A 72,089-nucleotide genomic window follows, 5' to 3' on the forward strand; every position below is an offset into this window, starting at 1 on the left:
AAGCTTCTTTCCTCGTACACTTTCCAAGGTTTTTTGTTCTTGTCCATTATTCTCGCTGAAACTAGGCCGTACTAACAGAATCCTGTTCCGTTACGGAACTTAATGACAACTTTTCCTACCTTGTTCATCGATTCCAATGTTACACAGAATGCTAAAGGAGGGAAAATATTAGGGATATTATTTTCTAAGTTGATTGAAACTGAAATTTATTACAAGTAATGTCATTGTCATTATTGGAATTGAGGTTGAAGGTGGTAGAACCCTTTGTGGTTCGACTCCGGCGGCACCACCGGACCTATTTCTACACAATGACAACAGTGTTAAGCGCTGTTGTGTTCTGGTTTGAAGGGTGTGGTAAGGGAGACATACTTTTCCGAGGCGTTCCAGCTTAGTCCTCAGGAGTAGCGGCGCATCTGTGGCCGACCTCAGGTGGGAATATCTAATCCTATCTGGGGTTGATTGCAGATGTCCATGGGCGGAGGAAGCCACTTACCATCAGGTGGACTGTATGCTCGTCTGCTACTCCTATATTATAAAAAAAAGGTAAACGCATTCATTTCGACTTTGGAGGACACTTCACAACTTTTTCTGTCTTACATAAGAGCAGTGTTTATTTGCTGCTGTGTTTTAGTTTAAAGGATTTAGTAAAAAATATACATTAAATTTATAAAAGACATTTCAATATAATAAGTAAGCAAGACATCTGTTACCTCTAATAGACGTTTAATTCTATCTGGGGTCGATTGCAGATGATCATGAGCGTTATCACTTATTATCAGGATAGAGATTTTACAGTAGTTATTAGTAATATCACGATCATAAAATCTACAAAGATTCGTATTAGAGAAATGATTAAAATTCATATATTCAAATGGCATATTCAAATTGATTCCTGCGGAACTATTTCTAAACGTCAATCAATTATCGCTTGGAAAGGTATCGCTATGGAGAAGAAGCAATAAAACACAATGATGCATCTAAATATTTCAATTTTTGAAGTGAAAAATTCTTTAGCAGCATTGTGCATTTTTTATGATGGGTAAAAAATCTTAAACTCGCGTCAGGATACATGGCCTGATTGAAAATTCGTAAGACTGCAAATTGCACAATTCAAGACGTCATCCAGTGTCAGCATAGACAAAATATGTCAATGGGTATCAGTTTATTTTTTTTTTTATATTTTATTATTCAGGTAAGCTTTCGAAAGTTTTCACTTCTGCCGGCAGTCCCGGAGCGCAACACGTTAATTTTTTTATCCATTTAATATTTTTCTGTTAAAATAATAATATTTTGTTTTAGAAATAAAATTTGTGTGGGAGATACGTTACTTTGTTTTATGACAAGTAAAAAATAAATCTCTCTACCTGTTATACGCCTTAAAAAACAATTTGCGTGTCTCCGTAGAAGCCGTCACGTGCGTGAACAAAATTAAAAAAGGTAATGAAAGCTATAAATTTGTCCAAGTGCTTATATAAATCATTTTGAGTGGAGAAGGAAAGCGTATTATATTATTTGTCTACTGAAAATGCTGCAAGCTAATACCTGTTCTTTACCTAAATTCCTTTACATGTCTACATGATGGAACATGATTGAATAGATAATCATTTATTATTACATTTTTTAATTGAAATTAAGTTAAGTTTTGTACAGGTATAGTACCATTTCGACAGAAATTTTGGGTCGTGAATACAATTTGTCATAGAACAAAGACGGATTTGACAAAAATGCGAAATTCGCTTTTTATCATATTTGGATAACATATTGTCTAAAAATTATCATGCATTACAGAAAAAAATCTATGTATTTTAGTTCTCAAATAATCAGTCTGTATAACGACGGACTTGAAATGCGCTCATAGTAAAATGACGTTTGTCAATAACTTGAAATGGCTGCCCTGTAAAGTTTGGTATTTGTTAAATCCGACTTTGTTCTACGACTATGACGAATTCTTCCCGAAGTTAGTACGCTGTAATAGTAAGAAGACACTCTTCAGGCGTAAACTGAAAGTTTCACCAGTTTAACGATATTTTTAGGATGTCGTTATTTGTATTAACTAGTGTTCATTGATAGTTGATAACGGGTATTTTCATGTCGCAAAAAAATGTTGCTTTTGTGAAGTAAGTAATGAAAATGTAACATCTAACACTTAACGTTAAATCATAATAACATATACCTATGTCACAATGTAATTGACCAATGTAGCTGGTGGTCTGCTATATTAGTTTTAGAAAGATTATGTACTTAGTGACACTGAGTCCAAAATTCATTTTTAGTAAATTTATCCTTCAAAATAAATTAGTTAAGGCATTATTCGGTGATATATGAGCTCAATTAGCTGTGATTGAAATTTTGAAAATTGAGCTCCAGTTTACCAAATTCGTTCATTTATCGGCAAGACTCTCAAAATGTATGTGAAAATATGTAGGCGAGACGGTGGTAGAACCCTTTGTGGTTCGACTCCGGCGGCACCACCGCCGCACCTATCTAACTCTACTAAATCTACCTAATAACAGCAGTGTTAAGCGCTGCTGTGTTCCGGTTTGAAAAAACAAAAAAAAAACACGGATTTAATAGAGAAAAAAAAATCAGTATGTTACCTTTTAGTACTTAATAAAAAATATTGGACACATAATTTGGAGTACAGCGCCATAATATCAGTAAAAGTGTCCTGAGGAATTTTCTCGCTAATAGGGTTCGCGATGTGGTGCCGTAACGCGTTTAAAATTCCCGAGCGGAATTTTTCTCACCGATATGGTTCGCAGCGCAGGCTTGTAATACACTGAAATTCCCAAGCGGAATTTTCCTTTCTGATACGATACGCAGTGCAGCCTCGTGATACGGTGAAACTCCGGAACGGAATTTTTGCCTAATATTCTTCATAGTGCGACAGTGCAACGCGATGTGAGTTTTCCGAACGGAATTTGGACTTATCCAATACTTTTCCTTTTTAAATATATCTTTTAATTCGCAACTCGAGATTTTTGTAAATAGAAGTTCATATTTTTCTAACCTTTATTGTTTGGGAAGTCTCTCAAAATAGCTTTTTGAGATTAGTATCACGTAAAAGAAATAGACAGCATAATGTTTTGCTAATGGCTTATAAAAATAAAATAAATTGCGTTATCCTACCTTTGTGTAGACTCCGTTTTGTTTACTCGAAGGCTTTGTACGTTTTCTTTTCATCCTCCTTGGTTTAACTTTTCATGTTTGTGTGGGCATTCTTAATGTTTTTATTCTTTATTATACGGGTTACATACATTAATTTTTGGACAAGGGCGCTTGTTAATATTTTATGCTTAATACCATGACCCAGTTACTTCATTATTAATTTTATTATTATCTAGATAATTTTATAAAAGTATTTCAATGATATTCCACACAAGATGATATTACTGGTTGTCGTATAAATTAACTATAAGTGTGGTAACAATTTTAAATAATTTATTACAAGATTTATTTTAACTTAATTTATTGTGTCGCTTGTCGGTCTATTTCTCAATACTTAAGCACTCGTCCGTAACATTTTTGTCATCTTTTAAATTCGACTCTACTTGATCGAGTTTCGGCTGTTTGATTAGTCTCGACTAGTACTTTAGTAGTTAATATATGAAGGGTCTGATTTCATATTTAAGCTTACCTTTGATCTGTAACCAAGTAAGGCGAATACGAACACAGTTACACGAAAATTTCAGTTCAATAGTTTAAAAATACAGGTTATTTTATTATAAGAAATAGAGTCTTTGCTCTCAGCAACGTTACTTATATTTGAAAATCCTACTTTTCTACTCGTCTCAGTGGCTAAAATAACAAGTAGGGCACAAGTGGCGTTGACAAAAGCGTAGATATTTCTTTCCATTTACTTTGTCCAGATTTCTGCCGTATCAAATTGGGTTTGCGGACGGTCGCAGATGTCTTTACGAAGATATCTGCGACGGAGCCGGAAGCATACGACCCGGCTTTTGAATGGGTACCACCCTATTTCTTTTTTCAAGTTGAGGCTTTTATAAGGCAATCCTGTAATATACGTACCTGTGGTTCAGCGTTAACTTATACTTAAAGATTCTATGTAGGTATATATTCCAGTTCTATAGTTTAAAAATAAACTTTATTTTATTACAAGAAATGGAATCTTTTCTCCCAGCAAGGTTTTTTATATTTCGAAACCTAATACTCATCTCCGTGGCTATAATAACAAGGGGGGCACAAGTGACGTTGACAAAAGCGTAGATATTTCTTTCCATTTACTTTGTCCAGATTTCTGCCGTATCAAATTGGGTTTGCGGACGGTCGCAGATGTCTTTACGACGATATCTGCGACGGAGCCGGAAACATACGGACTGACTTTTGAATGGGCACCACCCTATTTCTTTTATAAAGTTGAGGCTTTTATACGGCAATCCTGTAATATACCTATGTTACAGCGTTTACATATACTTTATCTATATTTTGTTCGTTTTCGGTTTAGCGCTGATATAGCTTCATATAACATAAACGTAAGATAGCTCAAGCTAACAAATATTTTAAGGAGTAGTTTAAAAGATATTTTGATAATATTATATTTACGTTTAAATTTACCCAATTAAATAGTAATTACACAGGATTACTTGCACAATATTTTAAGCGTTTTAATTTATCTTGCTATATTTTGTACAAATTAATTATTTTATATAACATCTACGTGAATGACGTTATGAAGTTGTTTATAATTAGGAGGTGAACATGAAATAAGTTAAAAATTGGAGAATAAAAATCTTCATATATGTATAGTTCAACTTTATGGTACATACAAAATGCATACGCGAAAGTTATTCAGCACTCTCAAAACGTTTTTCACCGGAATTTACACGACACGTTTTCAACGCATATTTCGCTCCGGTTCCACGTGTCCGGCTGATGAATGTTTCGGAATTCCAGTCAGTGAGATTGAATTATGAATATTTGATCTTCACGCTTGTAACTATGACTGCACTGGCAAGTACAATGGTTGATTAATTAAGGTACGAAATACTTGTAAGTACTTGCTCTTTAATTTGTTTGTTCTTTTGTCTCTTTGTACACAGGTTTGCATGTGTTGTAGTTTCATAACTATCGGATTGAAAATAAGAATATAACTATAAAAAAAACATTACAAAGTAACATCTCCGTAATAATATTTATATTATATACGCACTTCTATGTTGATGCAGAGTTGCACTACAAAACCAAACGGCAAGGTAATTCAGCACTCTCAAAACGTTTTTCACCGGAATTTACACGACACGTTTTCAACGCATATTTCGCTCCGGTTCTACGTGTCCGGCTGATGAATGTTTCGGAATTCCAGTCAGTGAGATTGAATTATGAATATTTGATCTTCACGCTTGTAACTATGACTGCACTGGCAAGTACAATGGTTGATTAATTAAGCTACGAAATAATTGTAAGTATTTGCTCTTTAATTTGTTTGTTCTTTTGTCTCTTTGTACAAAGGTTTGCATGTATTGTATTTTTGTAACTATCGCAGTGAAAAGAAGAATATAACTATAAAAAATAAAACATTACAAAGTAACATCTCCGTAATAACATTTGTATATGCAGTTCTATGTAGATGCAGAGTTGCACTACAAAACCAAACGGAAAGGTAATTCAGCACTCTCAAAACGTTTTTCACCGGAATTTACACGACACGTTTTCAACGCATATTTCGCTCCGGTTCCACGTGTCCGGCTGATGAATGTTTCGGAATTCCAGTCAGTGAGATTGAATTATGAATATTTGATCTTCACGGTTGTAACTATGACTGCACTGGCAAGTACAATGGTTGATTAATTAAGCTACGAAATACTTGTAAGTACTTGCTCTTTAATTTGTTTGTTCTTTTGTCTCTTTGTACACAGGTTTGTATGTGTTGTATTTTTATAACTATCGCAGTGAAAATAAGAATATAACTATAAAAAATAAAACATTATAAAGTAACATTTTCGTATAACATTTGTATATGCAGTTTTATGTAGATGCAGAGTTGCACTACAAAACCAAACGGCAAGGTAATTCAGCACTCTCAAAACGTTTTTCACCGGAATTTACACGACACGTTTTCAACGCATATTTCGCTCCGGTTCCACGTGTCCGGCTGACTAATGTTTCGAAATTCCAGTCAGTGAGATTGAATTATGAATATTTGATCTTCACTTTGTAACTACGAGTGCAGTGTCTCTCCAAAAGTACAAAGGTTGATTGGTTAACCTACGAAATAATCGTAAATATTGTGAAAAATACGTTCGTAGAATAAATAGCTTCATATTCGTTAACTTTGTCTGTTAATTGTTAATATTCTTGCGTTTTCTCGTGTATTGCGTATGTGTATATATTGGTGTATGAAAAAAAACCGTTGAGTAGGTACAAACAACAATTGTTTAAATAACATGTACTACAGTGCCGTTATACGATCTAAATCTGAGTAAGACAGACTTTTAATGCAGGTAGCATTAAAACTTAACACAGGATCTATTTACAAAAAAAAAAAAATGTATTCGAATTCTATAACTATTTCTATAATTAAGAATCGTACAACTTTATCTTCGGCTGATATGTATATTCATTTGGGCAACCTGGGATTCAAACCAGCGCCTTGGCCCATTATAGTAAGTTTATTAATAAATAATAATAATCATATTTTTATTATCGGAATTAAATAATGATTATTATTATTATTATTTATTAATAAACGTACTTGTATTGCCTTGCCTGGGGTCGTTACAAATCCTATAATTTTTAAGACTGAAGTATAAACTTATAACGAAAAATATTCTTTCAGAACTTAATTATTTATGCTGTAAGGAAGATGTATATACCCACAAACTTCCTGCTTCACGTTTAAAAGCATTGTTCCCATTATCTGGGCTTCAACATGGTTTGAATTAATGATTGTTGTATAGTAAAAATGCCTTGTTCATTTAAAAAGTATAATATTTTCTTGCCAAACTCACCCTGCGTAAGTCGTAAATAACGGCGTTTTGGAATAACTGTCGAGCTGTCTCTATGTTTATTTAATTTAGTGATTTATTGAAAGCGTTATAAATCTATGTAACTTTCGGTATTTTAATAAGATTCAAGTAGCAAACATGTAGTCCGCTTGATGGTAACGGTCATGGACCATAACCAGACAAATACAGAGCAGGGCCCGGCCTGAATCTGTACCCTTACCATGAGTTTTCAATACATCCCACAATTTTACGTTACGTTTACTCAATCCATTATTCTGTTCCGTTTGCTGCAGTAGACTGAGTAAACGTAACAATAAGTAAGTGCTCAAGTAACGAGAAAGTTATTGTCTCCCTTACACGTTCGTAAAAAAGAAAGATAAAACATAAAGCGCCATTTTGTCAATTTAGACATTTACTGTTACGTTACTGACACTGTAGTTCTGATACAATCCGCTAGGGGCGCTGATTGGAAATTGTATGGGCAAATACGTAAAAAAATACCAAAACAGTCATATTTTTGATTACAGATGCGTTGCCGCCTGAGGATAAAGTGCTACATCTACAGCGGTACGTCAATTATGATACATTTATTTCAGAAATTTTATAATTGGTACTCTTCGTCAATTTATTAAATTCTTTTGTCACGCAAAATGATTTTAAATTTTGCTGTGTTCTACTGTATGTACCGAGAAAGGGTGTTGGTATGCAAGAAGAGGTACTGAATCTATTTATAACAATGCTACGTATCCACTATGTATCGTACATATTATGGAAGTAATATGAAGCTTGCCAGTTTATCCCACGGGCATAGCAATGCATCAGTGACAGACATCAGATGGCAACGCTTCTATTTGTTTACGAATATCCTTCGGTGCCAGCGATCAAGGCGTTTTTGGAACTTAAACCATGAAGCATATTTTTTTTTATAAGATTGAAGGTGCATGCAGTTCACCTCATGTTGAGTTGTCACTGCCGCCTATGTACGTTTGTTACTATCTAAATATATATAAGTCAAAGGTGACTGACCGACATAGTGATCTATCAACGCACAGCACAAACCACTGGACGGATCGGGCTGAAATTTGGCATGCAGGTAGATGTAATGATGTAGGCATCCGCTAAGAAATGATTTTGATCAATTCTACCCCCAAGGGGATAAAATAGGGGATGAAAATTTTAGTTCGTAATGCGAGCGAAGCCGCGGGCAAAAGCTCGTTTCTGTATAGAACAGAGAGTTCTACTTAAGGCCGATCACATAATATATGTCGATACTTCGGAGGACTGGCTGTGTCAAAGTTAGGACAGTCGGAATTTACACCAGTCCAACAAATGCAAGAACTTTACTTGCTGATAATATAAATAATATGATATCTCAAATATTAATTGCTAAGAGTTTTAGCAAAAACACTTTACAGTAAGTATATATTGTATATTTTACAGTAGTGGTAAAGAAACTCGGCCTCTCGATCGAGGAGTCCGACTTTCAAATCCCAGGGACGCACCTCTGATTTTTCAGTTATGTGCGTATTAGAAATTAATTATCACTTGCTAAACGGTGAAGGAAAACATCCTGAGGAAACCTGCACACCTGAGAGATTTATAAAAAAATCTCAAATGTGTGTGAAGTCTACTAATACGCACTTAGCCAGCGCGGTGGACAATGGCTTAATCCTTCTCATTATGAGAGGAGACCCGTGCCCAGCAGTGGGACAGTAATGGGGCGATGATGATGATGATATATATTGTACGTTCGTTTCCTCAGTTATTATATATATATCCTTACGCCATGAGCTTTCAAAAGACAAATAGTTAATGGTCGACGTTTAACTACAACTGATTAATATTTGTAGTAACTGGCCTTCCAGTTCCGACATTTATAATGGTTAGAGGCAACAAAACTGGCAATATTTGGATAGTTTGCCTTCCCCCCGGACATTGGACTAGTGTAGACGTGTAATTTGTTGCTAAATTAATTATAATTGCGGTTTTAAAGAAGAATAATCAACGCCAAAAAATAGGAGTGCATAAAATCAAAGGATAGTGATAAGTGCATTCATCGCGAAAGCCGGCTGTAATTGGCTTGTTGTCCCCACCTGTTATAGTAAGTGCAGTTTTTTCTACGTTAAACTAATGAACGAAGAAAGAGCGAGACAAGTGCATACTCGAGGGATATAAGTAAAGACAGAGACAATTACATATTCATATCGCCTGCCTAAGTGTCATCGAGTGAATTCACTACAGAGATCTTACTTAAGTGGACGGAAACTAAAGTTGTATGAATTCGTCGATCGCTGTCCAGTTAAGCTGACCCCTCAGTATCTGTGTGGTTATTATCTCCTGGTAATTTGTTATTTGGTTTTCTGAGACCTTAGAGTAAACATGCCTCTTAAACGTACGCCCCCCGCTTCACCGCTACAGACGGTATCCTTGTCTACGCACGGCAGTGACACACACATCTCAAGCGCGAGCGCTCATTTACAACCAGAACTGACATTGCAACATTGCGTTTCCGCACCGGACCTTCCGTCCTTGAATACAAAAAGAGGAAAAAAGAGGAAACAAGAGACCGAAGAAATAAACGTGACGTGCTACATACGAGAAATGTTTGCTCAGTTCTCGAAAGAACAAGACGAGAGATTTAAGGAGTTAAAAACTAGTATAGAACTGATGTCTAATAAACATGACGAAATCTTATCAAGAATATCAACTCTTGAACACGAGAAAAAAGAAGACAAAATGAAAATACAAATGTTGGAAGAAAAAATTGAGAACCTAGAACGAAAGTCACGTGCGGCCAGCATAGAAATTCGTAATATTCCAAAAACTAACGGGGAGTCCAAGGAAAATCTTTGCGACTTTGTACAAAAAATAGGAAATACATTAAATATTGACATAAAGACACAAGATATAAAGGACATATATAGATTAAAATCTAAAGATTCTGCAAACCCAATTATAGCTGAATTTACCACGACGATACAAAAAGAAAAAATTATAAGTGCAGTTAAATATTTTAATAAAAACAAAAAGAAGGGTGAGAAGTTCAATACGTCACACTTGAAACTGCAATGCCCGCAGAAACCGATCTTTATATCGGAAACCCTTACTTACAAAACGCAAAGAATATTCTTTCTCGCAAGAAATTACCAGAAAAACTACGGATATGCCTTCTGCTGGACCTCACATGGCATTGTTTATCTACGCAAGAATGAGAATACGCCGCAAATAAAAATATGTAACGAAGATGAACTTGAGAATTTGAGAAAGAAAGAATGACTAGACCTAGTTTTAATTATAATTTGTGTTTGCTCGTTGTGTCATTCAAATCACACTGTCAAAACTATATTTCTTTTGCTAACTATTTATACTTATACACTATACATCTATACAAATAAGAAAATGCACACTTTATACAAAAAATCACCATTTATTTACAAATATAACATACATTGTTGTCAACCATTTACATTTTATTTTACATTAAACTTATATTTTACAAGAACTTTATTTATTACTACATTTATATGTTTACCTGATAATATCGTGTATAATATTCGACTAATTTACATTTTAAAGCTTCCTCTTTGATAAGATAAATAGAGTAATTAAAGATCTAGACAATGTATCTGTCTCTGAGTCGGCATGTTGTGATATCGAGGAATGCCATAGATTAATTTCGCAATTTGAGAAACGATTACTAATAATAACACAGAACATACGTAGTATAAATCGTAATATAATAGATTTTGAAGTTCTTTTGACTAGGCTTAAAATAAGTTGTGATATAATCATTCTCACGGAGTGCTGGCTTTCCTGTGTGCAAGCCATTCCAATTGTACAAGGCTATAATTATTATGCCTCTAAAATAAATCACAACCAAAATGATGGCATTGTATTATATATTAAACAGGACATTAAATATGAGATTGAAGAGCCTTTAATGTCAGACTGCAATTGCTTGATACTAAAATTGAAAGATATTGTTATTATTTCAATTTATAGATCTCCATCATATAGGAATATTGAGCCTTTTCTAACATCACTTGATAAAATTCTCGTGTCTTTATCTTCTTCGTATCGCAACATAATGATCATAGGGGACATCAATATAGATATACACGCTGATAAATCTGATACAATGTCTCAAAATTATCTTACTTTAAATGCCTTCTATGGCTTATTACCAGCGCATACGTTCGTAACCCGAGATGCAAGTAACTCGTGCATTGACCATGTACTACTAAAAACTTCATATAACGCAATGACTGTTGTTACAAATTCATCAATCACGGATCATAAAGCCGTGCTTGTGTCTATGAATTTATCAATTACACGTAACAATAATCTGAAAATCTTAACTAAAATTGATAATTTAAAATTAAAAGAAGACATATTACATATTGACCTAAACCCTATTTATAATTCACGAAATCCAGATTATTGCATTAATTATCTTATACAGGCTATATCGTTAGCTCTTAAAGAAAATACTACAACTGTAAACTTTTCGGGTCGCAAACGTATTTTGAAGCCCTGGATTACACCAGGACTATTGCGTTGTATCAAACATAGGGACAGACTACACAAAAAATCTAAATCGGATCCAAATAACGAAATCTTAAAAATTACTTATACACGATACAGAAACTTTTGTACATCTATACTTAAAAAAAGGAAGAGAGAATACGAAAAAGATTTAATAAATAAAGCTGGAAATAATAATAAGAAACTGTGGGATGTTACAAAACCGTAACCAATACAAATTCTACATATACATTTCCCAAAGAATTACTTTCATTAGAAACGTCAGAGCAAGATTCAGTAAATGAAATAAATAGGTATTTTATAAATATAAGTAAATCAATTACACGTCCAAACACGTCACATAACATTTGTCCAAAACCTAATATAGATCTGAATAATGACTTCAACCGCACGCTTAATTCATTCGTTCTTTTACATACTGACGAAGAGGAAATATCTTACATTATAGCTGAATTAAAAAGCAAATGTACAATAGGCTGGGATAACATATCTAATAACTTTCTTAAAGAAAATAAAAACTTCCTGATAAAACCTCTAACGTACATATTTAATCTTTGTCTTGAATTTGGTGTTTTCCCAAAAGCCTTAAAAAGGTCGGAAGTTCGGCCAATATACAAAGGAGGAAATAGAGATTGTATCAACAATTATAGACCAATATCAGTGCTGTCTTCTTTATCGAAAATTTTAGAAAAAATTATAAACAAAAGATTAATTAATTACCTCGAGAAAAATAAACTACTTTCAAACAATCAATTCGGTTTTCGGTGCCAAAAGTCAACAGATGATGCAGTGTATACTTTAACTAACTATATTGTTACTAATCTAGATGTAGGGAATAAATGTATATGTATATTTCTAGACATATCAAAAGCTTTTGATACAATATCTATACCTATATTATTGACTAAACTCGAAAAAATAGGAATCCGAGGCACTCAGTTAAAACTTTTTGAAAACTACCTCTCTGAACGCAGTCAGTGTGTAAAATTAGGTAATTACCGAAGCACAGACCTTACTCTAACACATGGGGTACCCCAAGGTAGTATTCTTGGACCTTCTCTCTTTCTCGTATACTTAAACGAACTCACTTGTCTTAATCTCTTCCATGGTAAAATAGTCTCATATGCAGATGATACTGCTCTCTTATTTTCAGCAAATACCTGGAAAGAAGTATTTGATGCAGCCCAAACAGGGCTAAATTCGGTAAGAGAATGGCTAAATTATAATCACCTTGCACTGAACTCAGTTAAAACTAAATATGTGACTTTTTCTATTCGCTCCCAGTATCTGCCAAGTGACATATACACTATTACCTCACATGAGTGTCTGAAACAGTTTTCCGAAACAGATTGTAAATGTAAACCATTAGAACGGGTAAAATCAATTAAGTACTTGGGGATAACTATTGATAATGCTCTAAATTTTAAACAACATATAGATGAAATCAGCACTAAAATACGTAAATTAATATTTATATTTAAAAACATTAGACACATACTCGAGCCTTATCGACTAAAACAAATATATTATGCGCTTTGCCAGTCACTTATTACTTATTGTATTTCGTCCTGGGGGGGTTCCCCAAAGAGTACGTTTAAACAGCTAGAAGTTGCGCAAAGAGCGATACTTAAAATTTGCAATTTTCTACCGTTTCGATACCCTACTGAACTATTATACAAATCATGCGAAGTCTTAACAGTACGACAATTGTTTCTACTTTTCATCATTCTGAAAAAACATAAAACATTAACCTTTAATGAATCATTAATAAGTAAGCGTAGACATTACAAAGTATGTGAACTACCTCATTATAATACATCATTCTTTCGGGGATTTTATTGCTTCCTAGGTCCATATATTTATAATAAAATAAACAGACATAAGGACATTTATACCCTCTCTACCCATTTATGTAAACAGAAAGTAATTGAATATCTGCAAAACTTATCTTATGAAGAAACAGAAAAATTAATAAATGTAATAGTTTAATACCTAACATTTAAATAATAATAAACTGTAAAATAAAATATATAACATATAAAAATATTATATATAAATATTTATATATAATATTACATATATAATATTTATGGACATACATACACTTACACACCCTCTCACACACACTCACACATCATCTCATATAACACACAGAGAGGTTTTACACTACACAACTAACTAGAAATATAAGCACAATGTGTTACTATTAATTTTAATTAGCTAGTTTGTTTTTATAGATAAAATAACTTGGGGGTGGGCGATGTATGCTGTAATACAGGGTAACACCTAGCACGGCAGACAATGCCTTCTGAAATATTTTGTTAAACACTAAGCTAATTTAGTATGTATCATATTAACTTTGTAACATTTTTGGTCAAATAAAGTATTATTATTATTATTATTATTATTATTATAGTTTACCGAACGGAATGTTAGGATGAGCCATTGATATAATAACTAAAGATATGTTACTAGCGGGCAAATCTTGAAACATACAAAATAAACCAATTGGTGTTTCTCGACTCCATACGTATGTCATTGTACAAGTTAAACATAATTATTTTAGTGTTTCAAGCCTCAAAATGCCTTATTGTGCATTGCGTAAATATATAAATTATGTAAAAAATTAAAAAGTAATTACGAATCACATATCACAAGTAAATGAGTAGGAATTATTGTATTTGGACTATTTTTCGTGTTTGGTCCGCCACGATTACGGTCATGCTTGCGGTCCGCTCACTTTTTTGTATTGTTTAGTGGGCAGGTAACATATCTATAGTTTAAATGTATCATAGGGCTGAGCTCGTTTTCGCGTCGGAATTATTCTCCGGGCAGCACTTGGTAGTGGAACTTTCATTTGGGACGATTAATGTGGTGTAAACAAGAACATTAATATTGCTGAGCGGGCTACCGGTGATAATGAAATGCCATAATGTTGAGATCATTGTCCTCAGAAAAGGGTCTTATAAGGATCAATGCGCACTATCATCTGCTTTAATATTATTTAGTCTGACTGCTGTACAAATAGTACTAGAAAATGAATTAAAAGACACAACACAACCGAATTAAAATAATTAAAATGCTGATTAAGTTCATACTTTTCAAGTCCGCGTTTTTCGTTACAGATGTAATGACTATGATTAGTTCAGGATACCGGAAATATATGGACAATTTGAATATTTCAATCTGCACAGCATTGCGAATTAATTATCAAAAATAAATAAAAAAAAAAATATTTTTAAAGGTTATAGATAAAAACTTTTCTTTGGGAGTTCAGTTCATTATTAACCGACTTTAGCGTTAATTTTAATATTCTAATTAATAGTGTCTAGAAACAAAATAATAATAAAAGACAATGTGAATACTCGTATACCATGGTCAAATAACTTACAGTATAGTAAATATAGACAGTTTGAAACTGGTAAGGGAATTCAAGGCAAATACTTGATTTCTGTCAGGTATTTGTAAAGGAACCCTCAATTCGACGACAGACACCGGTACGTTTTCGGACAAAGCGTCTCCTAGGGATACAATTCAAATAACTATTCTATTAAGTGGTTCTTTCAGGTAAATCAATGTTCTGTCAGTATAACAAGTACTTCATTTGATTCTTTAATTAATTGGAATATATTTGCTACATCCAAAGCTATATTGGTGAATCCCCAAAATCTTGTAGAGTGCGAAGACAATTGTAGGTAAAGAGATGAATAAAAAGGATTATAGAGCAGATATTGTCAAAAATTTCACGCAAAAAAAATTCAGCCCGCTTCATACCGACACCATCTCAAATTTATTGCTGTTTAACATTTCAGAAAAACGAATACCAATTAGTATGATATTTTTCGTTCCCATTACCGGTATTTAACTATCATATATGTAGTTGGATGTCATTAATTTTATCTTAGTTGACGAAGATGATCAAATGCGACTTAGCAGATTACACGTCATATCTTTAAAAATATTAAAGAAAACTTTAAGATGTGTAGGATATATATAGTTTTCGTTCATCATTAAATTATTTATAATTAATTTTTAATACGTGTAACATTCCGAACGCATAATGGAGAGCCGGAATTCGCTGCTCCGGCCTTCATAATTTATTCTTTATTTTCGGGATTTGATTCTATTCTAATGTACTAATGTCTCCATTTAGTATTTGAGATCAAAGCAAACTCTTCGGAATTCTGTAATGCACTATTCCCAGGTGTTTGAGCAAGGAACTCTCTCGAACATCTCACGTCTCAGCACAATTGAACATTCTCTCGAATGTTCTAGACGCTATTTTATTTTGAAATATTTATGATGACACTCACACGATGTTTGTACGTTATTTTAAATTTGATTTCATTTCGTATTTTATAATATAATAGGAGTGGCAAGCGAACATGCAGTAAGTGGTAAGTGCCAACTGTTGCTTATAAATAACAAGAAAACAAGATAATAAATAACAGATAGAATTAGATTATTTACTATTTCAGATGCGTTGAGGTCTAAGTTGATCTACTCCGTATGCTCTCTCCATAGATTAGTAAAGATTACTCGCTCCTAACAAGAAAATGTAACCTTTTGACAATTTTCATTGTCATTTATTTTCGTGTTTGAAAAATATTAAAAAAAATAGCTTTTAGATCATTTACGAATGTCACGATATTTGTTCGCACTTTTTCTTCGATTTTGTGTCTTAACTGCGCATATCGGCATTATTCCGCGTAAATTACACCATGACAGCTATTAAACGGCTGACAGAATAGCAAGCCGTTTAAGGGCCGATGTTACCAACGTCGCATAAATCTTATTCCCAGAATAAGTCGTTAGTTACTCGCGAGTAAGCCTATTTTTCGTTTCACCAACATTTATCCTAGGGACAAAATCTCTATACTGGAGTAAACTCGTATACTGCCGATTTCGGCCGAGTAAGCTGCTATTCTTAGATTAGTAGTGTCATTTTTCTGTGACTGTATTGTATGTCGTACAACTTGTATCTACTTATTACTTACATCATTGATTAAAAACCTTAATAATGGCACGTATTCTAAAAGTACTATTAAACAAAACCGATAGATGACGATGATTGTTTATTTCCTCGCCCACGGTGGTTTAAAACAAGGGCTAATTATTTTGGAGACTTATGATTTATAATAATGAAAGAAAATAAATATAATAAACGAATTATATAAAACAATAATAAAGATTTGTTTACGCCAAATTAAAAAAAATCTAAATACAATAATTTTGAAGGTGGTAGAACCCTTTGTGGTTCGACTCCGGCGGCACCACCGCCACACCTATTTCTACCTAATAACAGCAGTGTTAGGCGCTGCTGTGTTCCGGTTTGAAGGGTGTGGTAAGGGAGATAGACTTTTCCGAGGCGTTCCAGCTTAGTCCTCAGGGGTAGCGGCGCATCTGTGGCCGACCTCAGGTAGGAATATCTAATCCTATCTGGGGTTGATTACAGATGTCCATGGGCGGCAGTAGCCACTTACCATCAGGTGGACTGCATGCTCGTCTGCTACTCTCATATTATAAAAAAAAAATAAAAAAAAAAAAAAAAAAAACTAAACCTTTTTGGTTCGGCCCAGGATCACTGTCAAACCTAAACACAGCATCATTGAAAACTGTTGTTAGGGAGAAATAGAATTGGTTGTGACACCACCGATTCTATTCAATCACTCTCTGGAGGCGACCCTCCAGAGTTAAATCACAGCTTTCTGCCACCGGTTTAACTTATGTATTTTTTTTAATTTAATTAATTGCCTTAACACTGACTTTTATTTCTTTATTACTATAAACAATTTTTTCAATATATATCGTTAAAATTACAAAGATACGCTCAGATCCCAAAGGTCTACATGTCTATGTAGTAGTGAATTTAATTATTAGGAAGCCTTGAAAAGAACCTTGCGAATTTCTTTTGGTAATATTTCTTCTGTCAGTGTTTTGTTGTTGAAATCATAACAAACACTATCTTCGCAAAACACTTATTCCCCAATGTACGTCTCGGCGAGTATTTGATCCTTTTTAAGGAATGTTTTAGATATACGAGTATTGGTCTTTTTCTCTAGGAATTCAAATAAGTACCTATATTTGAATTACACGTTAAATAATTATGATTATAATTCAAATAATGACGATGAATATTTTTATTAAGTATACAAACAAATAAATGATAATTAACTACTATTTAATTCAATAAATGCCATAATATAATTAACTAAATCATGTTGTAAATCTTATATAATTTACGTTTCATTATTAATATAAAACGGCCGCTCTCATGTCCATTGCAGCACCCATTGTGTATTCATGTAACTAACCATGATTGCAATAAAGTATTGAGTATTTGATTATATCTGTTATTTAAGCGTTTAATCTAAATATATATAACTCAAAGGTGACTGACTGACGTAGTGATCTATCAACGCACAGCCCAAACCACTGGATGGATCGGGCTGAAATTTGGCATGCAGGTAGATGTTATGACGTAGGCATCCGCTAAGAAATGATTTTGATCAATTCTACCCCCAAGGGGATAAAATAGGGGATGAAAATATTACTTCGTAACGCGAGCGAAGCCGCGGGCAAAAGCTCGTTTAAAAATAAGGCGGACACATTGGTTACTATCGCTTATGTGATAGCTGCTAAGGCTAACTTGGTTGCTTAAACTACTGGATGGTTAAGCGACTTAAGCCGCTGCCGCTCAGGCGCTGGATTTGTTTCTTTGATTTATTCTATAAATCTTTTAACTGTCTGTTGTTTACGCATATAGATGAATAAGTTCCTAAAAATATTCGCCGAGAAATTTGAACAGTCGCGTTAAGAACTACTTAAACGCTAAAGCTACCTTGTTTTTTTGACGAGGGGGAATCCTTCAAACGGTACCCGACGCCATGGGAGTGACGCCGGGTTATGTGGGATTTTTACCGCACTAAAACCCCCCAGTGGCCTCCCTCAGCGTTTGGTGGAGAACTCCGGGATCTCCAAAGGAACACAACCGGAGTCCTCCTAACGCGATGCCCTTCTATCGGGCTTTGCCCTGGGGAGCATTTATGCTCCTCTCACATCCCCTGGTGTTTACAGCGATATGCGACCACACAAAACCGCTGTCCTTCCCGGGGTCGCTTGCTGGATGGTTTGAGCTCCCACTCTTGCCGCCCGCAACCCCAGAAGCCCCTTTTAGTCGCAGGGGATACGGTATTCCCTGCCTGTCGTAATCTGCCCTATTCTGGTCCCGGTACTACAGGGACAAAACGCTAAAGCTACCTACGAGTTGCTCAAGCTGAAGTAGCCAGTAGGCAGTCTGCCTTATGGGGCAACTGGGGTAGAAATTTGGTTTGTTTGTAGAAATAAAACTGCAACATTTCCATCTTTGTACTATACCGATCTGCATGAAAAATGTATTATCATCGTAATTTTTATTCCAAAGTATGCTTTTACCGGTTTATTCTAGCTTAAACAAGAAACATTGTTGGCAACATTGTGCATAGAATCAGCGTCTTTATAGACTGTCTTGTGTTCACGTATCAAGTTGGTGCTCGGTAATGTTTCCGCGTCCGTTGAATGGGACGCTCGGAATAGGCCATTACAAAGGACACTGCCAACGAACAATGTTCCCTCGATGTGCGTAGTAATAGCAAATCTGTTCTGTAGGAAGGACTTGCATGAAAATATTTGCTTCTTTGCCAGATTCTTTCGGAGTATATGTATGTGATTTTCGCAAGTATTGTTTTAAATATGACCGTGTAGGTATAATCGATTTTGCTGTTGATTGGGTTCTAATAAGGTTAAACCATTTTAGCCTCTGGCGCTCGTTGGAAGCAGACGTGTATCGAAATAAATCTTAAAAATTGTAATTGCAACCAAATTTCGACGATCGAAAGTGTTCTTTAAGTGACAAGACTTTAAGTTCAGTATTAAATTGCAACTAAACAGTGACTCAAGACTTTGTGCTTCTATACAACTACGCACCGCTGCACGGCGACGCATACGCAGCTCTCTTCACCCCCGCGAGTAAAGAGAGGAGCGGCTATTTTTCATACCGCTCGCACCCGTACGACACCAGTGCACGTCGAGACATAATGAGTCTGCAAAGAACACCGCCTAGTGCCACACTAATAAGCGGAAGCGAAAGCGCAAGCGGATCGGTACCAAATTTATCCACCTATAGAGATATTGACTCATACATCAACACCAATTCAAGAAAACGGAAAGAACGAACTGAAATACAAGAGTATAAAAAGGATTTTAACAGCTTCCGGGCGGATATAATGAAGTTTTTAGAAGAATTTGGAAAAGCTCAAAATGAAAATTTAGTTCAAATACGAGAAGAAATATCCGAAATAAAAAACGAAATTATAACAATAAAATCAGTTACAGAAAACTTTACCCAGCAATTCGAAAAAATCAACAACGAAATCGACAATATTAAAATAAACAATACTGCACAGCATAACAAAATTAAACATATAGAAAGTGAATTATCACATATAAAGAAACAATACAGCGATAATAACTCATTATCAAAATCGCCCGCTCTTACCCACGAAGACCTCTTCCTAGAACTAAAGGACCGAAGCGATCGAGAGAAGAATATTGTAATTGTGGGTATCTCGGAACAAAATGAAAGCAATTCATACGTTAGGCGAAAATACGATAACGAGCAAGTTTTAAAACTAATGAAATCGTTAAGCGAAGATTGTCCAATGCCAATAAAATGTATAAGGCTAGGAAAATACATACCTAACAAAAATAGGCCAATAAAAGCATACTTTAACAATGCGGATACACCGAAATACATGTTTCGGAATCGAACAAAACTTCCTAATAATATACAAATCTATGCTGACCAAACCCCGGCTCAGAAACAATACCTCCTAACGTTAAAAGAAGAGTTGAATAAACGCACAGAAAACGGCGAACAAAACCTTATAATTAAATATATCAAGGGAATACCCACAATAACGACAAATAATAATAACCAAAAAAACCAGTAACAGAACCATTACTTAAGGCAACTTGTACAGGGACTTCTAGTAGAATAAATCACCAAATAGTAGCAAGTTATGAAGATATTACCTTACACCCCTCATCACTGCGATTTCTTTATGCAAATCTGCGTAGCATTCGTAAAGCTGGTAAATTTGATGAAATAAAATGCATATTAAAAGCAATACCGAGGACCACGCATCTACTCCTGTTTACGGAAACATGGATAACTTCGGAGGACGATGCCAACCTATATCAACTACAAAATTACAATCATATCTACAATTACAGAAAAAATTGCAAAGGCGGTGGTGTTTCTATCTACGTTCACAACAGTATAAAATATGAAATAACGGAAGAAATATGCGAAAACGGAAATCACTACCTATGGATATATATTCAAAAACTGTCATTACATATAGGAGTGGTGTATAAGCCTGGTGAAACAAATGTAAACAATTTTCTGAAAATATATTCATCTCAGTTAGAACAGCGAAAAAGAACAGTGGTTTTTGGGGACTTCAATATCGATTTACTTAGTAAAAACAACCATACAACAAAGTACTTAAACGAACTAGAAGAAACAGGATACGAAATACTCAATAAAATCAATAAGAAATACTGCACGCGAGAAACAAACACAACAAACACTATCTTGGACCATGTATGTACAAACGTAAATAATCACTCGTTCCACCTATCGATAATAGAATCCTCTCTATCCGACCACAAGCAGATATATCTGGAAATTGGCAAGCTGGCTCCAAAAGAAAATAAAAGAATACATTACCAAGCACTAGATTACGATAAACTTTATAACGACGCCTTAACAACAGACTACTTTAACGAAGAGCACGACTATTATTACCTAGAAAAGTACATAACGGAAATGATAGACAAGAATAGAATAAACAAGATAAAAGTTTTAAATGATTTGCAAGATGAATGGATAAATAAAAATATAATTGACTCAATAAATTTAAGAAACAGTTTATGGCAAGAAAGTAAACTTAAACCGCAAAATAATAGTATACAAAATAAATTCCGTCAAGAACAATACCGAGTGAACATGCTAATCAAGAAACATAAGAAAAGTTATTACATCAATTTATTTCATAAAAATTATAATCAACCTAAAAAGATGTGGGAAACTATTAACAACTTAGCGCTAAATAAAAGTAAAAACAGCAGTGCTCCTCCAAACTTAATGTCAAGCTCGGGACTAATAACTGAAGGTACGAAAATCTGTAACTTATTTAATTTGTTTTTCTCAACAGTTGGCACAGAGTTAGCAAACAAAATACCTAATATATATCATACAAATACCGGTAATTGTTTAATGTACGAAAGTAACTCGAAACATGATATAACATTAAACGAATTCTCGCCGTGTGATTCACAGGAAATAGCTAAAATAATTGATAGTTTAGATAGTAATACCAGTATGGGCTTAGACGGAATAAGTACTAAAGCAATTAAATGTCTTAAAAATGTAATTATTGACAAGTTAACAAATTGTATTAACAAATGTTTAAAGGACGGAGTCTTCCCTGATACACTTAAAATAGCCAAGGTTAGTCCTATTTATAAATCTGGCAATAAATCCGACCCAAGTAATTACAGACCGGTATCAGTGTTGCCTGTTATGTCTAAAATATTTGAGCGAGTCTTATATTATCGATTAAACACATACTTAACAAAAAAAAAATTCTTCATAGCGGAACAGTATGGTTTTCAGCCCAAATCAAGAACACTCACGGCCGCAATAGATTTAATTACTAAAATAAAAACTAATATTGATAAAAAAAACCTTGCTCTAGGAATCTTTATTGATTTGAAAAAGGCTTTTGACACAGTAAGCCACGGAAAGCTTTTACAGAAATTAAACAATATTGGAATAACAGGCACAGCCCTTAATATGTTTACGACATACTTACAAAATCGTAGCCAAGTAGTAAAGATAGGTAACTTCACTAGTACTAGACAAAAAGTAACATATGGCTGTCCTCAAGGCTCAATAATTAGCCCATTGCTATTTTTAATTTACATTAATAATATTAACAAAATCGGTTTAACAGGACACTTGACACTATACGCGGACGACACATGTCTTTTCTATTTCGACAAATCAATTCATAATATGGTAACTAACGCACAAAGAGATCTCGACAAGCTCAATGAATGGTTCAAATATAATTTATTAACAACGAATACGTCAAAAACAACATATATGATTTTCAAAGCTAAAAATAAACACTTACCAGATTTCAGGCCCCTCTCTTTAAATAATGAGCATATCATACGCTCACATCGAGAAAAATATCTTGGTTTATGGATAGACGATACTCTAACTTGGAAATCTCACATTGAGCACGTCAAAACGAAACTAGTATCACTATTAGGTGCATTACGTAAAATAGCAAATTGTATTCCAAAAAAGGTAGGCATCATTATATACAACTCTTTAGTAAAATCACATCTCGAATATTTAATTGAAATATGGGGCTCGGCCGCAAAAACGAACTTAAATAAACTACAAAGAACTCAAAATAAAATTATTAAAGTACTATTTCATTACCCGTATCTTACTCCAACATTACAATTATATAAAAAAACACATTTATTAAATATCCGAAACCTGTACATATACTTTACTTGCATATTTATTAGAAATATAATCAATAGCTCAATAAAATCAAATATACAATTAAATAGAAAAGTTACGAGTCACAAATTAAGGAACAAATATAAAGTCCAACTACCTAAAGTGAGAACGTCATATGGAAAGAAATCCGTCTTGTTTGAAGGAGTACAGTTGTATAACAAGTTACCAAATTACATAAAAGAATGCAAAACTCTAACCATGTATAAATTTGAACTTAAGAAATATTTAAACACGCATGTAATGTAAATAATACATACCATTAAACAGCCCAGAGGCAATTGTATAGTCATAATAATCAAATCTCTGTATCTCATTATAACTAAACTACATGTTTTTATGAGAAATAAATTTCTTTAAACCTAAACCATCTTCTCTAAGAATGGTATAAGCTAAAGTTGTAGTTTACCATACTAACCAAGTGCAGAATACTGGACTTCAGACGCCTTTACACACAGTATGGAAAGTTATCAGGCATGAAGGTTACTTCACGATATTTTTCGTCGCCGTAAAAGTAAGTCATCATTAATTCCAATTGCACTACCTGAAAGCTAAATTACTGTATATACACTGGTTAATTCCAGTTTAAACAAGAAACATCATTGGCTATGCTTAAAATTCAGATGAACTGGTTTATTCCAGTTTAAACAAGAAACATTGTAGGCAACATTGTGCTTAAAATCAGCGTCTTTATAGTCCGTCTTGTGTTCACGTATCAAGTTGGTGCTCAGTAATGTTTCCGCGTCCGGTGAATGGGACGCTCGGAATAGGCCATTACAAAGGACACTGCCAACGAACAATGTTCCCTCGATGTGCCGGGTAATAGCGAATCTGTTATGTAGAAAGTATCTGCTGGCTTTCAGCTTAAATATTTAGGTCTTTACTAGCTTTTTCGGTTTAGTGTAAGTTGTATGAGTAAATTTCGTCCAAGTCTCTCGGATGTAGTCTCTATTTCTGTCCCGTGTTACAGAAATGGATACTGATTAAAGTGTAATATCTGGTACACTCGGCAACGCCTTCTATACGTGACAGAATCCACTACTAACTGTGATTTAAGGTTTCAGTTGCTTCAAAATAGCAGTGTACGATATACGAGTACTCGTACTTCAATGGTTTATGCATCTGTATACATACATCTGTACCTAAATGGATGTTTACAATGTAATTGAAGGTGGTAGAACCCTTTGTGGTTCGACTTCGCTACTTCGTTTTTTTGCTTAATAACAGCAGTGTTAAACGCTGCTGAGTTCCAGTTTGAAGGGTGTGGCAAGAGAGACATACTTATCCAAGGCGTAACCTAGTTCTCATCTTGCTAGCAATGTATCTTTTCATACATTATACTTTGGGAGACATAGTTTTCCGAGGTATTCTTGCTAAGTCTTCAGAGGTAGCGGCACAACTGTGGTGGACCTCACGTAGGAAACAAAATCTATCTGGGGTTGATTACAGATGTCCATAAGCGGCAGTAGCCACTTACCATCAAGTGGACTGCATGCTCGTCTGCTACTTCAATATAAAAATAAAACGCTTTTTCAAACAGCGTTTATTAATAACCTATTTATATTTCCTTCTGTTCACTTACCCTTTTGTACTTTTCGAAGGAATTTCAGGTATTTCCTTTCAAAGTAATCATGGAATAATAATGTCTAAAATAAAATAAACATTCGTAATAGCCTGTCTTTGTTAATACAAGAACAAATTAATTCGGTGTTCAGGTAAAGTTTAGCCACAAAGTTGGTGAATACGTCGTTAAATTGAACGTCTCTGGTGTAATAATACTTTGAAACGTTCAACTTTAGTCTGATAGTGAGCGAGCAGCGAATGGTATTTAACAGAAGAAGTAGTAATGTACGGAATAATTATTAAAACGCTAGTCATACGTCAGCGCTGAAGTAGTTTTGTGTTGAAAAGGTCACAGTATAAGGATCTACGAAATGATTGTATAATTTTTTTTTATAAAGACTTGACATTTATTACTATGAAAACAAGTGTATTTAAAGATTTTTAAGCTATTTTAATAATTAAACTTTAATAAATTTTCTTGGAATTGAAATCAATTTAAATGTTAAGAAAATTTCACCACCAGGAAAACCATGTAGCTAAGTGGGTTTCGTGGTAGATTTTAGAACATAATCGTATTTCTCTAGATTTTAGGTTTCAGATTCTTACACGCCAACCATTATTATGGCATGGCCCAGAAAAGTGGGCAAACAACCAGACGGACAGATAACATCGAGTGACGTGAATAAGCTGGATGACAAAAGCGTGAGATCAGGACTTAAAGAAGACTGATGAGAAGGTCTATATCCAGCAATGAATGGCAACGGGCTGAAGAAAAGAAACAAAAGTTATACAATACTATAATACAATACAAGGGAATCTTCGCTCGCGCATTTCTATCGACAGTGCGACAAGATCCTTACGAAAGCTTTTGTGTGCGTTAAGATTTAATGCGGGCGTATTTTAATTGCGCCCAAGTTATGTTTTCCCGGCCTTTTGTATGGCTGTCAGCGAAGAATCACTGGTATAAGACAATGGTGAGCGTTATCGAAGTTGTATGTTACCAAGTCGGGTTCAAAGTCGGTATGTTTAATTTGTAATAATGGTATGGATAACATATCTGCACGTTATTGTTCTATTGTGAATTTGTGATCTATTGTGAGCTAGTGCATTTATTGTGGTCTCTATTTTCTGAATTGTTGGTATTAATGGACTCTTTGTATAGTACTTTGGTACACAATTGTTCAATGTGACATCGAACGTGGTGAATACATTTGTACTTTATATTTTATTTATGATTTTCTAAACATAAAAGCACTGGAATATAAAAAGGACTGGAATAAGTTTATTTTAGTCTTTTTTATAGTCGAACCTAACGATATAGCAGACTTCCTACATAATGGAAAGTAGTCAGTAGAGACTAGAACCCCATTGGAGAATTATTGCAATAACGAAAACTCGATTGCCTAAAATGTAATCTTATAATTTAGACGAATCCAACAATACCTCATAAAAAAACCGTATTACTATGGCGTGCTAAAGATTGGACATATATAAATATGCTTGAAAACTGCGGAGGGCAGTCAGATACTCGTATTATAAAAAAAGCAATAATAAACTACAAAACCCTACCTTTTATTTGTAAAAAACTAGGTTTGTGAATTAGCAACGCATCGGGCGGATTGGACGTAGAGAAATAAATTGTTAACGATGAGAGATGGAACACCACGCTTCTAAATGCTGGACGAATTTCCCTCTAAAATGTCTCAAATCTCCGCATGCATCATTTAAATTTTCATTCGTGAGTACTATCATACGATTTGTATAGAATGTAGTTTCAGGCTTAAGGCTAAAATTCTGCTTGGCTTAGAGATGTTACACTTGATGAGTGAAAAACAAAACAAACAAACACCTTAGTGAAATATCACTTATAGTGAATTATCACCTTAGGATCATAATCCTAAAACAAATATGTCACATATATGCATGTTTTTTTAAATATCATAGTAGCAAACAAGCATGCAGTCCATCTGAGAGTAAAGTGAGTCACACCTGACGAATGTGAATGAAACTTGGTGAACTTGGCATGGTTGTACATAATGTACATCGTATCTTAATCGGCACGCGTCATACCAAAATCGGCGCATGTCTGAGAGCACGACGTCTATTGTGGTGCGTAGTGAGATTGGCCGGCGTTGGATAGCTCTGAGAGACTTGACGTTGTGTGACGGTAAGTGGTCACTGCCTACCATGGACATTTAACCAGTTCCATATAGACCAGTGATTCTACAGATGAGTTGCTATTCTTCAGGAATAAGTTGTCACCTGTGGACTATGTAAGACAGCCGGCATCCACAACCTTGGAATGAAATGTAGAATTGCTTCACGTTAAAGTAGGCGTGACGGTGGTACCCCGGTCGAACCAATTGGAGTCACCATCTTAAAAATAAAACACTATGTGACTATCTTGTATAGGAATAATTAAATCTTTTTTCGTTCACGCTTAAAGCAATTTATAAAAATGTATAACCTTATGACATTTCTCTAGCGAGAGCGTAGTGACGCTCCTTTTTTGTATGACACGCTTTGAGAGTCCTCTACCTCTATTGCTTTATCGTGAATGTAAAACATCAGCGTAGCACATAAATATTTTTAATTTAATGCACATTTTGACTCTAATGGGATAACTAGGTACTCGTTTCTAAATGTAGTACTTAACTATTATACTCGTAGTAATAAAAAGTACGATGCACATTTTTCGCTGTGATTCGTATTCACGTTTTTAAACTAGACCCGGACTTAGGACTTTAGACTTCAAAATTCACGAGATCACAGTCATGCGCTATATAACCGTCGCGTGTCGTCGTCGTGATTGCTTAGTAGTTGTAGTTGTAGAACGGAAAGAAATCGATATATCGCCCAATATCATAAGAAACAAAATTGCAACTGACATTTACCAACATTTTCATACGCGTAAGTATGTTGCGGTCCTCGTCTGCAAGCGGAAGAAAAACGCTCCGTGAGTTCTGCCCCTAAAGTTTACATTGGTAAATCCTTCATAATGTTTACAAAGATGAGCTATGCCTTGTGTGACTAAAGTCATCTTGAAGGTAGTAATGAAAAAATATCACATATAGTCAGTATACGGTACGGAGTAACGATATTACAATTACACGTAAGTAAGCACACACGGGTAATTAGAGGTATTATAGCTATTCCCGTTATTAAACTGTTTTTGCTGAAGTCTCCGACCAGAATGCCGCTCTCTGTTAACTCGAGCGCCGCCATGATATCATCCCCACTTGACATCCCCTCTGCATCTGTGTTTGAACTGTAGTAATCAAATGAGTGACTCATTATCTTAAAGTACTATTATAAATATGCGATATCGTTAATATCCAAGCTTCATATTACCGACGAAGCTTGAATATTAAGGATACAATTGGATAGTGTAAAGGATTATTTACCTAAAACTTCTTATCCCGAACTGAGACCAGCGATGGAACAGTGACTTAACAACGACAATCGTATCTTTCTTCCAACTTCGATTAGAACATTCACACGTTCGTTTTCCTTCTAAAATTGAAAATGTTCGAGAATGTGCTAACATGTAAGTTGGAATTGCAATTGGAGTTGAGATTTTTGTCTCGTGTGCATTTCTTGCTACTACCAATTTAACTTTACACCTTAGAGATTCTATTTCTAGAAGAAAATCTTATATTCTAATCTGTGTTGTAATGGGATGGCTATGTGAGTTAATGGGGAAAGAAAACTATTTTAGTTATAATAACTTATTGATATTAAATAAGATGAAGGTAATCCCATCCCATATAATCCCATAATCCATATAATCCCAAGTTATGTTTGCATACGTGATAGTGTAGAAGAAGAAAATCAGTATGCAGTATAATTGAAGGTAAGAGGCAACTGCCTCCCATGGATATCTTAATGATTTTATTATCTTTACTTCTATTTTTAGTTAAAAAAAAAATTTGAAGGTAAAACTCTTTGTGGTTCGACTCCGGCGGCACCATCGCCACACCTATTTCTTCCTAATAACAGCAGTGTTAGGCGCTGCTGTGTTCCGTTTTGAAGGATGTGGTAAGGGAGACATATTATTCCGAGGCATTCCAGCTTAGTCCTCAGGGGTAGCGGAGCATCTGTGTCCGACCTCAGGTAGGAATATCTCTATCTGGGGTCGATTACAGATGTCCATGGGCGGCAGTAGCCACTTACCATCAGATGGACTGCATGCTCGTCTGCTACTCCTATATTATAAAAAAACATTGTTATAAAATGAATTGCGCGTGTACAACAAAATATACCATTATGAAATGTAGATATACATTAGCTAAATAAAAATAGCAGTGTTTATCTGCAAAAGCAAGTTAAAGCAAAAGCATTGTAAAAATATCTTAAAAAGCTAGTCTGGATCCTTCATTAGCAGTGTTTGTTTTACATGCTACACTACTACAGCCAGTTACGCCAATTATACGAGCTGCGATGTTTTGAGGAATATTCATTTTGTGTAGAAGAAAGTAATAATTAAATAAATAAGTTTACTTTACTAAACCTTTTTAATAATATAGAAGTAGCAGACGAGCACGCAGTTCACCTGATGGTAGGTAAGGCTACTGCCATCTGACATCTTTAATCAACATCAGATAGGCTTCTTACCTTTACCCTTACCAGGAGATTTTACCCATACAAATTCCAATCAGCGCCCCTAGCGGATTGTGTCAGAACCAGGAAATCGTATTGGCCCATACGTAAACAAATACCAAAACAGTCATATTTGTCGAAACGTAAAAACTCCTGGTAAGGGTAGTGAGGTCAGCTACGGATGCGCCGCTACCCCTAAGGACAAAGCTGGAACGCCTTCGCAAAGTATGTCTCCTTTACTACACCCTCCAAACCAGAACACAGCACCGCTTAACACTGCTGTTATTAGACAGAAATAGGTGAACTGACGTTTGTGCTGTAATAAATTGGGCACCGTACTTTAAAATTTTTACGTGGAATATGAGTATTTAATATTTAAGTTATTTGAGACACAATTAAAGAAATATAAATGCTATCATCAAAAACATAACCCTTCCTTGGCAGTCGGGTAAAAATGTTAACGAAATTACCTTCAGTAATCAGTAATCAGTAATTTATTGCTAAAACAACAGGTACATAAAATGATGGTGTTTACAATGGCAGTTCCTCTATGTATACCCTAAGGGCGTGCAATTTTTATAAAATATTATTATTATTCTACTTATTTTAATTATTTATTATTATTATATTATATAAACATTATTCATTAGATATAATTTACAATTGTCACAGGATTTTCATTTCATTAATTAATACAATGCAATTAATACTAAATAATAAAAGTAATATAATTCTTCTTTAGAATAGTAGGATAGCTTGGAACAATGTTGTCCGGATGCTTTATTTTCTACGATAGTATCATACGTTGCGCAGCTACTGCGAATTATACAAGTTGCAACGTTTTGTAGGAAGCATTTTACTGTTGTGCTACAAAAGATGCTAAAATCACGGGTTTATTAAGGAAAGTAAACTCTTTTGTTTGTCTAAGTAACGCTACAGTTTATTACAGACAGAACAGCGAGAACTAAGGGACCGAAGTAGGTATTTGTGAAGTGAACTTCTTAAGCGGCGTTGTGCACATTTTGTGATAGGTAAAAAATGTTAAACTCGTTAGGACACGTGGTGTTCAATATTCAAATTTGTGTTCTATATTCAAATAATTTGTATGTGATAGTTCCGTAATATTCAACTAGATGGCGCTGCTAAAATAGCCGTTGAATCACGCTGTTGAGAACCTTTCGTAGATACTATAAGAGGCCGCTTGTAAATTTAATAAAATATATTCAGTGGAACATACAAGTGTGTTTTTATTACAAGTGTGGTTAGTAACAACCCCTCAACCCCCTCACCTCTCTCCGAGTTCGAACATGGTCCTTCGAGCCGGATCCATCTTATTCTATAAGATTGGACTGGAGGGTTTTTTGTGAAGCAACGGACTTGCGGGCAGCGGATTGTTGTCGCAAACGCAAGTCAGACGACCAAGTGTGGATGGTTGTCAATTCGGACGGTCTCCTGAGGAGGTGACTGTCAGGCGGAGCCAGCGGTGAGGTGCAGCAGGGAGCGTTGCTGTCGGAGCACTGCAACGACCACGGGCAGCGGAGCCCGAGGCAGTTCAACCTTCGACGGGCAGCGGAGCCCGAGGAAATTGAACTTCGGCGGGCAGTAGAGCCCGAGGCTACACTACGGGCAGCGGAGCCCGAGGCTACACTACGGGCAGCGGAGCCCGAGGCTACACTACGGGCAGCGGAGCCCGAGGCTACACTACGGGCAGCGGAGCCCGAGGCTACACTACGGGCAGCGGAGCCCGAGGTCGTGTGAATCAAATCACATGAGGTTAAGTAAAACCGAAGAAAATAGTGAGTAATTTACATTATAAAAAACTCTTTGGTGATATTAAAAAACTTTTTGAATTAATATTAGAACATAGAACATTACAAATTTAATATAAATTATATAAATCTATGCCCGATTTCTGAGCAATATAAATACGTCAAACACTTGTAAAATTTGAACATTCTGAATTTGCAATTTTGTCTGAGAGTAGTTTTTATTGACTTATGCTTATTACTTATTAATTATTATTAAGTTTAATACTTATTAATTTATGGTTATTGGTTCATAATGGAGTCAATTATAAATTTACAAAATGATTTAGCGGCACGTGTTTACAAAAGTAAATTGAATTATAAAAAGTCTCCTAAGGAAAGAATTACACTAGAATACGTAAATGGAAGGTTAGAGGGTTTAGAACAGTTGTGGTCAAGGTTTATGTTAGGACACGAGGAGTTAGCTAAGAATTATCCACCCGATGTATTAAAAAAGTCTATATACGTCACTGGCGAGATGTATGACAAGGTAGAGGAAATTTATTTAGACTACAAAGGTGAACTGCAATGCCAGTTATCAAAATTCCAAGTAAAATATAGTACACCATCTCATACAGCTCCCCCAATCTCAATAGCTAAATTACCCAAAATAAATATTCCATCGTTCTCCGGAAGTTATTCGGAATGGTGTTCGTTTAAGGAACTATTTAAATCGTTAATTATAAACAACAGTACTATAGATAACATTCAAAAATTGCATTATTTAAAGGGCTGTTTAGTGGGTGAAGCAGAACAAATTCTTAGACACATTCCCATACAAGAAGAAAACTTTGAGCGATGTTGGGAATTACTTACAAAACGCTATGATAACAAACGATTTGTTTCTAATCATGCAATAAAACGATTGTTAAGTCAAAAGAATCTTATTAATGAGTCCGCAACCGGTTTAAAGTCTATTGTCGATACAACTGATGATTGCTTAGCTACCTTGAGTAATTTAGGGATAGATATTAGGAGCTGGGACATTTTAATCATACATATTCTTACTTTAAAGTTAGACCCAGAAACTCGTCGACAGTGGGAATTTAATATCGCTAGTTTATGTGAAGAATTGCCTACTTATGATCAATTTAAGAATTTCTTATTGACTAGGTTTAGAGCTTTAGAATTTCTAAATACCAAACCAACTCCTGCAGTTAGCCAACTTGTCAAAATTAAATCTTTACATGTAAAAAATGTTGTTTGTCCATATTGTACAAATGATCACAAACTGAGCTTTTGTAAAGAGTTCCAAAGAAAGTGTGTAGATGCCAGGCGTAAGTTTGTCTTTGACAATAATATATGTTTTAATTGTATGGGTGGTAGTCATTCGGCTAAAGACTGTCGGTCTCAGGTAAAGTGTTACATTTGCAAACGAAATCATCATTCGCTCCTGCATCCCAAGGGAAGGAGTCCTATGGTTACCAACAATAACAATGAAAATAACGGGTATGTTGCCTCTTCTTCAGGAAATGCTAATGGGGAAACCAATCCAACACCATTAGTATCTTGTTTTGCAAAGGATACAGTTCAGCAACAGGTGTTGCTCGCCACAGCACTAGTGGAGGCTACTTCCAGGAACGGAGTAGGATACAAGGTTCGCGCACTCTTAGACCAGGGGTCGCAGTCATCCTTTGTCACTGAGTCTACGGCACAGTATTTGGGTTTAAATAAAACTCTTATTAAAGGAAAAATAACTGGTCTTGGTGGAGATAAGCAAATTATTTCCAAGGCGATGATTACCATCGAAATCAAATCTTTGATTAATTCTGATGTCAGGATTCCAGTGAAGGCATATGTCCTCAAAAACATAACTTCTCTTCTTCCTACGAGAAAAGTTGAAAAATTGGATTGGCCAGAATTAAAGGAACTAGTTTTAGCTGATCCACAATTTGATGTTCCAAATCACATTGACCTTCTTTTAGGTGCAGAAACATACAGTCAAATACTACAAGAAGGCATGAAGAAAGGTCCGTTTGGTAATTTAATAGCACAGGCTACTAGTTTTGGTTGGATTCTCTCAGGTATGGTGAATCCATCAAATGATCCTATTTCGCAGATCCAAGTTATGCACTGTTGCACGGAAAGCAATGACATGCTCAAAAGATTCTGGGAACTTGAGTCAGACCAACGGCAACCTAAGGAAACCATGTTCACAGATAATGAAAAACGATGTGAACAATATTTCAAGGAAACAACTCAAAGGGATGAGGATGGCAGGTATATCGTACGTCTTCCATTCAGAAATGGTACTCCTGAAGTAACGGCTTCACGGGAAATAGCTGAAAAAAGACTGAAACTTTTAGAAAATCGTCTTAACAAGAACAAAACAATGAAAGCAACATATCAGGAAGTAATTGAAGAGTACTTACACTTAGATCACATGGAAGTGGTACCTAAGGATGAGATTGATAATGATAAATCAATTTATTTGCCTCATCACGCGGTGGTCAAAAATGACAGACAGACTACCAAAGTAAGGATCGTCTACGATGCATCATGCAAAGGGAAAAATAATTTATCATTAAACGATCAGTTGCTGGTTGGACCCAAGTTGCAACCAGAACTAAGGTGCATTGTGATGCAATGGAGGATTTCACCCATTTGTATGTCAGCCGACATAGCTAAAATGTATCGGCAAATAAAGGTCAACCAGCGGGATGCTGATTGTCAACGCATACTCTGGAGAGAAAATGATAAGGAAGAAATAAAAAGTTACCGACTTACCAGAGTCACCTTTGGTACGGCGTCAGCGCCTTATTTGGCAGTAAAGGCTCTTCAGCAAGTAGCACATGATCACGGTGTAAATTATCCTTCAGCAGCTGAAAATATACTCAAACATTTCTACGTAGATGATTTAATGACCGGTGTTAATAGCGTCGAGGAAGGAAAAACAGTATACAAGGAAATGAACGAACTACTAAGCAAAGCAGGTTTCGAACTACAAAAATGGCGCAGTAACAGCGATGAGCTGTTAAAAGTAATGAAAAGTATAGAAACAAAAGGGGACAATACTGGGAACCTGAAAATACAAGAAGATGATATTACAAAAATAATGGGACTTACCTGGGACCGAAGTGAAGACTCCTTTCGCTATGTTGTTAATCTGCCTGAGCTGAAAAAACCTGTAACGAAAAGAAGAATTATATCAGATATATCTCGTCTCTATGACCCACTAGGTTGGGTAGGACCAAGCATAATAATAGCAAAAATCATAATTCAAAAGCTCTGGCTAGCGGCACTTGATTGGGATGATAAGGTACCAGACAATATCTTAAATGAATGGTTGACTTACCGCGAAGAGCAGACCAACTTTAATAAATTACGTATATCTAGATGGCATGGCACGAACGTGAACGAGATTTGTCGTGAGATTCACGGTTTCTGCGATGCATCTAAGGTGGCATACGCAGCGGCAGTATACCTCCGTGTACTTGACTCAGCAGGAAAGGTGACTGTTACCTTGGTCACGGCCAAGACTAAAGTTGCACCTGTAAAAGTAGTTTCCATTCCAAGGTTAGAGCTATGCGGTGCCGTGTTACTTACCAGATTGTTGTTGGAAGTTGCACAGGTGATGAATGTGGAGAAGCACAACATTCATGCATGGACCGATTCGACCGTGGTACTAGCTTGGCTAAATGACCATCCAAGCAAATGGAATGTCTTTGTGGCGAATCGAGTGTCAGAAATTCTCAATAACTTGGAACCAACCACCTGGTGCCACGTATCTTCCAAACAGAATCCTGCAGATGGAGCATCTCGAGGTTTACACCCTTTGGAACTGGTGAACAATCAGTTATGGTTTCACGGTCCAGACTTTATATCTCGTGAGCCTATCATCTATCTCAGACCAAAAGAGGTTCAGACTGAAATGGAAGCACTTAAAACACACTGTGCTACGCTAGAAGAATCTACATGGGATAAATATTCTTCGTTAACGAAAACTGTACGAGTCATGGCATATTGCAGGCGGTTCATAGTCAATTGCAACAAAACAAGAGGACCTAAAATAACTATAAACTATCTTACAGCGAAGGAATTAAGAGATACATTAACAATCTGGATTAAAGAATGTCAATCGAACAACTTTAATGATGAAATTAAATTAGTAAAAGAAAATAAAAACTTACCTAAAGGCAGCAAACTTAAGACACTGAATCCATTTCTTGATAACGATGGTGTATTAAGAGTGGGAGGTCGACTGTCACACTCAAGGTTGAATATAAATAAGAAGCATCCAATAATAATACCAAGGCAGTCTCATCTGACGGAACTAATCATTTCTGATGCCCACAAACAAACACTTCATGGTGGACTACAATTGACTTTGGCATATATTCTAAGCAAGTATTGGATATTGGGCGGAAAACAATTAATAAAGTCACATAACAGACAATGCGTAACCTGTGTCAAAAACTCAGCAGTCACTAGAAATCCGTTGATGGGGCAAATGCCGGCTGCTCGTGTTACCCCAACTCGTCCATTTAGTCATAGTGGTGTAGATTACGCAGGGCCTATTCAAATCCGCACGACCAAGGGCAGAGGTCATAAATCCCATAAGGGATATATCTGCTTATTCATTTGTATGGCTACTAGGGCCATACATCTTGAAGTTGTGACTGATCTAACGACGGAAGGCTTCTTGCAGGCTTTCAAGAGGTTTGTAGCCAGACGAGGAAATTGCTCTCAGTTATGGAGCGACAATGGAACCAATTTTGTTGGGGCAGCAACCGAGTTACAAAAACGTTCTTCTGATGAGTACAGGCGTATGCATCAGGAGGTAGCTGAAGCACTGGCGATTAATCATTGCGAATGGCATTTCATACCGCCTCATTCGCCCAACTTTGGAGGTTTGTGGGAGGCTGGTGTGAAATCTGTAAAATACCATTTAAAGAGAGTCGTCGGTAATTCGACGCTGACATACGAAGAAATGGCCACGGTACTAGCCCAAATAGAGGCCTGCCTCAATTCTCGGCCAATGTTAGCTCTCAATGACCAACCAGATGATTTTACGGTATTAACACCAGGGCACTTTTTAATAGGTGAACCACCAGTGGCAGCACCTGATTATGATTTTGAAAAGTCAAATGTGAGCAGTCTGAAGAGATGGCAACATACCCAACGAATGTTACAAACATTTTGGCGACAGTGGTCGCAGGAATACTTAACTAAATTTTTACATCGGTATAAATGGACTGATCGCCAATCACAACCTTCCCTGGGCGATGTAGTAGTCATAAAGGAGGATCATTTGCCCCCATGCCGATGGCTTTATGGTCTAATAACTGCCACTCATCCAGGAGAAGACAAGGTTGTTAGAGTTGTATCTTTAAAAACTAAAACTGGAATTTTGAAACGACCTGTGTCGAAATTATGTTTCTTACCAATAGAAAGTTAAACTAATATTTTTTGTATGTGTAACAATATAATAAGTAAATTAGATTCTACATTCTAATTTTGCTGGACAATGTTTATGTATGTGCAAGTGCTTTAAAGGTACTCATTTAAGAAAGTTTTATGTAAATATTTAACCTTTGTATTTCCTAGATTCTCTATGGTGGGCGGTCGTAATTGTTGTAATATTGTTAATTTGTTATTAAAGGGCAAGGTCCATCTTGCCCTTGGTGGGCGGTATGTTCAATATTCAAATTTGTGTTCTATATTCAAATAATTTGTATGTGATAGTTCCGTAATATTCAACTAGATGGCGCTGCTAAAATAGCCGTTGAATCACGCTGTTGAGAACCTTTCGTAGATACTATAAGAGGCCGCTTGTAAATTTAATAAAATATATTCAGTGGAACATACAAGTGTGTTTTTATTACAAGTGTGGTTAGTAACAACCCCTCAACCCCCTCACCTCTCTCCGAGTTCGAACACGTGGCCTGACCGAAAATTCGTAAGACGGTAAAGCAAACTGCAAAAGCTAAGATGTCATCCGGTGTCAGCATAGAAAAATATGTCAATGGATACATGTAATGTTTTTTTTTATTTATTATATTTTATTGTTCAGGTTAGGTTTCGAGAGTTTTCACTCCTGCCCGCACTCCGCAACCAGTTGATTTTTTTATAGTTTTCTTACAAAAAATGTTCTAACAACCTTAAATTAAATTACATGGTAATCATTGAATTGCCTTGTTTTAGTACGAGTAGTAGATTGTTCATTTTCAAAGTTTTAAAAGTTTAAACTATTTATAAGATGAATTAATTAATTAATGCGGATATTTTTGTAGTAGATTTTTTGTTTTTCATTTTTGTATATTTTGTATATTATTGCGATATGTACATTTTGTTCATAGTTTCTAATTAAAGATATATTTCAGCTTAAGGTGCACAAACTGTGCATATACGAGATGTTAAGTACAAAGGAGACAGGTTTAATTAAACGGAACTTGCGAACGTAAACTTAGCTAGTTTTAATAATCTTCTACAATGTATTGGTTGAAGTACTTTGTAGATACCTTTACACTACGATATTAAAGTTAATGTTGATTGAAAACGTTGTTTATAACTAGAAGTTTCTGCTTGCATCTAATTATATTATGTTTTTGATATCTATCTATGTATTGTAAGGTCACATTTATTGTTATACCTTACTGCGTTAGTTCAACATTATTAAAATAAATTAATTTAAAATTAGTTTAAAACCTTTCACTCGAAAAATAATGCTGGCCACATATTTAATTGGCTGTAACGCTGTATTCGTGATTTAAAAACAAAAGGGTATTATGGCGGGAAACGGCTGATGTCAAGGACGATGTTGATGGAGGTCTTGGAATTAAAAAAAATAACTAGCTGGATTCAAGCCTTTCATTGGAGATGCCCCCAACAGTATGTATGAGATTAGTATCATGCAATTACAAAATAAATTTCTGTATAAAAAGTTCTGGAAAATGTGTGTATATGGAGGTGGTTTTATAATAGTAATACTATATGTCGACAAAAGGTAACAAATTTAATATGATAATTATAAATCAGCTTAGTGTATAACAAACTGTTTGCTGTGTTTGGTATTTCTCTGTTATTTTAACTATAATAACCAACAAGCTAACACAGTTGAAATACAAAAACACATTTTGCTTACATTTTATAATTCAGCCTTTGTAGTGTAAAAATATCTGTATTTATTTGTGAGTGTGTGTAAGAGTGTGTAATATATTATTAGGTAGGATATTTTCTTTAAAATAAAGGAATAGCGATTTTGGCACCAACTTTTGCAATAGAACAGTTTAACAAAACGTGTTGCTATAGCGACAACTAACACGATAGTGGCACACATCCAAACAAATCCAAACTGTAATATTATTGACAACACATAGAACACATAGAACCTTGCGCATAAAATGTAATAAATAAAAAATATTAAAAATATATTAAAATATTTTGTAGCTTTTTACCTGTTTTCGGCTTACAGAAACTTTATAGCGCAAACTTCTAGCTTAAGGATAAGGCGAAACTCACAGAAGCATTACCAGCTTAATTCTCAAAGCGCTTCTGGGATGAAACTCAGGTAAGACTTATGTTCTATTCGTATTTCGGGTAGATTTTCATATAGCATTAATTAGCAAAAGCAATTAGTCTTTCGCAATAAATTAACACCTGCATGCACGTATTCTGTCTGTCAAGATACATAACTGACACGCTCAATGTCTGTTAATATAAACGAAACTTTATATTTCTATCATACAAAATGAATGACTAAACTTTATGTTTTTAGAATCTGGATCGAACTTAAAAACATTTTACATTCGAATACACGTTGCGAATTTCTCGTATCGGGATATCACCGTTCGCCAAGGGTTGGCACGTCCGCCGTTGGCAAGCGAACCTCCTCCGGGATATCTGCCAATCTGTAACTGTATCGCTGACTCCTCGAGTAATTGCACTTCTTCAAGGCGTTCAAATTCCCCTCAAGTATTCTTCCGGGAATTTGATAACATTTATTTGGCAAAATGATAAAAATAAAATAAAGATTATGTATGCGTTTTTTTTTAACAGCATTATTGTTATTACATATTATTAGTGAAGAATAGTTTTACATTTGTAGAATGTGATTTAACATTATGAAATATGTAATTAAATTTTTGTGGTTCTTATTTTAAAAAGCGTTTTGGTCGTTAATTTCAAATGTTTGTAATTAATATGATATGACTTTCACTACTATTTACAGAATGTGGGTGAAGAAATAATTATAATCGTGTTAAATTATATAATTTTTAAATAAACATAATAACTGAGTGTGTTTTTTTCTGTATTTAATAAACATCTCATTAATAGATACATTTTTATGCACATGCACTCAGATTAATACTGGATATCTACATACATTTTTCCAATTTTTTGTATATTTTTATTTTTTTTTAATTTACAAATTGTTTTGAAACTTAGTGTTGGTAAATATAATAAAGGTACTATTCGTAGAACTCCCAATAAGATCAACAAACGTAGAGTTCGATGGAGATGGAGAATATAGCCTGAAGCATATCCTCGTTTCCCGGTACTAATACATAGAACGTCCATTAGGCTGATTTGAGATTAAACAGAACTGGGATTATAAGGCATCTATAGTATATCTAGTCAATTAGTCTTATGTATCTAAAAGCATTAGCGGCATACGGCTAAGGCATTAGCACGTAGTATGCAGAAATTATAGATTTTTATTAGGTTCTTAATAAGTTTACTGCGTGAGATTAAGTTCAAAGTAAGTGCTTGTTTGACTATATGATTTTGTCTGTTACGGCCCGTCTCTGAGAGGTTCAACACCTGTAGGGCCTTATTTTGACTAGAAGGCAATCTTCAAAAGGTACCCGGTGCCGTGGAAGCGACACGGGGTTATCTGAGATTTAAAAGCATTAAAACTATACGGTGGCCGTGCTAGGCTCTGCGAAGATGAATCCGGGATTTTCAAAGGATCACAACCAGAGTCCTCCGCCGGGCTCCGCCCAGGAGAATGATGCGCGCCAAAGCATCCAGTGTTTACGACGGTATGCGACCACACATACTTCTCACTCTAGTCGCCTGCAATCCCGGAAGCCCCCTTTTAGTCACCTCTTACAAGGGGGGATACCTATATCGTAGGCCTATTGTGGTCCCATAACTACAGAGACAATCTGTAAATGTGTGAGGACACCAGTAGTCAACTTATCATTTTGATATTATACCGCGGATTTAACGGCGAATCGATTAAGCTTGTTAATACAATTTGCAACAGAACAACGTAAAATGGAGCCACTCTAATATATACGGATATCAGTATTTATTACATAAATTCAGTAGATTTGCGATATCCTCGTTCATGTTAATGTTAATTAGAATTTACGGCATTTAGCACTTTAAGAATAATTTATTGTATGGACTATTTGTCGGTTTTGTATATTCTAACCCTGTTAAAGAGAATATAATTTATTTTAATCCGACTTCTAGTCAAGGTCGCTAATATTAATTAATAAAGGTGATCTTGCTACCCTCGATGACTAAATTGGATTACTCCGTGTATCTACCTTATCTCACCTTGAAGAGCAGGAAATGGCCGCGTTCATACTGCTGGTATAAGGCAGAACTAGGTGTGGTGGGGGTGCCTTAAGAGTAGAACCACAAAGTGTTCTGAAGGCAATTTACCAGCTTACTACTTTTATAACATAAAAATATAGTTTTATTCTGTAATACCTGTATACGTCTATGTTCCATTATAAAACAACACGACCGAAAAAAGTTTTCAAACTGAAATGAACGTTAACAAACAACTTTTATATAGTTTTCAGTTTAATTCAATGCTGTCAGTTCTCATTACAGTGGGAACGGTGAGCAAAAATAAATGACTGAATTGTAAGTTTCAATTTATTTCACTCGTATGTAATTACTTTCTGAATGAGGAAAAATAAAAGCGTTTTGTGTCCGTGCGGACAAATCAACTAGTAATAGCAAATAGTACTAAATAAGGAGAATATAAGAAGGTTTATTGGGTAGGTAATTATTCAAAGGCTCAATCATAATAAAATACATGATTTGTTTTAAAATAAAGGTGCACCAGAAGAGCAAGATCTGATGTTAAGTGGCTACTGCCGCCCATGGAAATCTGTAATCAATCCCAGATAAGACTAGAATCCTAATGGCCAGTCACAGATGCGCCGTTCCCCCTTAGGACTAGGAATGCTTCGGAAAAGTATGTCTCCCTTACCACACCTTTTAAATCAGAGTCATCAAAAAAATGTCCGCAGCACTTGACATTTTAGTTTTTATAGAAAAAAAGTAAAACCATGAAGGGTTCTACCACATTCAATTTACTTCTTCCGCAACTAAATAAAAACACTGACCTTTGATTTCATAAATAACGATAAATGAAAATAAATGTGTAAAAGGGAAGCGTTTTCCTTACGAAGTATTATTTGATATACATTTTTATACTTTATAAAATTTAATTTCAAACAATACTTCAAGAAGCCCGCTCGCCTCGAAACGCTATTTAGCAAACGCCACTGATAAGTCTACGTTGTTTCAACGGTTCTTTATCAGTTCCTCCATTGATTCTTATGGTTGATGAGACTCTGCAATGAAGTCTGATTTAATAATCTATTTAATTTGTATACTACTTTATAAAAATAATTTCAAATAATACTTCTGTGTCAAGAAGCGCGTTCGCCTCGGAACGCTATTTAGCAAACGCCACTGATAAGCTACGTTGCGCCAACGGTTCTTTATCAGTTCCTTCATTGATTCTTATGATTGATGAGCCTCTGCGATGGAGTCTGCTTTAATAATCTATTTAGTTTTTATACTACTTTATAAAAAATCATTTGAAACAATACTTCTGTGTCAAGAAGCGCGTTCGCCTCGGAACGCTATTTAGCAAACGTCGGTGATAAGTCTACGTTGCGCCAACGGTTCTTTATGAGTTCCTTCATTGATTCTTATAATTGATGAGACTCTGCAATGGAGTCTGATTTAATAATCTGTTTATTTTTTATACAACTTTATAAAAAAACATTTCAAACAATACTTCTGTGTCAAGTAGCGCGCTCGCCTCGGAACGCTATTTAGCAAAAGTCGCTGATAAGTCTACGTTGCGCCAACGGTTCTTTATCAGTTCCTTCATTGATTCTTATGATTGATGACCCTCTGTAATGGAGTCTGCTTTAATAATCGTCTGAAAATATCTTTTTATTTTGAAGTGAATAAAACTATTATTGTATATCTGGAATAACTTGTTTAAGATGATTTATTCATACTTTATTACTTCAGTCATAATTTTCCTGATTCATTATTTCATCTTTCCTTTTTATCCCACTACTGGATACATTTAGGGTTGGTTAGGTTAGGTTAGGGGGGGCTTGCGTGTCCTTATGATCCCTGAGGCTATACGGCAGAGTTACTCATACCGGAAGGCAAAGGGTGAAGGACCAGACTAAGAGCGACCCAGGGGAGCTCACCCCTTAAAAAAGACGCAATATGGATAAGGTCAATTGTCAATGTAGTCCCCAGGTGGGTACCCGCAAGGGAGAATCCCACCCCTCTGCCACGGCGGAGGGCAGCCCCTCGTACTCTGGGGGGGGCAGCAATTGCCTCGTAGGTCGGCAATCCGTCGATCTTCGTGAACTCGACCACAGCAAACGTTTAACGGACACCGAGACGCTAAGTGAAATGGACAAAAGGCCCGCTGTAGAAACGGCGGCGAGGAAGGCTCGGCCGGTTAGGAGGAAGGCAGTAGCCCCACCTAAATCAGCTTTATCATGTGACGCTGATGAGCTGTCAGACTGCTCAATAATGTCGACTGTGTCGGGACAGTCAGAAGCTACGTCGGTGAGCACCGCACGGAAGAGGGCGCTGCCGACAAGTAATAGCGAAGGCGAGCGGCCCAAGAAGAAGTCTGTAAAGCCCCGTTCAGGCAAAGATGACGACTTCTTGGATCCCCTGGTTCCAGTGGCGAAAACTAGGTCGAAAGCCTCTCTCCCTAGTACTGAGGAACTGAGCCGGGAAATGGTAGAACAGCACACCGACGTCCTAGGTTCTCGAATAATAGAGAACCTAGAGATCATAGAAAAGGTCGCGGATAAGTCCCGCAACCTAAAAGGGGACATGGTGCGCGCCATCCGTGTCGCTGTGCGCAAAATTCAGGCGGCGTCAACCGAGGTTGTGCAGCGGGCTGCCACTGCACACCTTGAGAAAGAGAATGCCACGCTGCGCTCTCAGCTAGCTGGCCTAAATGGTAGGGTGGAGGCCCTTACGGCAGAGCTGAACCAGCTACGCAAAAACCAGGCGCCGCCCCGAGTTGATGCGAGGAGGGCTGGGATCGGAGAGGATGCTCTCATGGATAAGATTGGGTCCATGATTGACAAAAAACTAGCGTCCTTTAGGGATGAACTTTTCCCAGACAGAGCCATTAGGCCTCCCCTAGGGAAGAAAGCCACGCCCGATGCAACAAGGCGTATAGAGTCGGCCACAGTTTCGATGCCGCCGCCGGCCGCGTCGACCTCGACTGAGCCTGCCTGGTCCAAAGTTGTGGGGCGGAAGGCCAGATCTAAGGCACGCATCTCTCCTCAGATTGAGACAGTGCGGAGGCAATCGCCAAGCCAGGAGCGTACCAAACGTGCCGCTCACCGGCAACCTGCAGTGTTGGCCGTTAAGACGCCCGAACCAGCTCGGACAGGGACGAAAAAGAAAGCAGCTAAAAAGCAGAGGCTCCCGAGACTGCCAAAATCAGCGGCAGTCACGGTAACAGTTCCCGAGGGCTCAGTCATCACTTATGCACAGGTGATGTCGACGGCGAAGAGCCGGATAAACCTGCCTGATTTGGGAATTGCTGAAATCAGACAGAAGAGAGCCTTAAACGGTGGCTTGCTCTTGGAAGTGGCTGGGGAAAGATGCGCTGAAAAAGCCGATGCCCTTGCAAGCAGGCTGCAGGAGGCCGTTTCAGAAATGGGCGCCAAAGTGGCGAGACCCAGCAAGCAAGGCGAGGCCAGGGTGATGGATCTAGACGATTCCGTCACCCAACAAGATGTCGCTAACGCCATCGCTGCAATGTGCGGTTGCCTCGCTAGCGACATCAAAGTCGGCGAAATCCGCAGGAGGCCTACGGCTTTGGGGACGGCATGGGTGCGTTGCCCACTTACGGCCGTCCGCAAGCTGGCCACTGCGAAGCGGATTCTTGTAGGCTGGGTCTCGGCCAGAGTGGAGGTGCTGCCTCTCAGGCAGCTGCAGTGTTACCGCTGCTTCGAGATGGGACACGCCAGGCACCAGTGCACTAGCGCTACGGACAGGAGCGCTCTGTGCTACGCATGTGGTGAGCCTAATCACAAGGCGAGCCAATGCGGGGCACGGGCGCCAAAGTGCGCATTGTGTGCTGACCTGGGTCGTCCATCGGACCATCGTCTCGGCAGCAGGAACTGCAAGCCTCCGAAAAGGAGAACACGGGGCAGCGGCGGAAACCAGAAAGTGGCCACGATTGCCACTTCGACACGGGCAGATGGGCCTGCGCATGCCAGCGCTTCGTCCCATTGCCCACCAGAGGAAGTGATGGACACATAATGTATAGGTCTCCGTCACTTAAAATACTGCAGGGGAACCTGAACCACTGCCGCAGGGCGCAGGACTTGTTCCAGCAATGCCTTGCGGAGTGTTCAGTTTCTTTGGCAGTGGTGGCGGAGCCCTATAACGTTCCTGATCATCCTCGGTGGTTCCGGGACGACTCGCACTCTGTTGCGATATACTGGGCAGGCGGCGAAGGAGACCCTCCATGCTCCAAAGTCCACGCAGAGCGGGGTCTGGTCGCAGTGGAGTGGGGTCCCTTGTCCGTACTGGGGTGTTACATATCTCCCAACTGTAGCTTGACAGAGTACGAGTCGTACCTGGGTCGAGTGGAGAGGTGTGTTCGTGGCTGCTTGCCGCGACCCGTGTTTCTCTTGGGAGATTTTAACGCCCACTCCAGGGCTTGGGGTTGTGGCAGCGATAACGCTAGAGGTGAGGCTGTACTAAATTGGGCGGCGGGACTGGACCTGCGCCTATTGAACCGGGGCTCGGTCAGCACGTGCGTGCGTTGGCAGGGGGAGTCGATCGTGGACCTTTCGTGGGCGACTGCCTCTGCCGAGCGCTTGGCAGCGGGCTGGAGAGTGGCGGAGGAAATAGTAACACTGTCAGACCACCGCCACATCCTGTTCGACGTGACTTTAAGGCTCCCGGTTCACACTGGCCGTCAGGGCGAAGGACTCCCGCGACGATGGGCTTTAAAGCGGCTGGACCGAGACATGCTCGTCGCCGCTGCCCACGTCGTGGACTGGTCCGGAACTGCCGTCGAAGATGCAGACCTCGAGCGACAAGCTGCCCGACTCCAGGCGGACATGGCCTCGATTTGCGACGCTGCCATGCCGCGGATTCGATCCGGCAAAAGGGCGCCGGTATACTGGTGGTCCGAACATATTGTGCAGCTGCGTACGGCTTGCCTGCGAGCCAGACGCAGGTATACCCGCGCCCGCAGGCGTCGGACCACAAGTGCCGAAGAGAAGGAGCAAAGGTACAGGGAGTACCGTGACTCGACTGTGGCACTTCAGGCTGCTATCTCGGACAGCAAGTCTCGAAGTTGGTCGGGACTATTGGATGGTCTGGACAGGGACCCGTGGGGACGCCCGTATAGAATGGTGTTAGGCAAGCTGCGCCCACGGGTTCCGCCGTTGACAGAGACCCTCGATCCCGACTTTGTCGCAGAAGTCATGGAAAACCTGTTTCCTTGCCCTTCGGATGGCCCTGATGCCGTGAACGGAGTATTGGTCCCGTCTGTGTGGTCAGAGACGCACAATGTTACCGAAGCTGAGCTGGAGTGGGCGGTAAAACGGCTGGCCGCGAAAAACACTGCCCCAGGCCCAGACGGAATCCCAGGTCAGGCTTGGGTAGTTGCGTTGCCCGTGTTGGGGGATAGATTGCGGCGCCTCTTTACCAACTGCCTTCGTTTTGGGAAGTTCCCTGCGCAATGGAGGGTAGCGAAGATGGTGCTCCTGCACAAGGCGGGTCGCCCCATGGACTCACCAGCGTCCTACAGGCCGATATGTCTGCTGAATGAGGCAGGAAAGATCTTCGAGCGGATAATTGCCGTTCGCGTCAGCAGACATCTATCGTGCATTGGCCCGGACCTGTCCGACAATCAGTTCGGTTTCCGCGTTGGGCGCTCGACAATAGACGCCGTTCTTCGCGTCCGAGCGCTCACGGAGAGGGCTTTTTCCAGAGGCAGAGTAGTCTTGGCAATAAGTCTTGACATAGTTAATGCCTTTAACTCTCTGCCCTGGAAAGCGATAAGGGAGGCCCTCGTACATCATCAGGTGCCTCCCTATTTGCGAAACGTTTTGGCGGCCTATCTGTCGGACAGGAACGTCATCTATCCGGGCCGATACGGAAGAGTCCATGAAAGGGGCGTCGTGTGCGGAGTTCCGCAGGGGTCAGTATTAGGGCCACTGCTTTGGAACCTCGCATACGATATAGTGCTGCGCACAGCGCTTCCTGTAGGAGTCACCATCGTTTGCTACGCAGACGACACCTTGGTCCTGGCGGAGGGAGAGTCCTATGAAAGGACGGCGAGGTTAGCCGAACTGGGAGTGGCACGCGTTGTTGACCAAATAAACGCCTTGGGTCTTCGCATAGCATCGAGCAAGACCGAGGCGTTATGGTTCCACGGCCTAAGGCCGAATGTGAGACCACCCTGCATGTCAGTGCGGGTAGGTGACGCAGTCATTGAAGTGGGCAGATACTTAAAGTATCTCGGGCTAGTGTTGGATAGCCGCTGGAATTTCGACGAGCATTTTAGCCGTCTCGTCCCCCGGATTCATAAGGTAGCGGGTGCGTTGCATAGACTGCTGCCTAATCTCGGGGGACCGAAGGAGGAAGTCCGTCGCCTCTACGCAGGTGTCGTGCACTCTGTCGCGCTCTACGGTGCACCCGTATGGTCGCAAAGACTGTCGGGCTGCCGGCGCCGCGCGGCCAAATTGAATGCCGCGCAGCGTTTGATCGCGATCAGAGTCGCGCGTGGGTACCGTACAATATCGTACGAGGCGGCTACACTCCTGGGGCGGTTCCCGCCCCTGGACATTCTGGCGGATATGACCGCAGAGATCTTCTTTAAGATCCGCGGTCTCCGCCAGAGGGCTGATCCTCAGACGGTTAAAATGCTTCGGACGAGAGCCAGCTGGCGCGCGTTAAGACGCTGGCGTGAGCGGCTACAGGAGCCACGGGGCGCACGCCAACGTGTAGTCCGTGCAGTACTGCCCAACTTCCGAGCATGGCTCAAAAGGAGGAAATGCGTCACCTACCGGCTGACACAGATGCTCACCGGACATGGCTGCTTCGGTGAGTATCTGCATAGAATAGGCAGGGAAGCGACAGCGCAGTGCCACCACTGCGGGCATGCCCAGGATTCCGCGCAGCACACGCTCGAGCACTGTCCAGCGTGGCAGTCCGAGCGGCGGATCCTGGTGCAACGGATAGGACCAGACCTCTCCCCGGAGGCTGTCGTCGCGGCAGTGGTCCGTTCTGGCGAGGCGTGGGATAGCGTGGTTGCATTCTGCGAGCGCGTTATGCTCACCAAGGAGGACGCCGAACGGGCCAGGGAGCGCGCCGATCCCGCGCGGAGAAGGAGGCGCCGAAGGCGCAGATAGCGCCTCCCGGCGCGGTGTCCCTGTAGTCCCGGGACTAGAATAGGGCTACGGTATCCCCTGCCTGTCGTAAGAGGCGACTAAAAGGGGGCTTCCGGGGTTGCGGGTGGCAAGATTGGGAGGTCGAGCCGTCCGGTAAGCAACTCCGGGAAGGACGGCGGTGTGTGTGGTCGCATACCGTCGTAAACACCAGACGGTGTGGCGAGTCCTGGAGCTTACCTGGGTGGAGCCCGAAGGGGCGACGCGTTCAGAGGACTCCGGTTGCGTTCCGTAGGAGATCCCGGAGTCCTCTTGGCAACGTAGAGGAAGGCCACCGGGGGGGTTTTAGTGCGGTAAAAATCCCACATAACCCTGTGTCGCTCCCACGGCACCGGGTACCTTTTGAAGGTTTCCCCCTCGTAAACAAAAAAAAAAAAAAAAAAAAAAAAAAAAAAAAAAAAAAAAAAAAAAAAAAAAAAAAAAAAAAAAAAAAAAAAGGTTAGGTTAGGTTATGGTTTTGCAAGTAATTACACCAACAGCTTTACATGCAACAATACCGTGTAAAATTTGTGTTGGTGGTTGATTTCTTAACGTTATCCGTGAATATAGTATTATAGAAACCCTACTCTTGTTAAATAATGTTTCGTAATTTAATTTTCAATTGTCGCTATAATTTTGTTTTCGATAACGCAATGTTATTTGATTACTCAAAAACTAGCTTAAGGCGAGACTGTTAATATTAAAGAAAAACAATTTGATGCATTTTTGGTGAAAAAAAATATAATTTAGATTCTAGTGATGTTAAAAGAAATGTAAAAGTTAATGCCCTTTATTTATTTAACAATATACTTTTTACGATAACATGAAAATAAATGCAAGATAATTACGTAATTAGTTTGGTTTATTACGGAATAAAATATCTTCTATCATTTCTAGAATAAGGTGTCTTGTCTGTCTAAAATCAATTTGGTGAAAATTTCATAAGCCTTCTTGATATAGTGTTATAATTTATATTGTAATTTTTTTAAGTGCCTGTGAGGGACGGACAATCGTCCGTTTGGGTCCTCTAAAAGTCAGCAATCAAAGAGTCAGCTTTAAAACTAAGTTAACATCTAGTTTAAAACCTAGACACAATGTGCATACTCATGCTGTGTAATCAGGACAAGCTATAACACTTGCTACAAGAGTAAATGGCAACCTGACGGACGCTGCCGTCGTGGGAGCTATTTCGCGGTAAGTGTAGAGCTGGTATACCACTTACAGAGAAGCGATGAGACACGATGGATATGTTTATCTCTTTTCTTTTGTAAAACGTTGCAGTAGAAATAAGTATGCAGTCCACCTCATGGAAAGTCACTGTTACCCATTGACATCTGTAATCAATTTTATTTACAAGTAGAACAAGGATTCTACCTGAATTACAAATTTAATTTGTATTCATAATGATTAAGATCGTAGGTTCTTATGTACGTTAGCCGGCGCCCACACCTTTCCTTAACGCAAGAACTACGTCAAGCAAAAATAAGTGTAGCGGTAGGGTCTCCCTGACGGAACCATAAGTACTGGTTCTACCTTATTTCAAATGGAAGTAGTAAAGGAATATGTTGTCCTTTTGATGGTAACTGGTAAGTGCAATCAATACGAAAATAAAATTGAAGTCCTAACTTGGTCATATCGATAATGCTACCTGGAGGTTTATCGACTGCGTTGTAAGATTGCCTTAGTTTCAACCTTTTTTGTCAGAATGTATCTGGAACTGAAAAAGGCTTTAATCACGCTGTTTCAAGTGGAAGGAAATTTTTTTGTTTTATTTACATGTTACAAATTACTTTAGACGGTAATGATCATTAATTATGTGGACCGCATATCTGTTTGTATTTCTTTTAGTCAATGCACGTTGTACAAAGATAACAGCAGTGTTAGGCGCTGCTGTGTTCCGGTTTGAAGGGTGTGGTAAGGGAGACATACTTTTCCGAGGCGTTCCAGCTTAGTCCTCAGGGGTAGCGGCGCATTTGTGGCCGACCTCAGGTAGGAATATCTAATCTTATTTGCGGCGGCCACTTACCATCAGGTGGACTGCATGCTCGTCTGCTACTTCTATATTATAAAAAAAATGTATATGATTTTCGCAACATCATTTCCACTTCGATGGAGTGCCACCTTTACTTTTGCTTGTAAAGCTACGAAGCAAACGGCGTATATCTAAAGTTTTATTGCAGCCAGTTTATTGCGGTCATAAACGGCCCACGCCGGTACTTGACAAATAAACAAAAGTCGTCGGACGTCTTGGAATGGCTTCAGTATGCTCCACTCGTGTTCTGTAAAATGAAATGCGCTTTTCTTGTTTTGTAAAGGGTTTTTATAAACGACTCAACAAGGAGAAGTTTTACGATTACAAGTTAATACCAACGTGGTTGAGAAGTCGTCAGCATTACACAATGATACCATATTAAAGTATCATATTTTTAAAACTACCTAAAACGCCCATACACTCATAGCCCCACATTAGGATTCCTTGTATCGTGGGTGTCATGGACACAAACAAAGACGAATACACAAACACCCAGACCTAGAACAGATATCTTAATTCATCATTCAGATATCAGTCTGGCCGGGATCCAACCCAGAACCCTTCGCGCGTCATACCAGTATGGTAACCGCTCCGACACTCAGGTCGAAATGATACATATTATTGATTTTGGTTTTTAGATGTTACAATATTTAAACACTTATTTTATTTCCGTTTTTTTATTTACTTCATAAATTCCGTTCACATGAGGCATCCGCCAGGAGTGTGGTGTAACGATGGATTCTAAAAAAAATATGGAATATTTTGTTTGAAAAAGCTGTTTTGTTATTGAAATTATATTGACTGTATCACCAAGATTATTAAATGATAGCGAAATTTTGTATTTTATTTGTATACTTACTCATATTTTGAATAATTGTTTGCGTCTTTTACAATTTATGGCCTTCACTTTTGGAACTTGAAGAGTGGGGATAAAACTATTCTTGTTTTATTAATACAAAAATAATCTTCTATCGAAACAATCAGTAATGTCTACAACAAATCCCCGATAATACTGAAACATTTTGTCTAACTAAATGTTGGGTTGGTTCAAAGGAAAAGCTTTTTATTGGACTGTAAGACTGGCACATATTGAGTCGATTCCAACGGATCTGTCGGTAACGGGCGCTTCACTACGCAGGAAGGAATTTAAACAATCATGTAGCTACTTCTATCTAAAATAAATAAAAAGTAGATACAAAAGTGAGGGGATGTTTTGTACTAAGTACCTATTAGTACTATGACTAAATAAAAATAGATTAATATTGAAAAGTGTTAATAACAAGTTTGTTTCGTATTTTTAGCGAAATCTTTCTATCTATCTTTAATCTATAATGGGTGTACATAAACATATAATCAGTATAATAAAGTCCGCAAATCATATAAAAAACATATAATAAGGTCCGCAATCTAGAGGCACCCGCCATATCGGATTTAAAATGACGACACTAAACTCAACATAATATCCAAATAAGGCGTATAAAAAAGTAGTAGAATCATTTAGAATCTTTAGTTGAAACTGGGTAAAAATTTAGTTGCAAGATTTGACTCACCTATACTATGGAACTAACGAAGCGAGTTAAATAAAAAACGAACGCTACAAATGCTTTCTACACTCACAGCCCCACACTAGGATTCCCTGTATCGTGGGTGCCATGGACACACACAGAGACAAATACACAAACACCCAGACCCAGTCTGGCCGGGGATCGAACCCGGGACCCTCTGCGCGTCAGACCGGTATGGTGACCGCTCCGCCACGCGGGTCGTCACAATAAAAACTTGTAAAGTTGCGTATAAGTTAAATTCACGCGGGAATATTTATATATCGATATTCTTCTTATAATTTTAAAGTTAAACCTAAAGTTACGAGAAAATTGGTTCAATAATAAAAAGGCATACAAATTGACATTTTTGTTTCAGTCCTTTATGGAAATAGCGAGAAATGTATCGACAAACACGTAAAACTAAACACAAAATATTTTTTGTGTTTTGCTAATAAGCATATTATTATGAGCCTACCAAAAGCCAAATGTCTTTGATGTAACATAGACTTTATTTTTTATTTTGTTCCACGCATGTAGTCCACTTGATGGTAAGTAGCTACTGCCGCCCATGGACATCTGTAATCAACCCCAGATAAAATTACGTATTCCTACCTGAGGTCGGCCACAGATGCGCCGCTACTCCTATGGACTTATTAAGGCTGTTATTAGTCAGAAATAGGAGTAGCTGTGGTGCCGCCGGAGTCAAACCACAAAGAGTTCTACCATGTTATGTAAACACCCTTGTAAGTATTGTTAAAATATGATATGATTTAGTTAGAAAAATCCCAACAATATCAAAACATGAGGTAAGGAGCTACTAAATATTACGGTACAAAGGAACATGTATCCGGCCCTCGATACATCATTCAACATCCGGCGTCAGAGAGCCCTTTTAACGACTTTTCGAAATGCTCCTGTCGATTACGTTATGTCTGTTAAGTTACTTCATAGACCCTTGTCAAAACACCGTTGTAAGATGAGCTAAAAATAAATAACAATAGAGCGCAAAAAGTAACTAGTAATTTTATGTTAAAAACGATTGAACTCTTCGATGTTACACTGTGAACCACCGTGTCTTTTCCTTTTTTTGGTATATGTATTTGTGTGTTTGGGTTACCAAATTACGGGCAATCAATTTAAAGCATAAACTTAAAAAAATAAAAAAAATAGAAAAACCAAATATTAAAAAAAAATTAAAAACTAAATTTTTATAAATTTCTTTCGACTTCGGAGGTACCACACCTATTTCTACCTAACTAATAACAGAGTTATTCTCTGATGTCTATGGACGGCAGTACCCATTAAGCATTGAGTTGATTGCAAACTACTTCCGCATTGTGTAAAAAATCATCATATGTAAAATCAGGTTCAATAACCGAGTCATTACTATTGAATTTTAAAATCTGTATTTATATTTTTGTGTTCTTTGAAAGCTCAAAATTATAAGTGTACAAAAAGTACCAATTACGGAAATAAAACCAATATTCTCTTTTAAAATTCACGTTATGAATGAGGCTTGCTTTTCAATTATTTTCTTTTTTAACGTAAAAAATAATTACGAGTTTTGTGTTTTTAATTGTGACACGATTGCATTTGAGTTTCGCAAATTGACTCACACTGAGGAAGGTAGGTTTATTACTACTTTATAACTCACATTGACAAAGTTATTACCACCTTACAAAAATGTTCTAGTTCAAAGAAAGGCTGCTAATTACACGAGGCATTCCAGTTTAGACTTCAGGGGTAGTAACGCATATATAATTTGTATTATTTTATTGAAGTCCAATTCTATGGGGATTTTATTATAATATTAAGAGAGGAAGATCATGCAGTCCATTTGATGGATATTAGCTGCTGCTGCCTGCGGACAATGGGACATGTGTATTCAAACCCAGATAAGATTAGACTCCCAGCTAAGGTTGGTCACAAGTATTAAGTTAAGATTAAAACTACTTCGCAACGCTAAGTGATCACTTAGCGATTAACCGTCGTAGAGTCAACTTACCCTGATGATGCTCCGTTTTGGAGCGAAACACGTGTTGGTGGTGGTATGTATGGTGGTGTATATTTTTAATTTTTGCATCTGCATGCATCCTTTGAGGGAGGAAGGGATATACATACTGCATGGTTTAAAATATATACCATCATACATATTTGTAGCGGATTGTTGCGAAGTAGTTTTAATCTTAACTTAATAGCATGGATTTCCGCAAAGTAACGCCTGATACAATTAACTATTTGGTCACAAGTAAGTTGCTCATTTTGAGGACTAGGTTGGAACGCCTCGGATAAGTATATCTCTCTTATCACACCCTTCAAAGCGGAAGACTGCGCTTAATACTGCTGTTATTAGACAGAAATAAAGCAATATCCACGGGTGGTAGTAGCCTTATATCATCAAAGGTGGTAGAATCCTTTGTGGTGAGACTCCGGCGCCACCTACCTTTGCCTACTGACAGCAGCGTTAACTTAGTCTTCAGCAGTGGCGGCGTATCTGTAGGACCTCACCGTACCGACCTCAGGTAGGAATATTTAATCCTTTCCGGGACTAGAAGAGGGCTACGGTATCCCCTGCCTGTCGTAAGAGGCGACTGAAAGGGGGCTTCCAGGGTTGCGGGCGGCAAGAGTGAGAGCTCGAACCGTCCAGTAAGCGATCCCGGGAAGGACGGCGGTATGTGTGGTCGCATACCGTCGTGAACACCAGATGGTGTAGGCGAAAAATGCTCTCCCAGGGCAAAGCTCGATCGGGGCATCGCGCTTGGAGAACTCAGGTTGTGTTCCGTCGGAGATACCGGAGTTCTCCAGCAAGCGTTGAGGACGGCCACCGGGGGGTTTTAGTGCGGTAAAAATCCCACATAACTCGACGTCGCTCCCACGTCATCGGGTACCTTTTGAAAGTTTCCCCCTCGTTAAAAAAAGGAATATTTAATCCTATATGGAGTCGATTACAGATGTCCATAGGCGGCAGTAGTCACTTACCATCAGCACTGCATGCTCGTTTGCTACTCCTATAATAAAAAAAGTTGGCCTTACTTAGTCTTTGTAGGTACAAAACATTGCCTCTGAAAGTCTATATTTATGTAAATAGTGTACAATAAGTTCCAAACAAACGAGCGCATAGCGAAATTGAATTTCATTGGAAGATCCGAACAAAGATTTTGCAAATTCCCTACGGTCGGATTTAGAGAAATGCTGAAAGTGGCTTATGGTCTGCGATTGCGTGCGATACGCAAACCCGCTTCGTAAGTAGGTAATACCGTGTAGCCCTAATATTGATAAAGAAGGACTGTAATCTGTTTTTTATACGGTGCTCTTGTTTGTTATTTCTTTGATTCGAGATTTCATTTGGTTTCTTGATTTCCCGTTTTATTTCAAAATAAATTTGCTAAGCAATCTGGCTTATTGTGATTTGTTAACTATTTCTGCTTTATTAGTTTTATAGTTGCAGCAGTTTTATAGTCAAAGTAGGCAGTTCCAGCGATGCACTTATTGTCTGCCTGAGATAGGACATTGATCTGTTTTTAGTAGATTTTCTTAATTTATTTTACTGCATTAATTGACTTGCTTTCATTAATGAAAAAGGCTTGGCTAATAGCATCACCGCTTATATTTTGACTTCGTAATTTGTTTCATTACTTTTCAGGAAAATTATGTTTACCTACGCCCGTTATTGATAATCAATCTATCCAATGCTTTGCCTTCCAAAGGTCGGCATTAAACAATTGCTTGGTACATAATTGTCAAAATTTTAATTAAAATCGTATACCCGGTACAGGGCAATAAGTTTGTGTCTGGTAATTTAATATTTACATATATTAAACGTATTCATATAAATATTTATTTCTCAAAATATTAACGGAAACGAATGAAATATCTTATTTCCCGATTCTACTTATATGGTCGTATGCAAATGCCGGAAATCCCGTACAGCGACTGTTCAATTTGCACCTTCAATCGTATATACGGACCGACAGCTGACATAGATTGGCATTACAGAAAACTTCCTCGGAAACCAACCGGGTACGGTGTTGAAAGGGTTTCAATACAGATTCCCGTTATTTGCTGTAGTTTTGCGATTTAGTAATATATTTAATGTTATTTCAAGTGGCTGCAACCCGTTTTATATCCCATTGTTGGGCGTGGGTTTTTACTAAGTGAAAAAGGTCTACGTCAGCCAAATTGACTCCGAAATTTGAAAAAGGAAAATATTGACGAGAAATAAGGTTCCAGAAAGGTCCGTGGACCTCACGAGGAAGTTCTAAGATTCGTGGGCTACTTGCGGCCTTTGGGCTGTTGGTTGCCGTTGGCGTTTTAGATCATAGTCATAGTGGTACAACCCTTTGTGGGAAGGTGGTAGAACCCATTGTGGATCGACTCCGGCAGCACCACCGCCACACCTATTTCTGCCTAATAACAGCAGTGTTAAGCGCTGCTGTGTTCCGTTTTGAAGGGTGTGGTAAGGGAGACAGATTTTTCCGAGGCGTTCCAGCTTAGTCCTCAGGGGTAGCGGCGCATCTGTGGCCGACCTCAGGTAGGAATATCTAATCCCATCTGGGGTTGATTACAGATGTCCATGGGCGGCAGTAGCCACTTACCATCAGGTGGACTGCATGCTCGTCTGCTACTCCTATATTATTATAAAAAAGCAGGTGGGAACCAGTAGTCACTCTAAAGGTGTAAGATGAGCTCTCTTCGAGAAAAGCCCGGCGGAGCACCGCGAGAAGTCGAAGATGATCCCAAAGTCCTCTACAAAGAACTGAGGACTTCTTTATAGGATGTAATAGCTAACAATGAGTTGTGGCGCTCCCATGGGTACCTTTTTGAAGATTTCCCTCTTGTATCACTTACTATAAATAAAGGAAGACATCGTAGGGAAATTCATCCCTGAGTATTGAAAAAATGCCGTAAAGTCTACCAATTGCACTTGATCAGCTTGCTGGCCTATTTCTTACCTGTCTCTTTCAGAGAGACCTGCGCCCAGCAGTGGGTTCATAATGGCTTGACGACAAATGTCTTCGGGTCTATATTATCAGACCCCAGATAAACAACTCGGTGATGTCGACGAAACCGACGCAATTATCTTTAATTTGTTTGTTTTAACTTCGCTTTGTTTTGGCCACGACATGAACTTTTAAATTAAAATCTCATTCCTCAGTTGTGATGGAAAGTAAACAACTTGGAACGATTGAAATGAGAAAACTGTCGGGAATGTTTTTCTAAAACAGAGAATTCATACAGCGCCGTCCGGTGTCAATGACTGGATTGTAATGTATTGTTTTAGTTCGCTTCATAACAATAGTAGGTATAACAAATTCGTCAATTTTTTTTTTATAATATAAGAGTAGCAGACGAGCATGCAGTCCACCTGATGGTAAGTGGCTACTGCCGCCCATGGACATCTGTAATCAACCCCAGACCTGAGGTCGGCCACAGATGCGCCGCTACCCCTGAGGACTAAGCTGGAACGCCTCGGAAAAGTCTGTCTCCCTTTAGACAATAGACTTTGTATGTCGTAAGGAACTTTACGGAGAACTTTCACAAGTAGTTTTATTAATCTCTTTGCTTGTTGCTCTTCGTGAAATCGATAATCAAAGTTTTATATTAAATTAACGAATTTCTGCCTAACATCAGCGTTAAGTTACTGTATTCCGGTTTGAAGGACTTGGTAAGTAAGGGATACTTATGCGAGGCATTCGGACTTAGTCATCAGAGGAAGCTACGCATATGTAGCCGACCTCAAGTAGGAAACATCTTGTCTAAGGTTGTTTGCATATATCCATGGGTAGTAGTAGTCACTATTTTTTCGCTGACTACGCAATTCTCAACTACGCCATTGCGTTTAGAGGCCCCTTATAAAAGCTATAGTTAGGCATAGCATTATCATGTTTGGGCTTTATTACAGTTATCCACGGTCAACACCAACCAATTATTAAATCAACTGCATACTCGTTTTCAGTTGGCTTGTTATGATAATGACCTGAGCATTCAAAAGAAAAGGTTATTACGCTCAGTGAACTCAAATTCGTTTTAATACCCTCCGGCTAAATCGTAGTAATGTCTTATTAAACAGCCTCTGACATGGCTAACAACAATATTACTTTGAATATACGCCAATAAGTATATAATAAACTTATATATACTTATATATCTCACGTATCTTAAGACAAATTGAATTGTGTTTTAAGCTTGAGCTTTTGGGTATTACATTTCTACTTGTTTTACATTGAGAATAAGTGCTTATTCTTATGAAGACTTCTTCACTCTGTACTTACAAAGTGTAGAAAATATAAATTAATAACGGCGGTTGTGGGATATTCTTAGAAAAATATAGTTTACATATTCGTAGGCCTTACTGGTAGCCCTTCGGAGATCTATTTGCAACTTTGGTGTTGTTTTTTAGCGTAAAACATACACGATTTGGTGAGGCGATGTAAGGTCGAAATGGCTAAGTTAGGAGTAATGCATCTATCATCGGCTTCGGGTAGAAATCTTGATCTACATGAAGTTGATTACAGATGTCCATAGGTGATAGTGAGAATTTATCTTGTTAGTGCAATCTAACAAAATAAAATAACTGACTCTTCTTTAATAAGTTATACTTATTATTCATAGATTAGTTAAGATTACTCGCTCCTAACAAGAAAATGTAACCTTTTGACAATTATCACTGTCAATTATTTTCGTGTTTGAAAAATATAAAAAATGTAGTTATTAGATCATTTACGAATGAATGGATATTTCTTCGCACTTTTTCTTCGATTTCGTGTCTTAACTGCGCATGTCGATTCGCATTATTCCGATTAAATTACACCGTGATAGCCATTAAACGGCTAACAGAATTGTCAGCCGCTTAAGTCATTTAATGGCTTCCTTCAATTACATGGCGGTGAGACTTATCTATGTTATTACCCATTTAATATTTTATACATATTATAACTACCTACTAAATAACATAACTGAACTGTATTTCATGTATGTAGCATATATGTGACGATATTCCATCCTGGAAATTTCAGTGCCTTGCATCGGCTATTACCAAAGGATTGTATCTATTCCAACGTATCGTTTGTGAATGCAAACATATCGTATGTCGGGGGATCTACGTCTGCCTTCATTTGAGGTGAGCGAATATGTATAGTAGCATAATTAGGTTAATTGGATTCATATATTAATTACTATTATTGTGACTTTTAATAGGCATGGCGATTCTTTCAGATTTTCGAATCAATTCGAATCAAACAGTATAATCGATTCACAAAAAAAATCAAAGAATAAAGAATCGATTTTACAAAAATCGGTCTTCAATTTATTTAGGGGCGAAGCTATGGAAAAGAATGTCGTTAGGACCAAACAATCACTGAAATACGTATCCGTCGGAAAAAAACAACTTCGAAAAAATCTAATATCGATTTTATAAGGTGAAATATCGATTCACTGAATGATAATTACTGGAGATCGATTATAGTAATCGACTTTTTGAACCAAAAGATCGATTTAGATTAATTGATCTCAGATAGACATCCCTAACCTACTAAGTACGTCATACAACCTCATAAAAAAAAAACAAAATAATGCGCATAATCCTGTGATTTACGTTACCGGATAAGTATTATTGTAACCTAAACAATTAAACATGTAGGATTTACGCGGATTTACAGCCGGCATCAATAAACAGGTATTGGGCTGGGATTTGTTAAATGTTTCTGGGTATCGTGGAATTGCCAAGTAATCCCCGATCATGGCCGGCCCGCAATGTGATTTCGAAACCACAGCTGTAAGGGTATTAGGTTCTGCGAAACCTCTAATTTACGTCGCGCGCCTAGTAGCTCTAATGAGCCGGGTTCCTTTGCTTTTGTACAAACATCGCTATTTATATACCATGACCTAAATTAATACTCAAAAAATTGTCATTCTGATAAATATTACTATAAGAATATTTATACTTTATTCCAGTCCAGACAGGTTTTACAGAAGATCATAATATTCTATTATTTAGGTTACAAAAGATCGATTCTTCGATAAATCGATCTCCGATCGCCATCCCTAACTCGCAATAAGTACGTCGTACAACCTCATAAAAAAAAAACAAAATAAAGCGCATAATCCTGTGATTTACGTTACCGGATAAGTATTATTGTAACCTAACCAATTAAAGATGTAGGATTTACGCGGATTTACAGCCGGCATCAATAAACAGGTATTGGGCTGGGATTTGTTAAATGTTTCTGGGTATCGTGGAATTGCCAAGTAATCCCCGATCATGGCCGGCCCGCAATGTGATTTCGAAACCACAGCTGTAAGGGTATTAGGTCTGCGAAACCTCTAATTTACGTTGCGCGCCTAGTAGCTCTAACGAGCCGGGTTCCTTTGCTTTTGTACATAAATTGCTATTTACTCGTATATACCATGACCTATATTAGTACATAATACAACTATCGTCCTGATAAGTATAACTATGAGAATATTTATACTTCATTCGTTTTAAATGCTTATGTCCTGATAGGTTTTACAGAAGATTAAACATTATATCCAAATGATACTCGTACAAAACATTTTTCCTTATAAAAGAAATGGTAATATAACACTTATTAATATTTACCTTTACTTAGTCAATAGCGAAACCAATTGCGACAATTATTTAAGTTAATAATTTATTTACAAGTCGATTTTTTAAATATTTTATCATACTTGTAATTTACATATTATTATATTCCATAGATAACACCTTTTTGATATACATATGAAGATTATATCGGTATCCTCGACTGCATACCCGCATATCGCAATCTTATACACATAATATAAGGCAGTATTAAAATGCACATTAAATTTGTCTAAGGTTGTTTGCATATATCCATGGGTAGTAGTAGTCACTATTTTTTCGCTGACTACGCAATTCTCAACTACGCCATTGCGTTTAGAGGCCCCTTATAAAAGCTATAGTTAGGCATAGCATTATCATGTTTGGGCTTTATTACAGTTATCCACGGTCAACACCAACCAATTATTAAATCAACTGCATACTCGTTTTCAGTTGGCTTGTTATGATAATGACCTGAGCATTCAAAAGAAAAGGTTATTACGCTCAGTGAACTCAAATTCGTTTTAATACCCTCCGGCTAAATCGTAGTAATGTCTTATTAAACAGCCTCTGACATGGCTAACAACAATATTACTTTGAATATACGCCAATAAGTATATAATAAACTTATATATACTTATATATCTCACGTATCTTAAGACAAATTGAATTGTGTTTTAAGCTTGAGCTTTTGGGTATTACATTTCTACTTGTTTTACATTGAGAATAAGTGCTTATTCTTATGAAGACTTCTTCACTCTGTACTTACAAAGTGTAGAAAATATAAATTAATAACGGCGGTTGTGGGATATTCTTAGAAAAATATAGTTTACATATTCGTAGGCCTTACTGGTAGCCCTTCGGAGATCTATTTGCAACTTTGGTGTTGTTTTTTAGCGTAAAACATACACGATTTGGTGAGGCGATGTAAGGTCGAAATGGCTAAGTTAGGAGTAATGCATCTATCATCGGCTTCGGGTAGAAATCTTGATCTACATGAAGTTGATTACAGATGTCCATAGGTGATAGTGAGAATTTATCTTGTTAGTGCAATCTAACAAAATAAACAACTGACTCTTCTTTAATAAGTTATACTTATTATTCATAGATTAGTTAAGATTACTCGCTCCTAACAAGAAAATGTAACCTTTTGACAATTATCACTGTCAATTATTTTCGTGTTTGAAAAATATAAAAAATGTAGTTACTAGATCATTTACGAATGAATGGATATTTCTTCGCACTTTTTCTTCGATTTCGTGTCTTAACTGCGCATGTCGATTCGCATTATTCCGATTAAATTACACCGTGATAGCCATTAAACGGCTAACAGAATTGTCAGCCGCTTAAGTCATTTAATGGCTTCCTTCAATTACATGGCGGTGAGACTTATCTATGTTATTACCCATTTAATATTTTATACATATTATAACTACCTACTAAATAACATAACTGAACTGTATTTCATGTATGTAGCATATATGTGACGATATTCCATCCTGGAAATTTCAGTGCCTTGCATCGGCTATTACCAAAGGATTGTATCTATTCCAACGTATCGTTTGTGAATGCAAACATATCGTATGTCGGGGGATCTACGTCTGCCTTCATTTGAGGTGAGCGAATATGTATAGTAGCATAATTAGGTTAATTGGATTCATATATTAATTACTATTATTGTGACTTTTAATAGGCATGGCGATTCTTTCAGATTTTCGAATCGATTCGAATCAAACAGTATAATCGATTCACAAAAAAAATCAAAGAATAAAGAATCGATTTTACAAAAATCGGTCTTCAATTTATTTAGGGGCGAAGCTATGGAAAAGAATGTCATTAGGACCAAACAATCACTGAAATACGTATCCGTCGGAAAAAATCAACTTCGAAAAAATCTAATATCGATTTTATAAGGTGAAATATCGATTCACTGAATGATAATTACTGGAGATCGATTATAGTAATCGACTTTTTGAACCAAAAGATCGATTCTTCGATAAATCGATCTCCGATCGCCATCCCTAACTCGCAATAAGTACGTCGTACAACCTCATAAAAAAAACAAAATAAAGCGCATAATCCTGTGATTTACGTTACTGGATAAGTATTATTGTAACCTAACCAATTAAACATGTAGGATTTACGCGGATTTACAGCCGGCATCAATAAACAGGTATTGGGCTGGGATTTGTTAAATGTTTCTGGGTATCGTGGAATTGCCAAGTAATCCCCGATCATGGCCGGCCCGCAATGTGATTTCGAAACCACAGCTGTAAGGGTATTAGGTTCTGCGAAACCTCTAATTTACGCTACGCGCCTAGTAGCTCTAATGAGCTGGGTTCCTTTGCTTTTGTACAAACATCGCTATTAATATACCATGACCTAAATTAGTACTCAAAAAATTGTCATTCTGATAAATATTACTATGAGAATATTTATACTTTATTCCAGTCCAGACAGGTTTTACAGAAGATCAAAATATTCTATTTTTTAGGTTCCAAAAGATCGACTCTTCGATAAATCGATCTCCGATCGCCATCCCTAACTCGCAATAAGTACGTCGTACAACCTCATAAAAAAATTAAAATAAAACGCATAATCCTGTGATTTACGTTACCGGATAAGTATTATTGTAACCTAACCAATTAAACATGGAGGATTTACGCGGATTTACAGCCGGCATCAATAAACAGGTATTGGGCTGAGATTTTGTTAAATGTTTCTGGGTATCGTGGAATTGCCAAGTAATCCCCGATCATGGCCGGCCCGCAATGTGATTTCGAAACCACAGCTGTAAGGGTATTAGGTTTGCGAAACCTCTAATTTACGTTGCGCGCCTAGTAGCTCTAATGAGCCGGGTTCCTTTGCTTTTGTACATAAATTGCTATTTACTCGTATATACCATGACCTAGATTAGAACATAATACAACTATCGTCCTGATAAGTATAACTATGAGAATATTTATACTTCATTCGTTTTAAATGCTTATGTCCTGATAGGTTTTACAGAAGATTAAACATTATATCCAAATGATACTCGTACAAAATATTTTTCCTTAGAAAAGAAATGGTAGTATAAAACTTATTAATATTTACTTTTACTTAGTCAATAGCGAAACCAATTGCGACAATTGTTTACGTTAATAATTTATTTACAAGTCGATTTTTTAAATATTTTATCATACTTTTAATTTACATATTATTATATTCCATAGATAACACCTTTTTCATAATACACATGAAGATTATATTGGTATCTTCGACTGCATACCCGCATATCGCAATCTTATACATTATTATCACATTAAATCTGATCACAATAAGAATATTGCTCGAATAATTTTATTGCCAGTAACGCGATATTGTGCTCAGCTGTTATATGATGCATGCAATACTACTTTACAAAATCTGAAGGCTGAATTGATAAAAATATATGCACTTGTAAATTATACATATTTTTTACTGCCTAACAGATCAGTACGGATGAGGGGCTGATGGGTGGTGTCAGTGTTTTATAAAGGATATAATAATAAAAAATACGTTCTCTACATTATCATTAAGATTTGTTTTCGCGTAGGTGCCATTAACACATAAAAACGAGTACACATAGCCAGACTCAGAAAGGAGCTTTAAGATACTTGTCTGGCCGGGGATCGAATCCGGAAGACTTTGCGTGTCTGACCGGTATGGTGACCGCTCTGCCATTCAGGTCGTCAAGCAAGTGTGAGCAACCTGGTCGTGATAGGGTAAGCAATACAACACAGACGGCTTTTCCTTGCTGTTTCCATTCCTACCATACTGTCGAGGCAACGTGTGTAATGATTGTAATGGTTTCATACCTTACGATAGATAGACTGGATCTTGAGCCTACCATTTCAGACACATGCTACCGTTATGTACTCATGTGGAATTGTACATATGTCTAATACGGTTTGCAATTAAGAAATATATTATCTTGATGTTGTGAATATTTATTTCGGGTTGCTAATATTTAATTAATTTTAACGCGACTATTAGCAGGTATTTTTTTTGGAAACGTTGTATATAAATTTGTAGGTATCATGTATTTTCCTGTCGCGCCCTGTAGCCATAACCAACCAACCATTTTAACATATGATTTGTCGTATGATTCGTCTAAATAGTGGGAGTGGCTACACTTCTTATTTTCAGCTGATTATTTAAAATAATTGAGACTTTTATTTTGACAATAATTACTAGTTTACTTAGTAGTTAATAAGGACATAACAAAAGTTGCAAAAAACATGGCATCTGTACCCTTACTATGAGTTCCCACAATCCCACAATTTTACGTTACGTTTACTCAATCCATTATTCTGTTCCGTTTGCTTCAGTAGACTGAGTAAACGCTATAATAAGTAAGTGCTCAAGTCCTTTGGTCTGCCTCACATGTTCGCAAAAAAGAGAGACAAAACATAAAGCGCCATTTTGTCAATTTAGACATTTAATGTTACGTTACTGACACTATAGTTCTGATATAAGCCGCTAGGGGCGCTGATTGGAATTTGTATGGGAAAATACGTAAACAAATACCAAAACAGTCATATTTGTGAAAACGTAAAAGCTCATGGTAAGGGTACTGTTCACACAGCTTTCAATTCCACGGCTTTGTGTAGGGAAAGGTAACTTTATAAAAAAGTTTCAAAACTATCCACACAATATGTTACAATAAAGGACTGGATAAGTCCTCCGGAATACCTTATCAGCGGATAAGTTATAGCAATAACGTCGGCTTACCAATATATTGAACAAAATGAAGTAGCGAAGTAAGTGGACAAGCCGCAAGCTGGAAACAGCGAGAAAGCGCTAATAAATAGCGCTTGAAAGGATCGAGCATTTTTCATAACAGAATCTCAGTACATTTTATAGAATGTTATAAAGTTAGTTGCTGGTACTTTTTGATTGTTTTAACCGGTTTTATTACAAGATTTTGTTAAATTTGCTAAATTAGTTTTTTGCTAATTTTGTTAAATTAAGTTTTTGTTAAATTTGCTAAATTAGTTTCTTGCTAATTTTGTTAAATTAGCTTTGTTAGTTTAAATGTACTTGAGGGTCAAATTTCGCAACGAAATTTTAAGTCAGTTATATGCAACCAATTGTGCCAAAATTTTGCGAATTTGTTATAAATGTACGTTTGGTTAGATACTATTTAGTATCTAACCAAACGTACATTTAGCTTAGTATAGTCCACGTTAAACTGCTAGTCCGCTCTGAATATAGAAATGAATCGCATCGCCATATCAAATTGTATGACTACACCTGCTCGCAACTTCAGAGCGGACTAGCAATTTGGCGCGGACTATACTCGTAACGTTATTCTAAATACAAAATTGCGGACGCCCCAAGATAGCGGTTTAGTTATTTATTTACACTTTCATGATATTGGCATCAAATGAAAGGGTTTTCTGGGAAGAATACGAAATTAGCCTGTTTTTAAGAACAATTCTTACTATAAATTTATTCTATTTTATGTAAGAACGTACAGTATTAAATATTCGAAAAAGTTCGATAAGTTTGTGTCCTAATTAATGAATACTTAAACGATGCGTACCAAGTTATTCCTCGGGGTACCAACGCATTTGTGACTCCCCTCAGATAGGACACCAATCTTAACTATGGTTAATTAATGATGGACTGCAGTGGTCACATACTTTATTAAAAGGATTGCACGCTCTACACTTTCTGAAAGTGAACTTCGCCGAGTATACACTGTGCCTATGAGCAAGAAATAGGTGTCGAGATTTGCAGCGAAAGTTATAGCTGAAGCCATTCTTAATTCTTTAAATAAAGTCCTCCAGTTGGCACATGGTCAAACCTCTATTAGTCTTGTGCAGCGCCCTCTAATGGCGGCCACTCAACTCGCAATATATCGCGCTGCCAGCTTTATTGCATTCCCGGATTATTTAAATTGCTACTGAGGGCAATATTTTAGCGACCTCGAGCTCCTTGAAACATAAATGGTACACTACATTTAGGTTTATAGAATTAGTCTTCTATGTGTAGGCTGCTTATTTAATATACATTATATTTGCAGGTGGTACAACCCTTTGTAGTCGTCTCCGGCTGCACCATCGCCACACCTATTTCTGCCTCATAACAGCGTTAAGCGCTGCTGTGTTCTGGTTTGAAGGGTGTGGTAAGAGAGACATAATTTTACGAGGCTTTCCAGCTTAGTCCTCCAGGTAGCGCCGCATCTGTGGCCTACCCCAGGTAGGAATATCTAATCATATCTGGGGTTGATTAAAGATGTCCATGCCTATATGCCTAGAAGCCTGTATGCATCTCACCATTTTTCGGTTTCTCAGGAAATGCAGAATGCGATAGAGCCCCACCCCTCTTTTCGGAGTGAATAGGTTTTTGAAACCAATCGTAATTATAATGTGATCTTTCTAACCATCCACAAAACTCATAATTATGAGATATAATGAATTTTTATGTCCGTAAAAATATTAGTTGAATAGTTTTTAATCAAACTATGTAGACACGTAGTAAAGTACATTCGTTTTGCAAATATTTGTAAAAAATGTATGTAACTTATTTCGTATTGTATGCTTGTCTTACTGAAGCATTTCCCGTAAGGAATGTTCTTTACTCAGATCTCTGAGGGGCGAAATTTTGAGAAGTTATTATCGGAGTTTGTACGTCTAAAGCCGTCTAGAGAGGTTCGGCATTCTTCAAGCATACGTCGAGTATTGGAATAACTTTTGAAGATTACACGAGAATTCCATTATTGAGGGGCGTCTTCTTATCCTGCAAACAAGCCGCTTGCTTCTTTGTAAGTTTATTATCGAAATCCGTAGACAATTCACGACGTATTACAGTAAATCGTGAGAAAATACTTGCGTCAATAATGTAATGAAGTGAGTAAAAAAAATACAGCATGTAGGTAGGAATACGTGAAAATTATAAGGAATTACTAAACATCATAAACCATTGAAGCGAGTCAGAAAAATTTGTAGCTTTCTTTATATGCAGGACATTCAAACCGGAAATAGAATTTAAAATCATTTAGACGACTTCTAAAATCACTATTTCGAAGCCAGGAATTGAACCCGGAACCGTTTGTCTAAAGGACAACAAAACGACATGGTGATCGCTGCAATAGATGATACCTTTTATGTTCAAATTAAACGTTTTAAACGTTTAAACGTTTTCTACACTCACAGCCTCACACTAGGATTCCCTGTGTCGTGGGTGCCATGGACACATACAGAGACAAATACACAAACACCCAGACCCAGAAACAGTAATCTTAATTCATCATTTAGACATCTGTCTGGCCGGGGATCGAACCCGGGACCCTTTGCGCGTCAGACGGGTATGGTGGCCGCTCCGCCACGCGGGTCGTCTAATCTACGAGTGTACGTATCTACGAGTATGATAATCTGCATAAAAATCTTGTTAAATCTATAGTAAGTTTCTTATCAAAGTAGTAAGTATACATATTTGAATCTTCATAAAAATCTCATTTACTTCCATTAAGATTATCCGCGCAACTAGACAACCGACAGTAGTTCCGCCACTGACAAGTTCCATTTCCTCATTTCTCTAAGAAAATAAACTTCCTTGCCATTTTAAAGATCAATTCAATTACTTTTCTATTAAGCTCAGCTGATCCGGTTAAGGGACCTTACACACAGGGCGAAAGAAAGCTACGATTTCTTAAGATTGCATAATTATAACGAATAATATAATATAATATAATAATATTAGAATGATATACGTAAATGTTTCATATTATGAAAGTTACATTTTAAAATTGATTAAATATTTGCAAATAAAAGATTTTTATAGCATAGCTTTAAATAATCGTTTGCTGTTATATGATAACACGCGATATAGTTTATTTTTATTTTATTTTATGTAATCGGAAAACATACAGTTCTTAAAAACTAACTTACTTACAATATAATTACATACTACGCCATTTAATAGTTAATATAACAAACTACTAGAACAATATAAAATAATCATATATTGTGACGTCATATCTATATAATAAAAATACAGTTGCAAAAAAGTGCTGCTTTAAGACAAAAATAGGTTTAACCACCGGTTCTACCATTATTATGATTTCCCCCTTAATACAGTATTAGAAATGATAAAAGCATTACAAATAATCTTTAAATCTAAATAAAACAAAAAAGTGTCTTTACCACCCGCTATATGTGTAACATTCCTTTTATAGAACTAATCTTATCGGACAGCAAAATCAAGAATTACATTTGACGGCAGCCATCATTAACGAAGTCAGAACATATCACCCAGTGGGTTGTGTTCAATATTAATAATTTCATTTTGCTGAGGTTCCATTCCAATTTTACGCATCGATACATTCCTTCTGATTCTGATTACTTTGTTTAAAAATTCATGATCAAATTTTCTGGACTTATCTTATGTCAATTGTTCTATCATCCCTCTGAGGTATAGTGGAAAAGTCATTGTTATTATACAGTTGAATTACATCAACAAAAACATCTTTAAGGCTATTTACATTACGCATTCAAACGAAGTGCAAAAGAGCTCATTAAAGCTGACGTTGTATTGTCGTCTAATTCTAGTCTTTCTGGATTGATTTTAAATGAATACATGTTTCGACTTTTATTCTGCATACAAGTTCAGGGTAAATGCACTGTTTTAAGTAAAGCTTATGGCAATTTAAACATTGGAAACCCAGGCACACATGACCGATTTTCATAGTTATGTGCTTATTAGTAATAGGAATAAGAGTGAATGAAAACATCATGAAGAATAATACATATCTGAGAGTTCTCTAGAAGTCTACCAATATCGCATTTGGCCAGTGCTCTGCTAAATTTAGAAATACCAGTGAGACAGTAATGGGTTGATGATGAATTTAGAAAAATCAAAATCCTATTTTTTATTACTTACTTCTTATTATAATTATCGCAAAAACCTTATGTGCTTACACTCTACAAGTGTACGACGATTTTTATTACGCTCCGACTTTGCAGTATCACCCCAATACACATGTAAATTATGGGCGATTAAACTTGACCCGGGCGGCGTCGGATCGTAAATCACAAGCAATAACTCAGGCAGTAGTGCATTCAGGCGAAACGACGACGTACCGATGACTAGAAATATTTTATCTATAATAACCTCAAATTCGCATAGAACTTTAAAAACGATTTCATGCTGTCAATTTAGTAGGATTATTTAAATATACAATCCAAATTTGAATTATTCAAATTAAATCATTTTCAATTTGTTTTGAACGTTTGATCTACCATTGCTTCGTAAGTATAATTCGTAATTCGCTATATAAAAATCGGTACAAGCAAGATGTCATATTTTACTAGCTGACCCGGCAAACGTTGTGTTGCCATATAAATAAAAAATGAATATGCATATAAAATTTGGTGAAAATCAGTAAAGCCGTTTCGGAGGAGAACGGTAATTAACATTGTGACACGAGAATTTTATATATAAGATATAGAAGATGCAGGCCAGTCTGATGGTTAGTTACTGCCGCCCATGGACAATTGTTCTTAACTCCAGATTGTAATCTGTCCTACCTGATCACACGTGCGCCGCTACCTCTGGAGACTAAAATGGAACGTATTGTATAAGTTTATCTTTCTTAATACACCCAAAAAATAAATATCCCGGTTAATAGTCGGAAACAGCATACATGTCACTCTCACAATTTTGGCAAAAAAAAAACAATACCTCATAAGCAATTTAAACTGACCAAAGAATGAGACGTACAAACATACATAATACATACATACACTCGAAAAAGTACCTGCCGCAATGGGATAAAAAATAACGCGTAACATTAATGAAACAATATGCAAATATAACCTAACTTGTGCCGTATCACTTATTGTTATGCACACGTACGTGGACAACGGCCAACCGACTACAGAATGCATGTAAACTCATTAATAAACCATATTCCTCGGAACACCAGCCGTCATACTATTTATATTTAAGAGCAAAAATAACAACAAAGCTCTACAATTTTGTAGAATATGCTTTGTGCATGGTATTTGATTAATATTTAGTTAGCGTTAGTGTCTATTCACACGTAAGAATGCTACAACACATCAAGGCGACAGAAAGTGAGAAAGCCGTCATTGTAATTACCTTGTATCTACAAAAATATGTACTTGCGACAAATGTCTCCGATATGCGGGGTCCCTAGTGTTTACAATGTGGTTAGCATCGTCGGGGCTGTAGAACCCTTCGGAGGTACTACCCACACTTATTTCTACCGTATAACAGCGGTGTTAAGTGTTGTGTCCTGGTTTGAAGGGTGTGGTCAGAGAGAAATACTTATCCGAGGCGTTCCAAGTTAGTTAGTAGCAACGCACAGGTGGCCGACTTCTGGTAGGACTCTAATATTATTTAGGTTTGATTTATTTATTTATTAAAAGGTTGCCAACATACTTTACACTTTTACATTTTCAATTAAACATCACAAAAAAGTCCAAGAAGTGCTAGAATAATTATAGGCAACAACACATTACTGATGACATGACTGCAGATGATTACAGACATGATTACAGATGTTCCTGTGCGGCAGTAGCCATTTGCCACCGAGTGCACTGCATGAATGCATCATTTGTTAAATAGAATTTGAATTGAAATGAACAGCAAAAGTCGCATGATACAAAACTTTCATTCAAAGCGCCTACCCAGTTCTCGTTGTGTCGTTGTAGTGTTGTTGTGGTACGTGTGAAAAGGCTCTTAGTTTGTTAGCGAAAAGAATTTCAGAGCTTTGCAGTTTAGCATTTTTGCTTTGTACCTGCTGAGTTATATTTTAATTTTATTATGCGAACTCGTAATGCCTCGTGGCTATCCCACATTAAGCCATTTTCATGAATTTTAGCCAGGGATTAAAATGATTTCTTGCTTCGTAATACATGCATTTACCAAAACGTTGGTTTGCATTTTTGCTTACATCTTTGTGTTTTTGTAATAAATTTCGTAAATTAATTAATTTCCTTAAAAGAGTAAATTTGTATGACTCGTAATAGGATCTCTACTTCACATACTTCGGGGCAGACCACAGAAATTTTATAATGCTTTTTTATATTATATACATTAGTATCAAACAAGCACGCAGGTATTCTAGTAAATGGCAGCTGTCGCCCATGGAAATAAATAACCAAAACTATAGTCTGATTCATAATTAGGTGTCCAAAATGTAAACAAAGAAATGTCATTGTCAAAATACGATTACAGGTATTGCAAACCTTAACAAATTAACAAGAAACGAAAACTTTCACAAACTCAACAAAAAATAAAAACTTAATAACTGCACACAATTTAAAAAAACGCGCTATGAAATCTAGAAAACATTCGAGTTGGACCGAACGAAAATGAATAATATCAATTACGAAACTTAAAAATGGCGGCACAAAATTGTTTTGGATCCCGATTGTGCTACCATTATCACAATTTAATTTTATACCATAAATCTTGATTTTAATTATTATTACTGTAAGAAATGAAATTGACATAATATAAATATTGGAAAATGTCAATTGATATTAATTTATTTCGATTATTATTTTATAATCGTTGTATTAATTTAATATTGTCATAAATAAGAAACTACCATGTGACACATATTTTCTTGATAGGTCAACACCTTTGTGTACATTTTTGACACCTAATTATGAATCTGACTATAGATAGCATAAAACTTCCATCGACAACATATGCGCTGCTACTCTTGTAGACAAGATGGAACGCCATCTCTCCCCATGTCTCTCTCTTACCATACCCTTAATGGTTTAATTACTGTATTCTGGTGAATACAGTAGGTATTAATACCGTTGTTATTTAAAGAAATAGATGTGACAATGGTACTAACACAGTCGAATCTCAACGAGTTCTACCACCTTTATGAAACATTTGGTTGTTCTGAGATTTTCTCGTTAACGTCTCTTAATTGATTCTAAATAAAGCGCTTTGTATTCCAACTGCGAATGGAGTTTTGTTTACTTTACTTGGAACGTTAAGGTTTGCGGATTACTTTTAATGGATTGTCGTATAGTATTTTCGTAGGATTACTTTAATATTTCGTAGGGATGCGGTACGTTTTATGAAATGCTTTCTTAACCTGCAATTTGAGATACAAACATTGCATTTGTTTTTGTTTTAATGTATTAA

The 72,089-nt window shown here is 37.2% G+C and overlaps 1 protein-coding gene across 1 annotated transcript; it reads left to right on the plus strand.

The window, feature by feature from the left end:
• The first annotated feature begins 9,344 nt into the window (after positions 1 to 9,344).
• Positions 9,345 to 36,519, plus strand: LOC140757849 (uncharacterized). Its single transcript, XM_073093719.1, has 2 exons — positions 9,345 to 9,774; positions 32,591 to 36,519. The coding sequence occupies exons 1-2, from the start codon at positions 9,345 to 9,347 to the stop codon at positions 36,517 to 36,519; spliced, it is 4,359 nt and encodes a 1,452-aa protein (XP_072949820.1).
• The last annotated feature ends 35,570 nt before the right edge of the window (positions 36,520 to 72,089 follow it).

The sequence above is a fragment of the Epargyreus clarus genome, unplaced genomic scaffold, assembly GCF_041222505.1.
Source record: "Epargyreus clarus isolate Ecla_fem2 unplaced genomic scaffold, WU_Ecla_fem_2.2 ptg000005l, whole genome shotgun sequence".
NCBI lineage: Eukaryota > Metazoa > Arthropoda > Insecta > Lepidoptera > Hesperiidae > Epargyreus > Epargyreus clarus.

Coding starts and splice junctions, on each gene's coding strand:
- LOC140757849 (XM_073093719.1), top strand. CDS start 9,345: ATGCCTCTTAAACGTACGCCCCCCGCTTCACCGCTACAGACGGTATCC. Junction 9,775..32,590: donor TGCGGCCAGCATAGAAATTC/GTAATATTCCAA, acceptor CCTCTTCTTCAG/GAAATGCTAATGGGGAAACC.